The 72,089-nt window shown below is 36.8% G+C and overlaps 1 protein-coding gene and 1 pseudogene across 4 annotated transcripts; both read left to right on the forward strand.

Annotated features, from left to right (window-relative positions):
* The first annotated feature begins 5,533 nt into the window (after nt 1-5,533).
* LOC121975247 lies at nt 5,534-8,152 on the forward strand (annotated as a pseudogene).
* A 3,694-nt stretch (nt 8,153-11,846) lies between these two features.
* Nucleotides 11,847-14,205, forward strand: LOC121975246 (protein indeterminate-domain 11-like). Of its 4 annotated transcripts, XM_042526792.1 has the most exons (5): nt 11,945-12,058; nt 12,145-12,232; nt 12,316-12,533; nt 12,647-13,040; nt 13,186-14,205. In XM_042526792.1, exons 3-5 carry the CDS (start codon nt 12,350-12,352, stop codon nt 13,985-13,987), a joined length of 1,380 nt encoding a protein of 459 aa, XP_042382726.1. In that variant the 5' UTR covers nt 11,945-12,058; nt 12,145-12,232; nt 12,316-12,349; the 3' UTR covers nt 13,988-14,205. The 4 variants fall into 4 exon arrangements, with proteins under 4 accessions (XP_042382724.1, XP_042382725.1, XP_042382726.1 ...); XM_042526790.1 differs by lacking the exon at nt 12,145-12,232 and having other exon boundaries at nt 11,847-11,983; nt 12,267-12,533; XM_042526791.1 differs by lacking the exon at nt 12,145-12,232 and having other exon boundaries at nt 11,934-12,058; nt 12,267-12,533.
* Nucleotides 14,206-72,089: the final 57,884 nt, after the last annotated feature.

Genomic DNA, 72,089 nt, shown 5'->3' on the forward strand with positions numbered 1-72,089 from the left:
AAGTGTCAAAGACTCTCGATCCAATCGGGCGAGTTATAAGTGATCGGAGCCCTCACACCAAGTGTCAAAGGCTCTCGATCTGAGTGGGCGAGTTATAAGCGAGCGAAGCCCTCGCACCAAGTGTCAAAAGCTCTTGACCCGAGCGGGCGAGTTATAATTGAGCGGAGCCCTCACGCCAAGTGTCAAAGGCTCTCGACTCGAGCGGGCGAGTTATAAGCAAGCGAAGCCCTCACACCAAGTGTCAAAAACTATCGACCCAATCGAGCGAGTTATAAATGAGCGTAACCCTCACACTAGGTGTCAAAGACTCTCGACCCAATCGGGCGAGTTATAAGTGAGCGTAGCTCTCGTGCCAAGTGTCAAAGCCCCTTGACCCGATTGGGTGAGTTATAAGCGAGCATAGTCCTCGCGCCAAGTGTCAAAGACTCTCGACTCAAGCGGGTGAGTCATAAGCGTGCGAAGCCCTCGCACTAAGTGTTAAAGACTCACAAATCATTTGGCTGTGTTATAAGTGAGAGAAACCCTCACGTCAAGTATTGGAGAATCATAGGCCATTCTATCGTGCTAGAAGCAAGCCTAGCTTACGTTCTACCTGTCACACGGACGAATATAAAAGGCCAAGTTTCCTACACTAAGAATAAAAGACTACAAGATGGTAGAACGGAGAATATAGAGCGTTAATGGGCGCGCATTGATTCATACTTATAAAATGTTTACAAGCTTCTTATGGAGAGTACAAAAGGCTGACAAGAAGTTTTGAAAAGGAAACTAGGCAAGGTAATCAAGCATGTTGTCCAGAAGCTACTTGGTGATCTGCTCCCTCTTTATAATTTTACTGGGTAAGTTGGGGGAGAGATAATCGTCATCCTTCAACTGTTGAAGGGTGTTGTTGATGCCATAGTTGAAGAGACAGAGAGTCCAGTTGGTGAATATTTCATTGAAAGCGTCAGAGCAAAGGTAATTTACTCTGAACGATTCCAACCGACCAAGTTGCTTCTCCTTGAACTTGTTGAATTCCTCTCTGGATCCCTCCAGCTCAGCCTTGGACAACTCCAAAGCGACCTTTAGCAAAACCAGCTTAGCATCTTTTTCATCAATTAAGCATTTTTGCTCCCCGAGCTAGAGCTCACTCGTCACTTGCTCCGCCGTTCGGCTAACCTGCTCGACCGCTAGCAATTTTTTTGCCTCTTTAAGCTTTTGGGCCAAGACCGGAGCCCCCTTGTTTTTATGTTGAGGTCTTCGATGGCTCAGAGTTTCCTAGTGTTGGCAGAATTTATCTTCAACTCAAAGTTATGAGCCTACTTGGTTAATCGATCGAGTTGGAGGGTCTGCTCGTGATTCCTGTTCTTCTCCACGTTGAGCGCTCATTCGGAGCCCAGCAACTGCTCAGCACTGATGTCCAAGTCAATCTTCAGTTGGGTAACCTCCACAGTAAGCTGCTCAACCTGAGCTCGTGAAGTGGATGCTTGGCCAGATGGGGCCCGTAGCTGTTAGTTTTCATGCTCCAAAAACGCCAGCCACTGGCACATAGTCAGACTCTCCACCTAGAATTACGAGACGAAAAAGCTAATCAGTACCGAGTGGGAAATGCAAAGAAAAGACTTGGTTAAAAATCTACCATAGTGGATTTCTGAGTGAAGCCATCAGCGAACTCCTCGAGCAGAATGGTCGCTGCTCTGGCCCTAGCATTTGCCTAGGTGTGCGCTAGTGGGCCTTGAATTTTAATCTAGTGTTTGGGGGAGCACGACTCAGCATCGTTTAGGTGACGCTATTTGTCGGTCGGCAAGTAGATAACCGTCGTGATGTGTCTGCGGCTGCTCGGATCTAATGACTCTGAGGTGACCCTTATACTTGGACATTGGGGAGGAGTAGATTACGAATACCTAGCTAACAAGATTGATCTACGAAAGCGATGACTAGTGACCTACATATAGTCTCGGCCAGTAGTGTGGACAGGGAAGACGTCCGGTGGAAAGAAGGGGGAGTAGGTAAAGTAGTCTCTCTCTCAGGGATTGCTGAAGAAGAAGTTTCACCCCACTCGGATGGAAGGTGGGAAGTTGAAGGAGTAGAAGGCTGCAAAGCAGAAGTGGCCGAGCGAGAAGAAGTCTCCGCCCGGTGCCTCTTGCGGTGTTGTATTAGCGGCTCACCAGATATAGTCGACTCTGAAGACACCACGATGGGCACCATGGAATGTCTTTCGGGGGGCAACTCGCTAGTTGTGGTCGTTGCGTTGTTAGCCGCCACCCAGCTTCCCCCTGCTTTGTCGGCCGGCTCTTCGGAATGCTCGATCGGTAACATGCCCGACTCTCTAGCTCAAGGACTTCTTTGGCATTGATCTTCGCGTCGACAAGCTTGCTCTTGCCACTCAGCCGTGCCCTCGACATGATTTGAGCTGCAAAAAAGAAAGAGAAATCAGTTAGATTCAAAGACGCCAAGAAGAAAAAAGACATACCTAGGGGGATGGACAACCACATTCAGATAGGGCTTAGCCCGATCACATATAAGACTCCCTCCAACAACAGCCAATGTATGTGATACTTCTAATCGGCCAGACTCTCGGCTACTTGGAGATAGTCTGACTTGCTTTGGTTTCTGTCGAGTGAGGGAGGCTTCTCTAATTCTATCTGCCAGTCGGTTGGATAGCTGGGTCAGCCGGGGAGACGGATGAAGAAATAATGCTCCCTCTAGTGCTTATTTGAAGTGGACATTTTATAAAAATAGACGATGCCCACTCATGCTTGAAAAAAGAAATGTGTCCAGCTCGGACAGCTTAAGATAGTAAAAGTAATGAAACACACAGGGTATTAAGGGAATTTCGTACAGATGGAATATTATGACCACCCCGCATAGCAATCTAAAGGAATTAGGCACTGTCCCCAGGGCGTAGCGCAAACGGTGGGTGCATGACATCTCTGGCGTAATGGCCAGGGGTCGATTCTCAGGAACTAATGACCTGGGGTTTACCCCACCATGCGCCTATGACTTGTGTACCTACATGAACCTCCCTCCATATCCGTGGGGCCGACACTAGGGGGTCGCTAAGGTAGCGGATCTATCTAAAGGAATTAGACACTAATTGATGCAGGGATATATGGAAATATCTACAGACTTCTGAAAAAAAGAGGTAGATGGGAAAGCATAAGCCGACAAAAAATTGGTCCTTATAGAAGAGCAGAAAATCATCTGGTGGCAGATGAGCACGGTCATAAGCGGACAAAATGGCAATTTGATAATCGTCAGGAAAATGATAGGTTAGTTTCATTTGATCGACCTCGTCGCTATTAAGGTGGAGGTATACTAGAGCCTAGGGATAGTCTGGGGAGGATGAGGAAATTCAGCCATGAGATAGAAAAAAGGGGGAAAGACCAAGGATTCAAAGAAAGAAAGGAGAAAAGGCTTACTGCGGAAAGAATCGTCGACGAAGACTGCAGACGAAAAAGCAAGGAAGATGAATGTGAACGTGAAGAAGATGATAGGGTAAAAGAAAAAAGTGAGGGTTTAAAAACCTAGAGGGCGGCTATCCTGAGCCGTTTGATCAAGGGCTTTGGAAAATAGAGATTCATCACGATCGTTGAATTCAAAAAGGTAGTCGTCACATCAAACTCAAATAGCTATCTATCACATCATGCATACGACGATATGCAAAGGCGGCACGTGGTATTTTGTTACAGGTGACATTAATGATGAGGCAGAAAGCATGATTAGAGGGCATGCTCAAGCGTGCTTTGTATTAATGGGTGAAGATTTGAAGGGTTTTTAAGAAATTATGATGACATCAGCAACAATTAAAATACACTACAATCAGAGCAGAGATCAGCAAGGAGTTAGAAAATTGACTAAATGTTGTGCGCGATAGAGCCAAATTACGACTATAAAACTGTATGAGATCGACATTAGAAGTCGAACGGTGGTTATAAAACAATGCGAGGTCAACATCAGTAGCCCAACAGTGGCTATAAAACCATGTGAGGTCAACATCAGCAGTTGAGCGGTGACTATAAACCCTAGAGCCAAAGACATCAACAGTCAAGTGACGATTATAAACCTTAAGACACCCCTTACAGGAAGAAGAGGTTCCAGACCACAACAACTGTCCAGTCAGTCAGACTTGTAGCCTCCTTCGACTAGATTTGAATGCGAGACTTGTGATCCGAGAATAACGAGGGGTTCCACCAAAGATGGGTTAAAGGAAGAAAGACCGGCTGACGTGGAAGACAAAGTCAAGTGAGCTATCCAAGTTGGCAGAGCAGACCAGGTATGGCCTAGTTGACCAAGTATGGCCGAGCGAACCAAGTATGACTGAGCGGACAACACAAGCTTATGAGACAAGCAAGCCGTGCATTTCTCGGCCGCTGTCCAAGCCGAGCGAGAGACGTGTCCACTCAGGTAAAGATAGCCCTCCGACCACGAAGAAAGTTAAAGTAGGAGCTGGTCTCGCCGACCGAGCTCCACGCCCAGTCAGACGGAGATAACTTATGGCGGTCAGAAAGCAAGGACAGAGACGAGCCGGCAGACCCGATAGACACTGTCGAACGGGGGCAGCTCGGTCGAGTAGACTCCGATCGGCCACATGTAGACCCACTAACTATCTTATCGTATTCTTTTAGGAGCTTGTGTCGTTGACAGCAAAACATGTCTAGTAGGTAAATCGTACTTTAGAAGTTTTCAGTCTGTCGCAGTAGAAAGTTCCATGATTGCTTAAGGAATAGTGTCTGAAATACTTTTTGACTTATCTTTTCCTAGGATGTTTAGGAAAATGTATCTATACTTTGAAATTTGTGCACAAATACTACAATAATATTATAAAAGTGAGGTTCTCATCTATAAAAGGAGGTATGTGTAATTTTATTTTCTACATGCTTAGTTATAATTTTCCGTTCTGTTACTAACCAGAAATTGATTTAATCATCGAAATACCAATATTGATAATCTATTTTTCGATCCGGCACTGATACTTTTATATTACAGGGCCATGTAGAGTTTTTACCCCGTTAACTTTAGATCTAGATATTCAACGTATTATTTTTATAGTTGTTAGACCTGATCAAATATTTGATAATAGAATTTATTTTTTTTAAAAAAACTGCGGTGAGAGAGGCTGCCGATTCTCACCAAATAAAACTGATGACGCGCAAAGTAAGATTAAATTAACGACGCGCCGCTCGCTTCCGGCCGCCTTAGCAATGCCACCCACCCTGCACCGGCTCCACTTTCAATAACAAGCACAGTAGTCTCGGTAACCATACCAATGACAAACCAGGTAGACTTTAGACACATGTCGCGAAAAAACTTCTGAAATTAGCTAATTTTTCTCCAGCTCGTTTGTTACCCGCCTCGTCTCTCGAAGACTCAAACTGTTAGGATTCCTGGGCCCCAATAGAAATCAAGTATCCTTGGGAGTAAATAAGCGGAGACCGTTGCGGTAATACTAACATGATTATATTAATTTAGTTTAATTATAATAAATAAATTAATGACTTCTAAATCAGCCCGATTAGTGTCTCGTATCTTCCCGGCATCATCGGTCGCAGTCGATAAGTATCTCGCATCTTCCCCACATCATCGTTCGCAAGGATTCGAAGGCTGGAAGAGTTCCTTTCTCTCTGTCTACTCCCGCTCTAGGTTTCGTCGCTTACCCTTCTCCAGTAAGAGGAAACCATGACGGACATCCCGAACGCCTCGTCCGACCTCCACGCCGGTATTCTGCATCCGCTAACCCTTGTTTTTTTCTTCTTATATTCTTGTTGCTCTCTTTGCTTTTCTTGTTGTTCTCTTGATGTTCTTGTTTACTCGTTTCTGTTGATCAGCTTTGAATGCGGAGGAGGATAGTGCTGGTGTTGTCGATGCTTTAAAGGTGCGATTCTTTTCCTGATATGTAGGTGATTTAGGGGAGAAAGGTGCTTTTATTATTGGGTTTGACGTGTTTTTGATGTTGTTATTGGACCCCCAGGACAAGCTCCAGATCGACGCAGAGAAGGATGAGGATGAATTGGAAACGCTAAGCCCAATAGTTAGGAAGCGAGTTGAAGTGTTGCGGAAGATCCAGGTTGGTTCCTTCTTTGTTGAGTTAAATTTTGATTTTGATTTTTTCCTCCCGCAGGTAGGCGTTTTCTCTGTGATATGTTGTGTTTATTACCTGCTTATCCCTTTATTAGTGCTTTCCGTTCGAGATAATTTGCTTATATTTTTCTCTCTCTTTTCGCTTGAAGTCTACTTGGAATATTGATTGGCAACAAGAACATAACTACGTACTAGTGATTTTTTGTTTACATGATCTTGGTTTGTTTCATGTAAATGTAGATTCAATCATTACGTTGTTCTCCTTCTATCTCATATTTATCTTTATATGGAAAATTTTGTTCATCAATCTCTTCCTTCCATTTGTTTGTCGATGACTTGTGTGGTTAACAAACTTGCCGTATGATAAGTATGTGAATCTTGGCCTTATGTCAAGAAGTACTTTGCAATTTATGGTATCAAGAGGTGAAGAAAAGATTCTATTTCCAAGCTGCTAGACCTGCTGGCATACGAAGGCAGCAGTATATGACTGACTTATTTGGAAGAGTGATTTTGCATGTGCTTTGCTAGTGTCCTCTGTTTATTGATGTGCAAAGGCTATCGTGATATAGGTAGCTTCTAATAAGATTCTTCAACTCATGTCCAACTTGTGCTAAAACTGGTAGTCTTATAACCATGCTCAATTTACTAATTCTTTCACAAACTTGAAATTTACATCTCCAATTTACTAGAGTTTTCCAAAATTTATGCTATCTGTGCTAGTATATCCTGATGGAGTAGTATCTTCTCTTTTTCCATTTTTTAGAGACAAATTGATGCACTAATGGCAAAGTTTTTCAAGGAAAGAACCGCACTTGAGGATAAATACCTGAAGCTTTCTGAGCCATTGTACACGAAGGTATACAGTATACTACTATTCCTTGGGTGGTGTAGTTTCATATTAGTGTATCTACAATGTACTCTAGAGAATAAGTTGTCGTCCATCGACCTTTGAATTTGATAAGTGTTTTTGGTAATCTTGACTATTTGCTACATCCTTTCACATTGAACTACAGAGGTATGAGATTGTAAATGGTATTGCTGAAGTTGAAGGTATTGAAACTGCAACCAACTCTAGCGAAGGTATTTTTGTATACTGATATTTGAGTGTAGTGCATTAGTTAGTGTGCTTATTATATTTCTCCCTGCCACAGAAAAGGGTGTGCCAGGATTTTGGCTGAATGCTATGAATCATAATGAAATGCTATTTGAGGAGGTAATCTAGTGTACAAAGACACCTCTTTTCTAATTTCTTCTCTGTTTGATTTTTATATTTAACTTCATCCAGATTCAAGAACGTGATGAGAAAGCTCTTAGATATTTAAAAGATATAAAGTTGTCCAGAATTGTTGAACCCAATGGTTTTAAACTTGAATTTTTCTTTGAAACTAACCCTTTTTTCAAGAATACCGTGCTGACAAAAACATATCACATGGTCGGTGAAGTTGATCCAATCTTGAAGAAAGTAGTTGGGTAAGTTATTAGTTTCGGTTTATTGAATCAACACTTATCATTTGATGATTAAATCACAGATTTTAACAAACTTTTGTATTTTGCTTAGGACTGAGATTGAATGGTTTCAAGGGAAGTGCTTAACTCAAAAGACTCTTATAAAGAAGCCAAAGATGGGCTGGAGGTATACCAATCCTATAACCAAAACTGTGGAATGCGACAGCTTCTTTAACTTTTTTAAACCACCGGAAATACCTGATGATGGTACATATTTGGATGACGACACCGTAAGATTGTCTGCCAACCTTAAAAGTAGATAAGTAAAATCACAACTAATTGCATTGTCATTTTTTCGGCAGGCTGATCAGTTGCAGAATCTGATAGAATTTGATTATGGTATTGGGTAAGTCATGTTTGGGTTTCATTTGCTTGTCGGTTTAGGTACTTCATCTCATATGGAGTCATTCTTCAAAGTTCTCTTGTTCATTTGCCTAACTTAAATCATAATGAGTCTGTGCGTTGTCAATTTGCAGCTCATTGATTAAAGACAAGTTGATTCCTCATGCTGTTAAATTGTTCACGGGGGAGGCTGCTGAATGAGTTAGAAATACAGGACGGCTAGGAAGAGGAATAGGAAGAGGATGAGGAGGTATATATCATACCCTTCTATATATAGCTGCTCTAATATTTTGTTTTTGTTTTTTGTTTTTTATAATCTGCTCTAATATTTTGTTGGTTAGTCATTTGATGGTTTTTGAAAAAAAAAAAAATACAGAATGTTGGTGGTGATCAAAGTGACCGGCTGGATGATTGCAAACAGTGGTAGATTCTTTTTACAGTGCATTGAGAACTTAATACTAGTCAAAAACTTCAAATTTGTGTGAAGCTCGCTCCAATTTTTTTGATAATTTTTTTTTCCCATCTGCCAACCAAATTTGGTCTGTCCTCAGTTTTATTGTTGTGATGCTGGTTGTTTCCTCTGTCAGTGTAATCATACTTTCAACTTTTAATCGGTTGAAATGATCTCTTGAAGATCAATCTCTCTCTAGTATTCCAAGCCCTTTTTTATCCTGTGAGACTTGGAAATAATATCTAAATATTCATTCAAGAAGAAAAGGCTAATATATAAACGTAGCACGTTCTTTGTTTTGTAAAACTATAGTATAATATTTTATTGTATTTATTAATCTAACATAACGTTTCTGTTAAAATTTAGTAATTCCTCCTTTTATAACTAGTAAATAATAGTATAATGCAATATTACACATCGCTAGTTAGATGTAAATAAAATGACGCACTGTAAATATTATATTGGGCGTTTATTTTTTATTTTTGCCCACCACTGGTAATTGATGAGCTCGACAAGCTCCAATCATGGCCAACAATATTAAATAATAATCGAATGAGACTAGTTAACTCACAATATTAAAGAATAAATAAATTGGACTAGTTAACTAACAATATTGAATAAATTGGACTAGTTTATGATGAGCTTCAATCATGACTAACAATATTAATGAATAAAAATATAAGACTAATTAATCGTTAAGATTCTCTTTTTACTATTTGTCTTTTTATTAATTCTTTAATGTCTTTTAATATTTTTTTGATGCACGATCACCTTCAAGGTATTAGACATAATTAATTGCTTCAATATAGATGAAAATTTTACGTCTCCTTAGCTTTGCAATAGATAAAATTCAATAAAATATTAAAAAGTTACTTCATATAATGCTCAAAAATATTTTATTATACCAAAAATATATCCTTTAGCACTTTGAGAATGTCAGCATTTTCTTTATATCTCTTCTCTATTAATTCTCATACATTTTACCAAGCAACGTTTTCATTTGGGTGCTTCAATTTCTGACCTTCAATTCATATATTCACAAATAAAGTTAACTTGAGTTTGACACATCTCATCTCTTAACTTAAATAGTAAGAAACTTAATCTTTTGACAACTATTTTGAGATAAAATTTACACGAATGCATCTTAGACCAATCAATTGTAAAGAATCAATTGATTAATGAGATGAGTATTCATTTATGCAAAAGATAAAATTCATCAGTCCAATGCGTCCTCCACGATTGCTCCACATCATTAAGAGAGAGTAAATTAAGTATCAAGTATACCCCATCTGGAAGGGTATTTTCATGACTTTTGCCAAAATTCGATACTTGTTGAATTCTACAAATCTATCATATGATTACTGGCATGGCTATTCCTTAGGGGCATGAGAGGAGCATTCACTTGCGACAAAAGATGATAATGTTTATGCTAGGCTATCCAGTATCTTCGGTCCCCTACTAGATATAGATAGATAAATTATAGAGGATTTTGCTCAACAACAATAGCTTATGCAAGGGTGAAGTAATCTATAAGGCTTTCGTACCAATTAAAAATCAACCCAAACGTATTCATGGTAAAATCACTACATGAACTATCTACGCCGGCATGTGGGGGCCGTGAGATGAGTATTCATGTTTTTATAATAGTTGTCTTAGTTTTATTGTAATATATGTTTCAATTTTGTTAGCTTTCACTTAGTTGTGACATATGTTTTAATCTAGTTGTCGTAGGTGCCTCCTTAATTTCATAAATAAAATAAAATAAAATGTACGTAAATGCCTTTGTTAAATTGTAATAGATAACCATTATATTACGTAGATACACTACTCGTTTAGTTATAATAAATGTCTTTATTTAGTTATAGCATATCTTCATTTTGACAAAAAAGAATTATCTAAAACACCAAATAGTTGAGTCGGGAAAACTAAAGATATGAAATAAATTTAATACAAATAAAATTCAAATAAATCTTTTCTTAGGATAAAACATGAACCTAAAAGAATTGGATCAAGAAAATTTACATCTATGATAGAGATTAGTTAAATTTCAATAACTATTTTTTTTAATGGGCGAAAGGAGCAAGAAAAGCTTCTCACGTTTTCTAAAGATGAAAGAAAAATGTTTTCATTTAAAGAAATAAAGAAGAAATATATAGGACAAGAATCGACACAATGATTTTTCTTCTCTAATATATATATTTTTTTAAGCCAAAGGTGCGTGTCCATTTTGTTCTAATCAACAAACAAAATCTAAAAGATTACATTTTTTGAGATCGAGAAGCAAAACCAAAACTATAAAATGAGTCTTTATTTATTTATTTATTATTAAATGAAGATTTATCTCCACAATTATTTGCCCAACACATAACAACTTATTCTTCTCCCTCTGTTCATCTTTTTTATTTTTATTATTACTATTATTAATAATAATAATGCCGATCGAGAAAGACCTCAAGCTCATGCGTGCATAGCTTCAACTGCATCCCTCTCACTACAAAAATGAGACAAAGCTCAGTCCCTAACATTTAGCTGTACATCTCCCCCTCTCTCTCGCCATGAACATGACCACATTTCTGATCTCCATCGTTCACGACAAAACATTCATCACGTTCCAGTCAAGAGAACTATAAAAAATTTTATCATTTCAAAACCCTAAAAAGACAGTAAGTAATTTGTACCATTATGTTCCTCCAGTGTCCTTAAATACTGCGGCTAGCCTGCTAAACTCATCTATATATATTTACCTCCAGAGATTCCAAAGAAAGTTGGCTGCCTGATTAATTAATTAAATTACCTGGTGCAACATGCATGTAACAATAAGGACTGAGTGAGTGTTAATTGGCACTATCTTATGGAGAAGTGGACAAGGGAGAGAGGGCTCACGGTCATCTATGCCTCGCCTTCCTTGGATTGCAAGGAATCAAAGGCGTAGTCAGGGCTGGGCTTTGCTGGGTTCTAGCCCAGTGAAGCCTAGCAATGCCTAGCAATTTTAGGCCTCACCCAGCAAGTAATGCCCAGTAATTTTAGGCTTCAACCTTGCTATGCTGGGCTAAGTTTTACTGGGCTCAGCAGTTTTAGCCCAGGCCAGTTGTTCAGCCTAGCAATGTCCAGTAATTTTAAGCTTCAACCTTGCTATGCTGGGTTAAGTTTTACTGGGCTTAGCATTTTTAGCCCAGGGCAGTTGTTCAAGCTGGCTACGCCATTGCAAGGAATATTACCCAAATAGAGCTCTGAAACACCTCACGAGATTTCTGTTCCTTTGTTGTTTGTTTGTATGTATGCCTATGCCTATTCCTATGCCTATGCCTGCCTCATCATGCTGATCGATTGGACCTACGCCAGGAACTCTGATTTAATTTTCAACCTGAAAATTAATCTCAAACCATGCATGCATCATGATCCATGCCCTCTCTGTATTATTCTACACGATGAACAGCTAGCTAGCTAGCTAGATTAAGATGATCAAGCTCTGTAAATTAAGTGTGTTTGATTATTGTAGTTTTACGGCCGACAGGGAGGAGTAAAGGAATTTCTAGGTCTGCGTTGGTATAAAACCAGGAACAGAGCAAACGACAGAAAGTGCTAGCGTCAGAGTTGGCCATATTATTTGGTGAATTATTCAAGGTTCATCTCGTCCACATTCTCTCTCTCTCTCCTCTCTCTCTCTCTCTCAGCTCATTTTTAATTTCATAGTTCATGGTAAATATAGATCTGAATTATGTTTTTGTTCCTTGATTTCTACTTCAAAGTTTGCATGTTCATGGAGTTGTGCATGAGTTTTGTAGTTCTTCATCTTTCTTAAAGACAAAAAAAAACAAGGAAGAAGAAGAAGAAGAATTCCCTATCTTGCTAGATCTTCATTTATATAAGAAGGTATATCTTCTTCCTTTTTTTTCTTCTTTTGCAGGGAAAGACACAGATCTCCTGTTTCACTGCTTGAGTTGCTGATAGATCAGGTCTCAAATTTTGAAGAAGAAGAAGAAGAAGAAGATGAAAGGGATAACAATTCATCAATATCCTTTAAAACACCAAGCTTTGGAGGAGAACATGTCGAATCTAACCTCTCCTTCTGGGGAAGCCTGCAGTGTCTCATCCAACCAACACTACTCCTCCTTGGCCTCCTCCACAATTCCAAACTCAACCAAGAAGAAGAGGAGCCTCCCAGGAAATCCAGGTTTTTCATCAATTAACATAATTAATTTCCTTGTTGTTGTTATTGATGTTGTTGTTGTTGTTGTTGATGGATGCAAATTAAAATGATCTGGACGTTAAATATACATCGATTAGATCCAGAGTCTGAGGTCGTGGCACTGTCCCCCAAGACGCTGATGGCCACCAACAGGTTTGTGTGCGAGATCTGCAGCAAAGGGTTTCAGAGGGATCAAAACCTGCAGCTCCACAGGAGGGGCCACAACCTCCCCTGGAAGCTCAAACAGCGGCCCAAGGAGGTGAGGAAGAAGGTGTACGTCTGCCCCGAGCCGACGTGCGTCCACCACGACCCTTCCCGGGCCCTCGGCGACCTCACCGGCATCAAGAAGCACTTCAGCCGGAAGCACGGCGAGAAGCGGTGGAAGTGCGACAAGTGCTCCAAGAAATACGCCGTCCACTCCGATTGGAAGGCTCACTCCAAGATCTGCGGCACCAGGGAATACAGATGCGACTGCGGCACCCTTTTCTCAAGGTCAGACACAGAGAGACTCTTTTCTTTTTGGAGTAATTCGCCTACTGCAGCCTTTTTTTTCTTTTTTTTTCTTTTTTTTTTTTTTGCGAAGATCGATGTTTCATTATTCTCAATTTCATTGGTGCATGGTTATACGTTGTTGCAGGAGGGACAGTTTCATCACTCACAGAGCCTTTTGCGATGCACTGGCAGTCGAAGGTAGCTCCGGGGGCATTTCAGCAAACACCATGGCTGCAGCCCGCCGCCACCCACTTCAGTTAATCTCCCATCCGGCGGCAGCAGCAGCAGCAGCATCACATTCACTCGAGCCCTTCTCTCTCCACTTCCACAGTAACCAACAAGTGCAGCAGATGAAGCAGTTCGGCACTGTTCTTCCACCATGGCTAAACTACCAAGGCAGCACCTCATCCAATTCCCTCAGCCATCTCGATTATCTCGGCGACCAGCATGAGTACCCTAATCATGGCGGTCCTCCTCCTCCTCTTCCTCCTCCTCCTCTTAATTTCACAGTCACTGCTCCACACATGTCAGCCACTGCGCTGCTGCAGAAGGCAGCTCAGATGGGTGCAACTCTGAGCACTGGTAGACCTCAAATGGCACCTCACGCAGGTGCCAATGCTGCTGATGGTTTTGGCCTTGGCTTAATGGAAGCCAGTGGCGGCGGCGGTGGTGGAGGAGGAGGAGGAAGCTATGGACAACTAGTAGCACCTCCTCACCTCCTTGAAGATATGATGATCATGAACAACAACCCTCTCTCTTCATCAACTAATCCAGGGTTTGATGGACCATTTGATCAGGATGCATTTGATGGAATCATGGGATCCAAAAGGGAAGGGAATAACTTCATGGTAAGAACACAAGGCGGCGGCGGCGGCGGCGGCGGCAATGATGGGATGACAAGAGACTTCCTAGGTCTAAGGGCATTTTTCCCACAAGGTTATCCTTAACTTGTTGATAGGTTGGTGCAAAAATTATACATTGAAGGAGATATAATATTACTGCAGAATTTGAGGGGTATATATCTTATTATTCCTTGTTAGTTTCTTGAATTAATATTTGTACTCCAAAAATGGAGAAAACTTGTTGTTATCTCTGAAAAACAGCATAGCTATATCCAAGAATAGTCCATGCAAGGACATTCTTGTTATGAGTTTTTTTTTATTAACATATTATATATATACATAGAAGTGGCTTAAATTATGTTAACTTGGTTTAATTTGACCTCATCAACTAAGTTTTAGTTGAATATTGGGTCATAGTCAATAAAAGCTCAACTTAGTTTTCTTGAGGAGTGTCATTTAAAAATAAAAAAGAGTTTCTAGAAGTAGGGTGATATTTTCCTCTTTCAATCGTAGTTCGTCAAGATCTCCTTGTGAATTAGGTTTGACCAAATTTTTATTGCCCTAATTCATTGAGGCTATACATCCATAATGACTCCAAAGGGTTTATCATCTATTACTCACCTTGAGCTAGATGAAAAATGTGGAAGAGGAGCGAGGAAGTTTTACTATGTTAATGATCGCTTAGAGAGTGGTTTGTGTAGGTTGTCTTTGGTTCAACGAACTCAAGTTAGGATATTGGTCATAGTTAAACGAGTGTCAAGGAAGATAGAAGGATATCATCATCATCATCCTAAAGTGATGAAGAAACTCATATAGCACACCTGATGAAGAAAGAAATGAAGAATGATAATAAAAAAAATTTATGTACGAGTGGTATCAAAAAGTTAGTTAAGGATAAAAAAGAAATAAAGAAGAAGAGACCGATAAAATGCTTCTATTGTACCACATCAAGTTAAATGATATAAGCATATATCATTTCCACATGATATGTAATTAATTAAAGAGTGACATACTTATTATAATGGGATAAAAGATCAATTTCCGATGATGGATGCATGCCCTCAAAGGAAAAAATATCCCTCCCACCCCTAGTCAATTTAGTTGTTGGCTATAGGTTGATTCTGTGATTTACCTCTATTCTCTGTAATTTATTTTCCTTCACATAACTTAAGAATAAATCATGAAAAATATCTGAAATGAGTATAATTATCTTTTATTATAATATAGACATATATCCCTAAAGGCCACATAGATTTATACATCGATCATCTTCCAACAATGAAAAAGAAAAACCAATGAATAACTCATTGGTGCTAATGACACTTAATGATCAAGTGATGACAACGTGCACCCCCCCAATGTGTATAAAAGGAAGAGAAATTTCTCTTTTAAAGTGTGTAAGACTCTCACTTTTCTCCCTTTCTCTCTTGATTGCACAAGTACAAGACTTCTCTCACGAGACATCACCACCGGATCCCGAGGATGTTTGGAGTGAGGAACTACGAAGAAGACTCTTGTAGACTTCTTCCTGATCTTGCGAGATTCTGGAATCCACGAGGTAATCATCTCGATCAAGAAATAACATTAGTATCAGAGTCTTCCCATTCCTCTCTCCACGATGTCATCAGATAGGGATGGCAATTTTCCCCGCGGGTTTGGGGCCCCGCGGGGAAAACCCGAAATGGGGATGGGGATCCCCGATTTTTCGGGGATGGGGCGGGTTTGGGGCGGGTATGGGAATACTATCTCCATCCCCGAACCCGCCCCGAATATTATTATTATTAATATTAATAAATAATAATATGATTTTTTTAAAAAATATTAATAATAGTGTTAATATTAATATTAAAATTTTTGAAAATATTATTAATAATAATATTATTGATATTGATATTAATATTAATATTATCATTAATAATTATTATTAAATAATAATAATAATAATATAAATTAATTTAGAAATGGGGCGGGGATGGGGAATCCCCGAACCCGTGGGTTCGGGTTCGGGGAATCCCCGAACCCGAAAAAATGAAAACGGGGCGGGGATGGGAATGGCAAACCCGGCCCCGCCCCGCCCCGTTGCCATCCCTATCATCAGATGATCTCCATGCGCAAGAGCTTGCTGCAATGGAAGAAGATGATTTTAAACCAATGAAGATCTCCACTGACGACGATGGGGATAGCTTGGTTGGTAGCGGCCCGACATCCACGCAGGAGTCTGTGGCGCCTATTAGATATCGGCGACTGATGACTGCAAGGGATTATGTTGTAGCGATACGCTCTTCTCCCTCGACTCGCTCGATCTACGTTCACGTGCATGGCGGAGGCACTGCTCGGCGCTGCTTGCGAACTTGCGAGGGACGCGGCTCACGTCCATGTGGGCGCGCCATCCATGTGTTGGTTGCTACTCGGAAAACCTATAGGTTCCACTGTACAAAAATTTTGTACAAAGGTCTGAACCTTTTCCTAGCTACCATGTGTTCTTTTAAATTAAATTTTGGATCGCCTGCGGAACTTAACACGTTTGATCCAAAACTTAATCTATTTGTTCTTTTAGGTTTTGACTTGGATCTCCTGCGGAACTTAACACGTTCGACCCAAGTCTCCTTAAGTTATTAATTCCATTAAATATTAATTTCCATAAAAGGTTCCTAGTACTGACATGGCGAGGCACATGGCCTTCTTGGATATGGGAGCAACCACCACCGACTAGACAAAACCTTTAATAGAAAGCTAATATTTAATTTCCTAAAATAACTTTAGGTTAACCAAAGAGAACAATCAAATCACAAGGAAAAGAAAAAACAAAAGAACACAACTTCGAAAAAACATATTCGAAATTCTAGAACGTAAGCCTCTTGTATTTGGTATTATTTCCATAAATAACTAGCATGATGCGGAAATAGAAATTACTAGTTATACCTTGTAGAAAAACCTCTTGATCTTCTACCGTATTCCTCTTCTAACCTCGGACGTTGTGTGGGCAACGATCTACCGAGATGAGAAACCACCAACCACCTTCTTCTCCTCCAAGCAAGGTTCGGCCACAAAAGAAAAGCTTCACCAAGGAGAAAAACCAAAATACTAACCAAGCTCCAAGAGATACTAGCTTTCTCTCCTTCTTCTTCTTCTTCTCCAAGTAGTATCCGGCCACCACAAGAGCTCCAAGGAAGGGAGAGAGGTTCGGCCACCACAAGAGGAAGAGAGGGAGAGGATGGCCGGCCACACCAAGGAACAAGAGAGGGAGAGGAATAATAGATGTTGTGTCTCTTGAAGGCACCCTCACCCTTTTTTTTATATTCCTTGGCCTAGGCAAATTAGGAAATTTAATTACAATAAAATTTTCTTAATTTTCCTTGACATGAATTAATTGATAAAAATAAAACAAAATTTCCCAATTAACTTGAGATGGCCGGCCACATCATTGGAAAACAAAAGAGGACAAGTTTTAATCAACAATTAAAACTTCCTAATTTGTTTCCGGAAATTTTAAAAAATAAAATTTCTCTTTAAAATCTCTTTATCGTTGATAAAAGGAAATTTCTATAATTTTAATTTTATCAACATGTGAATAATTTTTAAAGAAAAAATAAAACATCTCTCCAATCTACAAATATGGAAAGAGATCTAATCTCTTTCTTTAATCTTTTGTAGATCTTTTACAAGAGAGATATTTTAATTTTAATTCTCTTTAAAATATATCTTCCACATAATAATAAAAATTAAAATTAAATTTCTTTTTAATTTTATTTGGCCGGCCCTACTAGCTTGGGTTCAAGCTAGGGCCGGCCACCCAATTTTATACCTAGGCCGGCCCTAGCTTGTTCCTAGAAGGTGGGTATAGGTGGGTATAGAACTCTATAAATAAGAGGCTACGATAGGGACCGAGAGGAGGAATTGGTTTTGGTCTCCCGATAAAATTAAGCATCCCGTGTTCACCCCGAACACACAACTTAATTTTATCAATGATAATTCATTCCACTAGAGAACTATCATTGAACTACCGCACCAATCCCAAATTACATTTTTGGGCTCCTTCTTATTATGAGTGTGTTAGTCTCCCTGTGTTTAAGATATCGAATGTCCACTAATTAAGTGAGTTACTGACAACTCATTTAATTAATGTCTAAGTCCAAGAGTAGTACCACTCAACCTTATCGTCATGTCGGACTAAGTCCACCTGCAGGGTTTAACATGACAATTCTTATGAGCTCCTCTTGGGGACATTATCAACCTAGTATCTCTAGGACACAGTTTCCTTCTATAATCAACAACACACACTATAAGTGATATCATTTCCCAATTTATTGGGCTTATTGATTCATCGAACTAAATCTCACCCATTGATAAATTAAAGAAATAAATATCAAATATATGTGCTTGTTATTATATTAGGATTAAGAGCACACACTTCCATAATAACCGAGGTCTTTGTTCCTTTATAAAGTCAGTATAAAAGAAACGACCTCAAATGGTCCTACTCAATACACTCTGAGTGTACTAGTGTAATTATATAGTCAAGATAAACTAATACCTAATTACACTACGACCTTCTAATGGTTTGTTCCTTTCCATTCTGGTCGTGAGCTACTGTTTATAATTTATAAGGTACTGATAACATCATCTTCTGTATGTGACACCACATACTATGTTATCTACAATATAAATTAAATGAACAACTACAAATAAATGTAGATAATTAGACCAAATGTGATTCTTTATCCATAATGAATGTTTACAAAGCTTAGGCTTTCAGTATACACTCCAACACCATGGCCATGCAAGCCGCTCACACAGCCATGTAGGCCTCGCGGCCAGCAACGACGCGCACGAACATGCCAACCGTGGCCTCCCGCGAGGCCGCACAGTCCACGGTCACGTGGGTTGGCAGGCCACGGATGCCCGTCGCCACGTGGGCGCAAACAGTTGCGGCGTCTGTGGCCTCGCGAGAGGCCCCGACAGTGGTCCTGCACGCCTCGCACGTAGGCACGGAGGCAATCGTGGTCCAATGGCGCGCAGAGAGGTTAGGAGCCCAAGCGAGCGTGGAGGCGACCGTGGCCTAGACGCTTTCGCAGGTGTGCTGGCGATGGTCCACCCATGACCAGACGCATTTTTCTAGTGGAACAGGCTCACATGAGGGCTTCAGCTAATCGGCAACGTGAACTTGACCGTCTTGCAAGACGCCACTCTAATGTGGTTTTCCCGAGTGGACCTCGTGGTCGAGCTTGACTTAGCCGCATTATTGGACGTGGACCTGTAGGGAATGCTGACCCGGTCTCTCGTCACCATCATAATGAAAATTTGGCACTACGACGAGTCCGGCGTCATATACGGAATGCTCCCTGGCGCCGTGCTATGACTCCCACCCGCCTCTAGACGATTACTTTAGCTATTATGATGTTATCACAGTTTTAAACATGATTTTATTAGTACTTTGGAACATTATTAGTTTCATGATTATGAGATTATCTTATTTAAGTACATGCAATAAATTGTATTAGTCAGTTTCCTCTTATAATAAAATTTTTCATGCACTTTATATTCCAGCAATCTATGTATGATCCGATGATTTAAAATCATGTGTTGCACCCTTTATTAAACATGCATGATTACTGGTTATTTGAACATGAATGATTCATTATTGTTCAAAATTATTCGAATATCTTTTAAATATAATTAGCTGGTGTTAATTTTTTATCTATATTTAAATAAATTTTATCTTATTTTATTGTTGCTAACCAAGTCTTTTTTGGTCTTCCTCTTCCTCGTTTATCATCTTGTTTAAATATAAATGATGATATAATAGGAGATAAAGCTCAATGACGTAAAAGGATTCATACAGCCGACCCCACCTAGTGGGAAAATGTTTGGTTGTTGTTGTTGTTAATTTTTTATCTGAATATTCATGTTTAGTAGATATATGCTTATTAATTGAGAGATGTTAGTTCTTCTCCCTTTACATTATTTGATCGAAATTACTCTAGTAATATTGAATATTCTTATATAAATGGGAGATGATTGTAGTACTCTAAGTTTATTTTCGATCTTATTATATAGAGAATATTTAATATTATAATGTAGTTTTGGGGTCAAATAGACTGATGTGTAGAATTATCAATTTAACCTTCTCATTATTATTTTAAATGTAGTGATTCACCGATGGTCTCGAGAAATGTTATTGCTGACTTAACGAAAGGGGATAAATTAGATGGCACTAACTATGACATATGACATTGAAAAATCCAATATCTCTTGAACGAGCAAGAGTTACTTGATCACATTACTACATCCATGACCTCGCCTGCAGAAGGCAACACTGCTCTACACCGACGAGATCAAGAGGCTTACAACTCATGGTTCAACAAAGATCGCAGCACACGCTTTACACTGTTAAGCAACATGCAGGATGATTTGATTGGCGAGTTTGAAAAGTGTAAGACTGCCAAGGATATGTGGGATAACTTGAAAATTGCTTTTGGAGGAACCTCTACCACGAGGTTAAGGGCTCTTGTTTTGAAATTTGAGACCCTCCGAAAAGATCCCCTCAAAACATGATTGAGCATCTCAGGATGATGTCAAGCATGATCCGCGACTTGAAGTATGCAGGTCACGATCTCACTGATGAGCAGCAGGTGCAGGCTGTCATAAGATCTTTAGCAGACTCTTGGACTCACATGAAACAAATCCTCACTCACAATGAGAGCATTAAGAATTTTTCTGACATCTCTCGCCATGTGGATTTAGAGGCTGAGCGTGAGGAAGCTATTTGCGCTATTGCCCTTGTCGCCCAGGGAGGCAGACAACATGGCAAGAAGGGTCCAAAGAAGAACTTCAAGAGGAAGAGGCAAAATATTGCATCCACTTCCAAAGAGAGGCAGACACCGAAGCACCAAAGTGGCAAGCGCGATGGAAAGAGAGACAAGTCGAAGGCCAAATGCTATAATTGTGGCCAATTGGGGCAGTTTGCTCATGAATGCACTGAGCCGAAAAAGGTATTCATATTTCTTTGCTCTCCAACTGTGCATGTTTGTTCGCATATCTTAGTTGCTCGAACAAATCCTGAATGGATAGTGGCTTCAGGAGCGACCAGACACATAACAAGGGATAAAGCAGGATTCGTGGATTATCGTCGAATCTCAGCGGGATCACAAAGAGTATACATGGGAAATGGTTCCAGCGAGGAAGTCCTTGGAGTTGGTGTGTATCAACTCAAGTTAAAGACTGGATGAGTCTTAACCCCCCATGACGTACTCTATGTGCCTAAAGTTCAGCATAATCTACTATCAGTCTCATCATTATTAGCATTAGACTTCTCTTTTTCTTTTGCTAGCAACCAAGTTGGCATTTGTTTGCACAATGTTATATATGGTTATGCTTTTTTCATGGATGGCTTGTTTAAATTAGATTTGGATTATCAGGTGTCTTATGTGGTGAATACTGATAATAACCTTGATTTGAAAATTTGACATGCTCGGCTAGGACACATAGGACAAGATAGAATGACAAGGTTAGCTCGAGAAGACTTGCTAGGCTCACTCGCTAAAGTCAATCTTCCTGTGTGTGTATCGTGTTTAGCCGGTAAGGCATGTCGTAAGCCGTTCAAAAAGGCTAAGAGAGCCTTTGAACTCTTACAATTGATCCACTTCGACATTTGAGGACCTATGAGTGTGAAGATCAGTCAAGGGGCTTCATATTTTCTCACATTTATAGATGATTATCAACGATATGGATATGTCTATTTGATCGCTCATCGCTATGAAGCATTAGATTGATTCAAACACTTCTTGGCAGAGGTTGAGAATCAATTAGGCAAAACCACAAAAGTTCTTCGGACAGATCAAGGGCGTGAATATCTTTTGGATGAGTTCTGAACTTTATATGAAGAAAAAGGAATACACAGGCAATTAAGTATTCGAAATACACCGCAACAAAATGTTGTTGAAAGACGGAATAGAACACTGTTAGATATGGTTAGGCCGATGATGGCGCATACCAACCTTCCAATATCTTTTTAGGGGGATGCTATAATGACTGCGGCCTATATCCTTAACCGTGTACCTTCACAGTCAATTCTTTCCACCCCTAATGAGTTATGGCATGGTGAAAAACCAAATTTAGATCATCTACGCCCATGGGGTGCAGTGGGATATGTCCATGATGTTGGGGATCTTATGTGGCCGACTAGAACGGAGGTTAGATAGATGACACCTCCAAATGATCGCTTCACACGTATTCGTTATTTGTGCGGCGGAATAATACAAAAACAAATACGAATAGGAATACAAACGATAAAGACAATAAAGATAAGAACAAGCAAAATGTTGATTTACGTCAGTGGAGATAAAGCTCTTATTCCATGATTGTTCATAAGGTGGACGATTCCTCAATCTGTCAGTGGATTAATCCCCAGAAACTCCAACTAGCACAATCCTCCTTGTTAGTAAAGAAACCTCGCCACAACTCGACCAAGAGCACTTGGATTGCTAGGGCAGTAGTTGACTACTAATTAGGGTTAACCACCACTAATTTCGTCAACCATAACCAAGCTTCCAAGCCTTGGTTATATAGGTCACGGGTTAGAAAATCCCGCCTACCAATCGACTGGTAAAAGTGCCAGTCGACTGCTCTATGTGGAGATTCGACCGTTACAACCCAACGACCTAATACTAGTCAACTGGTGAAAGTACCAGTCGACTGCTCTACACTGTCTGAGCGAACAGAAGCATTCTGTTGGCTCCCAGTCGACTAACTAGTCAACTATACCAGTCGACTACCATTTCCATCAGTCGACTGGTACCTCGAGTATAGTCTCTCAGCACTCGGACCCTCATCCTTACGACTCACTTGACTCTTCGTTGCAGCCTTGACCTCTTTCCTTCAAGTCTACTTCCTTTGGCTCTCGCACCTCAGATGCATTCAAGTCCGCGGCTCATCCCCAATGTCATCCTTCGCGTATACTTTGAAGTCGCTTCCCTTGGCCCTTGTCCTTGCTGTCTTGTCCACGGTCTCTCGGATGCTCCATCTTTCACCGGACTCAAAGTCATCAAGCTGAGTTATATGTGTATCCTGCAAACCTGCACACTCACATACACATATCAAATAACAAGGGTAAACTCACTTGGCTACCAGGATTCATAAACTCTAGTACTTAGCCTGGAGGTCTAGAGTTCGAATCCTGGGGAAGGCAAAAATCCACTAGCCAGGGGTGAGAAGTGTTGGTTAGTCCTAGGAAAACGTATCGGTTCCACTGTACAAAATTTTTTTGTACAAGTGTCGAACATTTCCTTAAATAACCTATTGTGTTCTTTAGAAGTTAAATTAGGAATCGCAGACGGAACTTAACATCATTGATTCCAAATTTAACTTATCTATTTTTAATGGTTTAGATTTGAATCGCAAGCGGAACTTAACACTATTGATTCAAATCCACCTATGTTATTAATTCCATTAAATATTAATTTCTAAAATTGGATTCTAGGACTGCATGGCGAGGCACATGACCTTCTTGGATATGGGAGCAACCACCACTGCCTAGACAAAGCCTTTTAAGGAAAGCTAATATTTAATTTCCTTAAATAACTCTAGGTTAACCCAAAAGAACAATCGAATCACAAATTCGAAAAAGAAGAAAACACAAACTCGAAAAAATAATTTGAAAAACTAGATCTAATTACCTCTTGTGTTTGGAATTCTTACAAAGAAAATAACTAGTATGATGCGAAAGAAAATTACTAGTTATACCTTCTCTTTGCAAGCTAATGACCTCGAGATCTTCTGCCGTATTCCTCGCCTCGCCTTGAACGTCGTGTGGGCGACAATCTTCCAAGATGAACACCACCCAAAAGCTTCCTTCCTCTTCTTCTAAAAACCGGCCACCACCACCACTAAGGAGAAGAGAGCAAAAGGGAAAAGTGAGGGGAGAGGGAGGGTCGGCCACTTGATGATCTCCAAGCAAGAGAATAAGAATTGTTGTATATCATGAAGCCTCCCCACCCCTTATTTTATATTAGTTGCCCAAGGCAAATAAGGGAAGAATTTTTACAAAAATTAAAATCTTCCATTAGCTTTTTCTTTTCCCTTTTAATTTTCCTTTTCTTTCCTCTTGATTGAATCAATCACCAAATCAATTAGATGATGATTTTTTTTTTATAATTGGCCGGCCCCTTGCTTGGGCTCCAAGCAAGGTGGCCGGCCACCACATCAAGAATAAGGAAATATATTTTTTAAAATTTTACAAGAAGAAATTCTCTTATAAAATTTACAAGCTCTCTTTCCTAAAGTAAGAGTTAAAAAAGGAAAGTTCTAAAAATTAAAATCATGTTTTAAAATTTAAAACTTCTCTTATAAAATTTTCTTTTTTAACATGGTGATAGAAAATTTAAATTTTAAAACTTATCCTCCTTTTTTCTTAAACTATGAGGATGGTTAAAAAAGGAAAGTTTTAAAATCTTTTAAATTTTCTTTTAAAACATGTGACCTAATTCAAATAAGGAAAGTTTTAAAAATTAAAATCTCTCTTTTAAAACTTATAGTTTTTTACAAAGAGAATATTTTAAAAATTCAAAACAACCCTCCTTGTATGAATTATTGTGGTCGGCCCCTACTAGCTTGGTCACCAAGCAATAGGGCCGACCCCTATAGAAGAAGATGTGGCCGGCCCTTGCTTGGTCACCAAGCATTGGACCGGCCCCTTTCTTAGACACCAAGAAGAGTCTTACATTTGGATGGACTTGAGGCTATAATGAAGCTACGACAGGGACCTAGAGGAGAAATTGGTTTTGGCCTTCAGATGAACTTGAGTATCCCGTGCTCGCCCCGAACACACAACTCGAGTTCATCGATAATAACTCATTCCACTAGAGAGTTATTATCGCACTACCACACCAATCTCAAATTACATTATGAGCTCCTTATCATGAGTGTGTTAGTTTCCCTGTGTTTAAGATTACGAATGTCCACTAATTAAGTAAGTTACTCACAACTCACTTAATTAATATCTAACTCCAAGAGTAGTACCACTCAACTTCATTGTCATGTCGGACTAAGTCCACCTGCAGGGTTTAACATGACAATCCTTATGAGCTCCTCTTGGGGACATTCTCAACCTATATAAGTAGGACACAGATTCCTTCTATAATCAACAACACACACTATAAGTAATATCATTTCCCAACTTATCGGGCATATTGATTTATCGAGCTAAACATCACCCTTTGATAAGTCAAAGAAATAAATATTAAATATATGTACTTGTTATTATATTAGGATTAAGAGCATACACTTCCATAATAACTAAGGTCTAGTTCTTTTATTAAGTCAGTACAAAAAGAACTTACTTAAAATGGTCCTACTCAATACACTTAGAGTGTACCAGTGTAATTTATTAATCAAGATAAACTAATACTTAATTACACTACGACTATTCCGATGGTTTGTTCCTTTCCATCTTAGTCGCAAGCAACTGTTTATAAAAAGACACTTTTTATTGTAACGACCCAGCCCCTCGGCCCTTTGGGCGGCCCAACTGGCGGCCCATTTGGCGGCCCAACCGGCGACCCAACTGGCGACCCCTTATGTTGTCTACTGACGACCATCGGCCGTGTCGTTACTCACTAGGTCTTCCCACCCATAGCCAGTGAATTTTTACCTTCCCCAGGATTCGAACTCTAGACCTCCAAGTTAAGTACTAGAGTTTATGAATCTTGGTAGCCAAGTGAGTGGCGCTCACTTGGCTACCAGGATTCATAAACTCTAGTACTTAACCTAGAGGTCTAGAGTTCGAATCCTGGGGAAGGAAAAAATCTACTGGCTAGGGATGGGAATACCTAGTGAGTAATGGCACGGCCGATGGTCGTCAGTCGACGACATAAGGGGTCACCAGTTGGGCTGCCAATTGGGCTGCCCAAGGGACCGCCAAGGGGCCGAGGGGTCGGGCGCTCACTTGGCTACCAGGATTCATAAACTCTAGTACTTAGACTTGAGGTCTAGAGTTCAAATCCTGGGGAAGGCAAAAATCCACTGGCCAGGGGTGGGAAGTCCTAGTGAGTAACGATACGGCCGAGGGTCGTCGATCGACGACATAAAGGGTCACTGGTGTAGCCCTTTTTGCATGTCACGAGGCGCTCCAAATTAATTAAGATTGGAACTCATTGTAATTAAAGTAATCACGTGTAGTAAGGAGTCCCAAGTCATATTTTTCCAAGGATAACTAGTAAATTGTGTGTAAATTCTAGAAGTGACTCAAATTGAGTTATTACATCCACAAAGTCAAATTAACTCTTCCATTCAACTTGCAATTCAAATTCAGCTCTTCTAATAAGATCAAGAATAGATTCAAGAAAGGTTCCTCTCATTTAAACATGATTCTATTCCATCTCATCAATTAAACAACAATTAAATTCGAAGCCTAATTCATTATTGAATCGAATGACTCAATTACTTGCTCTCTACTTCACAATCACAGTAGCAAGTAAACCATAAGCTCAAACACTCTTGTACAAACCTAATCAATATCAAATTCACAATCACCACTAAATTTAACTATTAAACTCAAAAGCTCAATCAGTGACAACAAATCCATTGAATAGAATTAAGGTTTGCTAACTAAATGAACATCACTCAACAATTTGTGACAAGCGAATCATCTATGTCAAAAACAGAAACTAGATTAATACCTAAGTCAGTAGCTAAGCATGGGGTTTGAATTGCAGAAATCTAAAGAAATCAAAGTTACGAACAAGGAATCAGGAATAGAATTGCAAATGAAATTCAAACAAAACAAGATAGCAAGGAAATGAATTAGATCTGAGGATCTAAGAAAGTTCAATAGCAATTCAAAAACAAAACAAAGAAATATAAAAACCCTAAAACATTCCACAAACCAAATCCGTAGCAAAACTTCTTCAATTTGCCAAGAAACAGAGCACCTCTGAGAAACACCCTTCGGGTGACCACCAATGAAGAACAAGTTTCCAACTAATCCAACCGACTCCTCACAGCCTCTGGGAAATACCCTTCGAGCTCACAATCGGCTGGAGTTTACAACGCACCAAGATCAGTGGCTCACTCTAAAATTTTGCATCACTCGAGCAACTGATCAGATTAGCTTGAGTTCAGCAGATGGAATGAATCTGGAATGAAATCCGGATGCTTCTGGAAACCTCCCTTCGAGCTCCGGTGACTGATGAAGATCGCAGCACATGGAAACCTCCCTCTGCCTGGATCGCGGACGGAAATCAGAGTCGAACTCACGGTCTGGAAAACATCCTTCGCCGCTTCCTGATCAACGGAAGATGAACGCCGGTAGCTTAATCATCGCCGACGATGAAGAAGGTAAGCTCTCGGATCTGATCTGAGGGATGGGAGCGTCGGCGTCGCGTGAAGAGAACGAAGGCACTGTAGTACAAAATCGTGAACCGAGCTCAGCTCTCACTGTAGCTTCTCGCGGGATTTAAACCCCTCTTCAAACTTGATCGGACGGTCCAGAGTATTCCAGGGCTTGATCAACGGCTGGATTGTCTCTGATCTGGCTCAAAACCCTTGGATCTTCATCTATGGCTCAGATCTGCTCATCATGAGGTCGGATGGACCAGATTCTCAACGAGTGGCTCAGATCTCTCTGATCTTCAACAAATGGTCCATAATGCTCCAAGGTTTGATCGCCTCATTTAGCCATTGATTTGAGCCCAAATGTGGCCTGATTTGATCAGGTCCATGACCCTTTTGATGCCTACAAAATAATAATAAAATATTAGCATCAAATATCATGAAAAATAGGCTAATTTGCAATTAGGTCTAAGATCATATGTAATTATGAAATATGAGGTAAAATGTGAAATTAAGCTATGAAAAGATCATGAAAAATATGCATTATGAATTAAAACAATATAGCAAAATCATGGTTATCAAACCCCCACACTTAGTCTTGGACGTCCCGTTCAAGTAAAGAAAACCAAAAATCATCTCCACACAAATTCCCTTAGCAATACCTAGAAGATAGTAAAAAGAATTTAACTAAGACCATCTTAAAGATCACAAACATTCATGAAGACAATTCAAACAATAATCAGTAGGTATGGTAGTTTCAATCCAATTGAAAAATTAAACAAGTTGCAATCTCACAATGTATTCACCTATTATAGCCCTCACACTCAAAAATGCATATTAGTAGAGCTCACTCAATGAAACTCACAACATTTCACTACCATAAGCTTGCTTATTTTCTACTTCACCACTATAAACATAGCATACAAGAATCAAAAGGATTTTATCAACAAGAATTGAAATGAAAGCAAGAAGAACAATGAAAGTGAATGAAATGACAAAAGAAAAAGTATTTAATGAAGAAAATGAGAAGATAAGAGTATTGGAGGAATATACTTGATGAGTTGACCAATTTGATGTGAAAAGAGTTGTATACCATTTGTCATTACCAATTCAAAGTATCAAGCTAACCTCTCCTTCAATTTGATGTCAAACAAAGAATCTTGATACTCTATCTTCTACTTGATACTCTCTTGATGTGCCAAAAAATTTATTTTCATTGTTTTCCACTTTTTTTTCATTGTTTTCCACTTTAATTTCAACATTTCAAAACTTAAAAATAATCTCAAATCATGAAGAATAATTCCCTCCCCCACACTTGAAACATTGTCCGTCTCGGACAATAGAATACATCATGATCAATCCAAGTTTATACATCTGCAGCTATGTTTTTTTTTTCCTTCTCTTCCTTCTTGAGATGCTCAAAGCTTATACAGAAATCCAGCTACCAGAAGAACCATTACTGAAGAGAAACCTCCATTGAACCATTAAGAGCTAAGCATAGGGAAATGGTTCATTCATCACTGAAGAGTTTTGAACTTTCTAGCACCAAATCTAGAAACAACAAATGGTCTTGGCACAAAATTGAAATTCCATTCATCATTCAAGATTCAGATTCAAGGGTTCAAATATGCCATTCACATTCTAAATTTTAGAATTTCAAAATTAATGAATACCCACTTCTAAATTTGATCAATTTCTCTCTTCTTATAAAATTTAGATAGCCAGTACATAGCATAGCTCCAAGAACACATCTTAAGTCTCACTCAAGCAAACTTCCAGTTTTTAGGTAAAGGAAACACATCTGCACTTCCAAATCAGAAAGTATCAAAGGCTCCTACTGTTACAAGTGCAGTATCAAGAATCAAATGCACATCAACTGGGAAAGAAATGGAACTTGGTATCTACTCACATAAAAGAAATACACTGGATTTAAAGTCTCTAGCCAGCAGAATTCATGTCCAGAATTATAACTCTGTCCAACTTTTCTTACTGATTCCTTGCACCTGAATTCCAGAAACCATTAAGTTTCTTAACTGACATTTTAGAAACTTGAAATTTGATCTTGTTTCTCCCCCGCTGGAAAATCAGAACTTCCTTAGTTCACCAAAGCAACAAGAAAATAATTCTGGAATTAAACATTTCAACTTCTCAAATTCTGAATTACTGAAACTGAAATCTGCAGATGCAGAATTCAGAAATTGGTAATTATCAGCGCTAAGACTTGGTACATCCTTTATCTTTCATCAACCTTGCACTATTTCTTTTCAATGGCCACATTTTCTACTTAATTCTACATAATTCTAATCAGAAGCATTACTAGCAATTGATACACTAATAAAATCTGTTCTCTCCGGTCAATGCAATCATCCAATCCAACTTTTCCGGGAATACAAACATCACCATCATTCAAATATTTAATGTCACCCCTTGCAGGAATAGAAGCAAAATTCTGTTTAAATTAAACAGAGCTCCAAAACCCATTTCTGAAAATGCAACGCATAATAGCACTCAAATACAATAAGGTTTCAAGAACCTAATAGCATAAAATGACTCAATTCTGAATCTTCAAAGTCTTCATCTTCGACCAACTTTGAAATCCTACAGCAGTCTTTGGAATCATTTGGCACTCAAAGGTCCACAGCCTTTCAGAAATCCAGTTTCAGCATTACAGAAATCTGTAGTATTACTTCAGTTGCAGAATTCTCAATTTTGCAGCAGAAAAGTTCAGAACTTCTTCAGCAATAAAGTGAATGAGGTGAAACTAATGGAGTTGCATACAATTCTGGCACAAAACAGTGTCAATAATTCTCTATTATCATTCAATACCAATGCCCACAGATTTATGGTACACCTTTAGTACCATTCTGCATCCACAATTCTTCACTCTATTCAATTCTATCCTTGCAGTAGTCATTTCTTTTTTGTCTTCTTAATATATTCTAAAGTTTATATTAAATTCCTTAAAAGTAATGTCTCTGAACAACTGGAAATCCATCATTGTTAGCCTTCATTTCTGCCCTTACATCTAGCATTCATCTTCAGCAATCCACTTCCAGCAGGGGTTCTCCAGAATTTCAGATTCCAGAATTTAGTCTTAAGTTTAGAACAGCTAAATAAATGATGAAGTAGTTAAAGCTCGAAACATGAAGAGTTTACAAAATTTTATACCACCATCTAGTACTGAACTACCAGGAAGCCTCAACTGGAATAATAAGAGCTTGATTTCAGTACACTTCTGATCAGAAAATAGTTTGTCTATCTCCTGTATATTTTCTCACTGCTGCAGCTTAGAACATTCCTGCATATCAAAATCCAAAATCCAATTCTTGCACTTGTTACCTTCTGGATTTTTCCCTTTTGTTTATTTTCACATTTAGAACTGGCAATTTGACTTTGTAAGAGTCAAGGTTCTGTTGCTCCAGCAAATGCAACTTAATTTCCTCTTCAGAACTGCTTGAAACACAACAAACAGCAAAGAAATAACCAAATTCAATAGCTCAGTTTAATCTTGATACTGTTGGTTGCTACTCGGAAAACCTAGAGGTTCCACTGTACAAAAATTTTGTACAAAGGTCTGAACCTTTTCCTAGCTACCATGTGTTCTTTTAAATTAAATTTTGGATCGCCTGCGGAACTTAACACGTTTGATCCAAAACTTAATCTATTCGTTCTTTTAGGTTTTGACTTGGGTCTCCTGCGGAACTTAACACGTTCGACCCAAATCACCTTAAGTTATTAATTCCATTAAATATTAATTTCCATAATTGGTTCCCAGTACTGACGTGGCGAGGCACACGACCTTCTTGGATATGGGAGTAACCACCACCGACTAGACAAAACCTTTTATGGAAAGATAATATTTAATTTCCTAAAATAACTTTAGGTTAACCGAAAAGAACAATCAAATCACAAGGATAAATAAAACAAAAAAAACACAACATCGAAAAACATATTCGAAATACTAGAATCGTAAGCCTCTTGTATTTGATATTATTTCCATAAATAACTAGCATGATGCGGAAAGGAAAAATTACTAGTTATACCTTCTAGAAAGACCTCTTGATCTTCTACCGTATTCCTCTTCTAACTTCGGACGTTGTGTGGGAAAGCTTTCATTCCTTCTTCTTCTTCTCCAAGTAGTATCCGGCCACCACAAGAGCTCCAAGGGAGATGAAGGATTCGGCCACCACAAGAGGAAGAGAGGGAGAGGATGATAGCCGGCCACAACACCAAGGAAAAGAGGGAGAGAAATAATAGAGGTTGTATCCAATGAAGGCACCCCCACCCCTTCTTTTATATTCCTTAGCCTTGGTAAATTAGGAAATTTAATTACAATAAAATTTCTTTAATTTCCTTGACATGATTTAATTGAGAAAAATAAAATAAAATTTCCCAATTAAACTATAATGGGCGGCCACATCATGGAGGAATAAATTAGACAAGTTTTAATCAACAAATTAAAAACTTCCTAATTTGTTTCTGAAAATTTTAAAAATAAAATTTCTCTTCAAAAATCTCTTCATGGTTGATAAAAAGAAATTTCTATAATTTTAATTTTTCAACATGTGAATAATTTTTAAAGAGAAAATAAAATATCTCACCAATCTACAAATAAGGAAAGAGATTTAATCTCTTTCTTTAATCTTTTGTAGATCCTTTACAAGAGAGATATTTTAATTTTAATTCTCTTTAATAAATTATATCTTCCACATAATAAAAATTAAAATTAAAATTCTTTTAAATTTAATATGGCCGACCCCCTCTAGCTTGGGTTCAAGCTAGGGCCGGCCACCTTAAACCATGCTTAGGCCGGCCCTAGCTTGATTCCAAGCTAGCTTGGCCGACCCCCTTTAGGTGGGTATAGAAGGTGGGTATAGGTGGGTATAGTACTCTATAAATAAGAGGCTACGATATGGACCGAGAGGAGGAATTGGTTTTGGTCTCCCGATAAAATTAAGCATCCCGTGTTCGCCCCGAACACATAACTCAATTTTATCAATAATAATTCATTCCACTAGAGAACTATTATTGAACTACCGCACCAATCCCAAATTACATTTTTGGGCTCCTTCTTATTATGAGTGTGTTAGTCTCCCTGTGTTTAAGATATCGAATGCCCACTAATTAAGTGAGTTACTGACAACTCATTTAATTAATATCTTAGTCCAAGAGTAGTACCACTCAACCTTATCGTCATGTCGGACTAAGTCCACCTGCAGGGTTTAACATTACAATCCTTATGAGCTCTTCTTGAGGACGTTATCAACCTAGTATCTCTAGGACACAGTTTCCTTCTATAATCAACAACACACACTATAAGTGATATCATTTCCCAACTTATCGGGTTTATTGATTCATCGAACTAAATCTCACCCATTGATAAATTAAAGAAATAAATATCAAATATATGTGCTTGTTATTATATTAGGATTAAGAGCACACACTTCCATAATAACTGAGATATATGTTTCTTTATAAAGTCAGTATAAAAGAAACAAGCTCAAATGGTCCTACTCAATACACTCTAAGTGTACTAGTGTAATTATATAGTAAAGATAAACTAATTCCTAATTACACTACGACCTTCCAATGGTTTGTTCCTTTCCATTTTGGTCGTGAGCTACTGTTTATAATTTATAAGGTACTGATAACATCATCTTCTATATGTGACACCACATACTATGTTATCTACAATATAAATTAATTGAACAACTACAAATAAATTGACCAAATGTGATTCTTTATTCAACATAAATGTTTACAAAAGCTTAGGCTTTCAGTATACACTCCAACAATCTCCCACTTATACTAATGACTAAGCTGCCATATCTTCTACCATACATCTGATTCCCATTCCCTCCACATGCCGATCGAAAGCTTTCGCCGGAAGGGCCTTAGTGAAAGGATCTGCCAGGTTATCCGCTGATGCAATCTTGGCGATGACAACTTCTCCTCGCTTCACGATATCTCGTATCGGTGGTACTTGCGCTCTATATGTTTACTTGCCTTATGAGCTCGTGGTTCCTTGGAGTTGCTATTGCACCACTATTATCACAATAAATTGTGATAATTTAAGTCCATTAAGAAGTTCCTGAGCCATACCGCTTCTTTAGCTGCCTCAGAGGCTGTCACATACTCAGCTTCCATGGTTGAGTCCGAAACGTATTTCTACTTAACACTCCTCCATGAAATGGCTCCACCTCTAAAGTAAACACATAGCCGATGTAGACTTACTGTTGTCCCTATCGATTGGAAATCAGAATCCGTGTAACCCACAGGGAGCAAATCGTCTGTAAACTAGCATATAATCTCTAGTCCTTCTCGGTACTTTAATATATGCTTTACAGTCCAATGCCTTGGTCGGATTACTCGATATCTGCTAACCATGCCCACGAAAACAAATATCGGTCTCGTACATAACATTGCATACATAAGGCTTCCTACAGTAGAGGCATAAGGAACTGCTTTCATGTCTCTATCTCCTTTGATGTCTTAGGAGATATCTCTTTAGATAGAGCTATTCCATGCCTAAAAGGTAAGAAACCTTTCTTGGAATCCTGCGTGCTAAAAGCGAGCAAGGATTGTATCTATATATGAAGCTTGGGAGAGTGACATTCTTTTCTTGCGATCCCTTATTACTTTGATCCCAAGAATGTGTGCACACTCTCCTAAGTCCTTCATATCAAATTGTTTGGACAACCATACCCTTGCGTCTGATAATACCTTGACATTGTTGCCAATTAACAAAATATCATCTATGTATAGTACAAGAAATACCACCACGTTTCCGTTACACTTCTTATATACACAAGACTCATCTGGACTTTGAATAAATCCATATGACTGGATTACTTCATTAAACTGGATGTTCCAAGATCTTGAAGCTTGCTTCAGTCCATAAATGGACCGATTGAGCTTGCACACTAGATGCTCTTTGCCTTTTTCAATGAACCCTTCTGGTTGCTTCATATGGATGTTCTCTTCAAGACTTTCATTAAGGAAAGCTGTCTTGGCATCCATTTGCCAAATCTCATAATCCATATGAGCAGCAATGGATAAAGTATCCGGATAGACTTAGGCATGGCTACCGGTGAAAAGGTTTCCTCATAATTGATTCCCTCTTTCTGAGTGTACCCTTTCGCAACAAGCCTAGCTTTGAAGGTTTCTACCTTCCCGTCTGTCCCTCTTTTCCTTTTGTAGATCCACTTGCATCCAACGGCTTTTACACCATCGGGTGATTCTACAAGCTCCCAGACCTTATTAGAGTACATAGACTCTATTTCAGAATTCATCGCCTTTTGTCAAGATGCTGCATCTATATCTTGGAGTGCTTCTTCATATGTCTAGGGATCAGGTTCATGTTTACCCGGGATCAAGTCCGAAGACTCTCCCAAAAACATGAATCTCTCAGGCTGCCTGACAACCCTCCCACTACGACGAGGCACTGTTTGTGGTTGTGTATCACGTGTTGCAGTTTCTTGTGGTACTTCATCTTGTACTGTTGGTACTAAAGTAGACGTGTCCTCTCTTAGTTCTTCTAAAACAACTTTACTACTGGGCTTGTGATCCATTATATAGTCTTCTTCTAAAAACTGGGCATTGGTGCGAACAATAGCCTTCTGGTCTTTAGGACTATAAAATAAACCTTCTTTCGTTCCTTTGGGATATCCCACAAACACTCGAACTTCTGTACGAGATTCTAACTTATCAGCATCTGGTTTCAGCACATGTGTTGGACTACCCCAAATCTGAATATGTCTTAGACTGAGTTTTCGCCCATTCCACAATTCTGTGGGAGTAGAAGAAACTGATTTAGAAGGTACTAAGTTCAGAACGTATACTGCTGTTTCCAGAGCATATCCCCAAAACAAATTTGGTAATTCCGAATAACTCATCATCGATCTAACCATCTCCATAAGAGTCCTATTCCTTCGTTCTGCTACACCATTCTGTTGGGGTGTACCAGGTGTGGACAGTTGGGATTGAATCCCGGCCTCTGATAAGTAATTCCTAAACTCTCCTAAGAGGTATTCGCCACCACAATCAGATCGTAGTGTCTTGATACTCTTACCTATTCATTTTTTCACATCAGCCTTATACTCTTTGAATTTATCAAAGCACTCGGACTTGCGGCGCATTAGGTAAATGTATCCATATCTTGAATAATCGTCTATGAAAGAGATAAAATATTCAAAACCTCCTCTTGCCTGGACATACATAGGACCACACAAATCAGAGTGAACCAACTCTAACACTTCTTTGGCTCTATACCCCTTGGCCTTGAACGACCTCTTGGTCATTTTACCTTCCAAGCAGGATTCACAAGTTGGAAAATTTTCCAACTCTAATGAACCCAAAAGTCCAACGGCTATAAGCCTCTGAATCCTACTTAGGTTAATGTGACCAAGCCTTAGATGCCAAAGATATGCTTGGTTCATTTTCGAAGGTTCTTTTCTCTTATTTGAGTTAGAAGATGAGTTATAAATTTCCATGTTTTGCTTTGTGAGAGAAATTGGATTTAAAGTATACAAATTGCCAACTAATGTACCAGAACAGATAATCACTTTATTTCTCTTAATAACTACATCGTTACTAAAGGAAACTGAATATCCATCTAAAAACAGTTTAGAAACTGAAATTAAATTCTTTCTAAAACTGGGTATATAAAGACAATTTCTTAAAACCAAATTTCTATTTCTACTAAAAGATAAGTAGACGTCTCCCACTGCAACAGCTGCCACCTTAGTAGCATTGCCCATGTAGACGGTAATCTCTCCTTCAGATATGACGAAATAATCCTTCTGTTGCTTGAAGTTCTGTCAGTAGTTCCGCTAATGAATATATCCTCTTATTCATATTATAGTTCTGGCGGAACTGCTCAAAACTTCTAGGTAGCGTTTGGAGGATCATATCGATCTGGGTTTCCCCATTAATTTCTCCTCCAAGGATCTGTATTTCGTTCAGATAAGCCATCATCTTTAGGATATGATCCCTCACAGGAGCATCCTCTTGCATGGTGGCTGTCATTATCTTTCTCATGGCTTCTTGCCTAGAAGCCCTATCCTGATGACCAAAGAGTTCCTTGAGATTGTTCATAATATCATAAGTTGTTGGTAAATCTTGATGCTGATGTTGCAATACATTTGACATTGAAGCCAAAATGTAACACCGCGCCATCTCATCTGCTTTTACCCATTTCCTATGATATTCAATCTCCTCTTGGGTAGATTCACCAGTGAGTGCATCAGGACAAGGCTCAGTCAGTACAAACTTATAACTTTCAACAGTAAGAACAATGTCTAGGTTCCTTTTCCAATCTATGTAGTTAGGACCAGTAAGTCTATTCTGTTGTAGTATGATGGACAGTGGGTTGAAAGTTATCATAAGAATCACAAATAACTTTTGGTCAGAACTCTAAATTTAGAATAATATTGATTCCTCAAACAATACTATTTTAAATTAACCAACACCTCAAAACACCGCGAATATTGTATGCCACGATAGTGTGGACGTATACAAATTCAACATTTGTAAAAGGAGGGTTTTAACCCATTAATTTTATTATCTTGTCAACCTAACTTTTTGACAAATAAAATTAATAGTTGGTATTCTTTGGTCACACAAATAACAGCAGTGACTCCGATGGGGAGGATACTATTAAATGTGCCTAAGTGTATACCATTACTTGACACTAAGTCCATTAATAAGATTGTGCCCCTTCCGATGGGGAAGATCACACGCTCTTAATTAATTTCCTATAGTCATCCTAAATGGAAGTTTGTTCTAGTGATCCACAAACAAGCTCATCTGATATGGAGGAAGGCACTCAGAGCCAACGCGCTAGCTTGTTTGCATCACTTACAAACCAGTAATTGAGATCGTGGAATTTATTTAAAATTCCTCTCCCACTTAGTTATTTATAAATGAGGAATTTTAATTATGCTAGCCTACTGGACATGTATACTAACATGCACACACAGCACAATATAAAAGCAATAAATGAAAAACTATTTTTCAACTATTATGACTTTTATCTATTGTTGTCTTCCATGTGTTGTCATCCCAAGCTGCTGCCATATTTGGCCACCGCCACCGGGTCTAGCTGTCGCATCCATCTTGCTCCTTGTTCTGCTGCGCCTCTGGTCCTCAAAAGGTTCCACGCCTTGCAAGATTCGATCCACGACATAAATAGAATTTTACATTTTTCGATCCTATATTCCTCGAAGGAATGTACATGTAAATTAGATCGAACATAAAATAAAAATTTACATCCATCGATCCTATATTCCATAAAAGGAATATACATGTAACTAGATAAAAAATAAAATCCTAATTAAAAACTAAATACAGCTCCTGCTGTATTTTATAATACAATCATGCACACACATATAATTGCCCTTGACATGTCCAAGGGTCCAATCACACACATAAAGAAAACTATAAGCCATAATAGTTGGATCCTGCATCCACAAAGTTAGCACATCCTACTATTATCCTGCCTAAATTATGTATGACATGTGCATAATTAAACTAATACCAAATACACAGAGGCAAAACCCTAGCTCTGATACCAATTGTTGGTTGCTACTCGGAAAACCTAGAGGTTCCACTATACAAAAATTTTGTACAAAATTCTGAACCTTTTCCTAGCTACCATGTGTTCTTTTAAATTAAATTTTGGATCGCCTGCGGAACTTAACACGTTTGATCCAAAACTTAATCTATTCGTTCTTTTAGGTTTTGACTTGGGTCTCCTGCGGAACTTAACACGTTCGACCAAAATCACCTTAAGTTATTAATTCCATTAAATATTAATTTCCATAATTGGTTCCCAGTACTGACGTGGCGAGGCACACGACCTTCTTGGATATGAGAGCAACCACCACCGACTAGACAAAACCTTTTATGGAAAGATAATATTTAATTTCCTAAAATAACTTTAGGTTAACCGAAAAGAACAATCAAATCACAAGGATAAATAAAATAAAAAAAACACAACATCGAAAAACATATTCGAAATACTAGAATCGTAAGCCTCTTGTATTTGATATTATTTCCATAAATAACTAGCATGATGTGGAAAGGAAAAATTACTAGTTATACCTTCTAGAAAGACCTCTTGATCTTCTACCGTATTCCTCTTCTAACCTCGGACGTTGTGTGGGCAACGATCTTTCGAGATGAGAAAACACCAACCACCTTCTTCTCCTCCTAGCTAGGTTCGGCCACAATAAAGAAGCTTTACCAAGGATGAAGAACAAAACACCAACCAAGCTCCAAGAGATGCAAGCTTTCTCTCCTTCTTCTTCTTCTCCAAGTAGTATTCGGCCACCACAAGAGCTCCAAGGGAGATGAAGGATTCGGCCACCACAAGAGGAAGAGAGGGAGAGGATGATAGCCGGCCACAACACCAAGGAAAAGAGGGAGAGAAATAATAGAGGTTGTATCCAATGAAGGCACCCCCACCCCTTCTTTTATATTCCTTAGCCTTGGTAAATTAGGAAATTTAATTACAATAAAATTTCCTTGACATGATTTAATTGAGAAAAATAAAATAAAATTTTCCAATTAAACTATAATGGGCGGCCACATCATGGAGGAATAAATTAGACAAGTTTTAATCAACAAATTAAAAACTTCCTAATTTGTTTCCGGAAATTTTAAAAATAAAATTTCTCTTCAAAAATCTCTTCATGGTTGATAAAAAGAAATTTCTATAATTTTAATTTTTCAACATGTGAATAATTTTTAAAGAGAAAATAAAATATCTCACCAATCTACAAATAAGGAAAGAGATTTAATCTCTTTCTTTAATCTTTTGTAGATCATTTACAAGAGAGATATTTTAATTTTAATTCTCTTTAATAAATTATATCTTCCACATAATAAAAATAAAAATTAAAATTCTTTTAAATTTAATATGGCCGGCCCCCTCTAGCTTGGGTTCAAGCTAGGGCCGACCACCTTAAACCATGCTTAGGCCGACCCTAGCTTGATTCCAAGCTAGCTTAGCCTGCCCCCTTTAGGTGGGTATAGAAGGTGGGTATAGGTGAGTATAATACTCTATAAATAAGAGGCTATGATATGGACCGAGAGGAGGAATTGGTTTTGGTCTCCCGATAAAATTAAGCATCCCGTGTTCGCCCCGAACACACAACTTAATTTTATCAATAATAATTCATTCCACTAGAGAACTATTATTGAACTACCACACCAATCCCAAATTACATTTTTGGGCTCATTCTTATTATGAGTGTGTTAGTCTCCCTGTGTTTAAGATATCGAATGTCCACTAATTAAGTGAGTTACTGACAACTCATTCAATTAATATCTTAGTCCAAGAGTAGTACCACTCAACCTTATCGTCATGTCGGACTAAGTCCACCTGCAGGGTTTAACATGACAATCCTTATGAGCTCTTCTTGAGGACATTATCAACTTAGTATCTCTAGGACACAGTTTCCTTCTATAATCAACAACACACACTATAAGTGATATCATTTCCCAACTTATCGGGTTTATTGATTCATCGAACTAAATTTCACCCATTGATAAATTAAAGAAATAAATATCAAATATATGTGCTTGTTATTATATTAGGATTAAGAGCACACACTTCCATAATAACTGAGATATATGTTCCTTTATAAAGTCAGTATAAAAGAAACAACCTCAAATAATCCTACTCAATACACTCTAAGTGTACTAGTGTAATTATATAGTCAAGATAAACTAATTCCTAATTACACTACGACCTTCCAATGGTTTGTTCCTTTTCATTTTGGTCGTGAACTACTGTTTATAATTTATAAGGTACTGATAACATCATCTTCTATATGTGACACCACATACTATGTTATCTACAATATAAATTAATTGAACAACTACAAATAAATTGACCAAATGTGATTCTTTATTCAACATAAATGTTTACAAAAGCTTAGGCTTTCAGTATACACTCCAACAGATACATACTCCTTGTGCCATTGTTTCCTTTTCAAACATCAGCTGGCTCCAATGTTGGTCAAGTAAATCTTCATTAGATGCTATCATCACATATACTAAGCACTTAACTAAATCACCAAAGCTTTATCAGCAATAACATACAAATATCAATAGTCCTGTCGTGCCATTTCTGATTCAAAAACTCAAGTGCAGCATTTGCATTAACAACACAAAATTCGGAACTGAAAGCAGATTTAAAACTGAATCTGAATTCTGAGAAACTAATGCCAATGAGAAGATAAAAAGTTAACTAAAGTTTTTTTATGCTCAAAGTTCTACACAAAGAAATGATACTCCACAGATTAGAATTGGCACACAATGCTCCTGAAATCACAGCTTCACTGAAATCTGTAACTCATTCTCAGATTCAGAATTAATTTTCTGTCCAACAACTACCATTTCCAGCCTTCTTCAAATTCTTCCTCAATCTTTTGTAGCTAACAACTGAAACTTGTCATTCTAAAGTCCCATTTGATACTCAACATTTATGCTACTGAACTCAGCTCCACCAATCAGTTTTCAGAATTCGGATTCATCAAAATAAACTTCACAACTTGAGTTATAAGAAAGTTGGGCTTGTATCACTTATGAACCTAAGCAAAGTTCTGGAACATAAACAACTCCTTTTTTTTTCCTTGATAGTTTTACAACTCAGCACAATTCTGAATTCAAAATCAGAATTTTCTGACTTTTATAATTACATGGATCCACAACAGATTCTGCAAACCCTTTAAAATTCTGAATTCCTGAATTTCTCATGATATCTAATCCGTAACTCTTAGACAACTAGTATAGTTGCTGTGAAGAATTAGTCTCTCCAGCAGATTCCAATTGCAGCATTTTCAGGTTTCAGCAACACTAGCTCTTCTCTAGAAATGCATACTCATGATATTTCACCAAGTTACTGATTAATTCAGATATGCAGTATCAAATGCAGTTCAGCAGAGTATTGAATTATGTTTCCAGATTACAGATTTTTTTTTTCAATTGCGGCAGACAAGTTCTTGATTTCAGAAGTTAAGTAGCATAGAGAAATGAACTATTTGATGCATATGTGTTCTGTATTTAGAGCATTCCCTGCCACATAAAAATGTATCTCAGCAACTCAATTTCAGAAATTAGTAGATCAGATTCTGAACTCGGAAAGTAAACAATCAGCAATCCAAATTTGAAACTCAGTGATTTGAATATGATTCAGAAATCCTAGGTTGATGCATAGTATCAAGTATGGATGTATAGGTTCAGATGTCTTTTCTCGGATTCACATTCAACGAATTCACAGAAACTACACAGCACCAATCTCCATTTTTGCAGAATTCATCACAACAGTCTACAGCTAGTTGGAGAGACAAACAAAATTGACTCTTTTACCAACAAATCATGGCATTTTGCAGATTCCTTGTTAATTCCGAATTTCCCTATCTCTTTACAACATTCTAATACCTCACCTACCTCTCAACAGATCCAGAAGGTCAACTTAATGGCTAACTCTGGTTTCTGAATTAATGGTTTTAGAATTCCAGTTTCAAAATTTCAGAAATATGCTTTTTATGCTGTTACATTTCAAAATCCATCATCCTAATCGAATTTCAGTAGCTACAAGAAATCACTGTCTCAGTTTTGTTTCTGCATTTTGTGTCCCTGTAGATTTCTTACAATGATCACTGCAAATTCATTCTGAATTTCTGTCGTGTAACAATTCTGCCATTTACATGCAAATTTCAGCCTCATTCTCATATCTCCAGAATATAGCACATCAACCACTTCTTCCAACAAATGTCTCCTAGAGCTTAAAATGTATCAACATAGTATCAAGTCTCTAAATCCAAAGCAAGTGTAACTTGTTCTTGACATGATAAAAATCAAGAATTGAATTCATTTGGCATACACTCTTAAGAATTCTTCATTCACAACAGCATTCTTCCAAAACTCCTTCATTGGCTTAAATGAATCCAAAAATTCAAAAACACTGTACGCTTCCCCCACACTTAATCCTTTGTCCATCTAGTCAATTCAACTCACCAAGTATTCAACCAAAACACTCAATTAAAGAATGACAAGCAAAGATTATCAAGAATTAAAATGCTAGATGAGAATGTATAAAGAAAATTGTGAGGAAAGGAATTGGAAAGTATGAAGGGGAACAAAATTGACAAAATCCTCAATTTTCATGCATACCAATGTTATTGTGACTTTGAAAAGAAACTAAGCAAGTTCTAGAGTTTCAATTGCTATGAGTACATGTCACACAAAGAAAATAATAGAGTGTAGGCTTAAAGTGGTCCTCTCTAGGTAATATTCATGCAAACAAGTTCAATCAATCAAATTGGAATCCACCACCATTTTAATCAATATCATGTAAGTATAGTATTCAATCATGTAAAATGACCTAAAGTTGATGATCAAATTTAAGAAACTTTTACCATCTTAGAAATATTACTTAGAAAATTCCCATGGAGACTTTTATTCAAAATGAAATGCTATGTATACTGAACAAAATGCAAAGTATGAAAGCAAAGTGAAAACAAAATGCAAATTTAAAGTATGAACTAAAGAAAGTCGTTCAAAAAGAATTTATTAACAAAGCAAGAATTAAAATGCAAACGAAAGCTAAATTAGAACCAACTCCTCTTTAATTCCGGCGGTTGAAGAAGATTTAGCAATAAAATCTACACCGGTAGAGGTGTAATCGTTGTTCCACTAAAATTCTTCTTATTAATCATTTTTCCATTGCAAATTCTTTCTGGAGGTCTGAGGCGATTCAGTTCAAGCATCCACTCCGGAAGCTTGTATTCTCCTATAACATCATTAAAATACAATCCCTTCCACTCACATAAGGGATAAAAAGAAAATAGGAAAACATTAGTGTGGGTAGAAAATATATTAATCAATGAATCACAACTAATAAAGTCAACAATTGGTACCTTAATTAAATTTTCTGATGAATCACAAATAAGACTCACCTTGTCATTTTGAAAGGTACCTGGAGTGGTGATTGTTACCTCCTCTTCATCAAGATATGGCTCAAGCTCTTGTTCTGGTGAATGTACATCCTCATGTAGTGATTCTTGGGTGCTTGGCTCCATAGCACAAGTCCCTACACTTACATCTTCAATTCTTTGTGATTCTTGAGGTAATGCTTCCAGTAAGCATTCCCCTACACTTAAATCATCTTCAAAAACATATTCAGAACCTGATTCACTAACAACATCTTCAACAACAAAATCATTAGGATAAGAAATTTGCATAATTACATCATTATCACAAACAATACTAGAAAAATCATGTGAAGTAATGGGAGTAGGGTCAGGCTTGACAGAACCGCTACTTTCCATCTCTCCACTGGAATTTCGTGCTTGCAGTTGATTGATGGATGATGCAATTTGATCTAACTGAATCTGTATGTTCTGTATCCTTGAAAATTGTTACTCTTGATGCTCACTCATTTGTTGCATGATCTCCCTGAGTTTCCATGTTGTCTCATCCATTCAAGGTTTGTTTTGTTGAAAAGGTTGTGGGGTAAAAGATGTTGAAACTTCTTAGAACCCATATGAACTCTGGTAGGCTGGATATGGCTCAACAAATTGTCCTTGTGCATTTTCACACCTAAAACATGAATGATCCACCCAATTAGAATTAAAACCATTTGAAAATGACTCATACCTATTTTGTTGATCCATGTATAGGTAATATTGATACTCAGGCTAAAAATGATAATTCTCCATTCCACCTCCAAAATTCTGAAAATATGGATCCATGCTAAAGAAATCTCCTGTTCTTCACACTACACACTAACAATCAAGATTAGAAGACTCAAGAGCATAAAGTTTCAAACTCATGATATTGTGAACAAGCACTCAAAAATTTAAGAACAAGCCAGCATAAAAATTCAAAAAGAAATAAGCAATCAAACCAATCAAGAAAAATGCTAACCAATTAAAATCACTCAATGATCAATCTAAAATAAACACGCATTACTAGTTATTTCCCCGGCAACGGCGCCAAAATTTGGTGTAGCCCTTTTTGCATGTCACGAGGTGCTTCAAATTAATTAAGATTGGAACTCATTGTAATTAAAGTAATCACGTATAGTAAGGAGTCCCAAGTCGTATTTTTCCAAGGGTAACTAGTAAATTGTGTGTAAATTCTAGAAGTGACTCAAATTGAGTTATTACATCCACAAAGTCAAATTAACTCTTCCATTCAACTTGCAATTCAAATTCAGTTCTTCTAATAAGATCAAGAATAGATTCAAGAAAGGTTCCTCTCATTTAAACATGATTCTATTCCATCTCATCAATTAAACAAAAATTAAATTCGAAGCCTAATTCATTATTGAATTGAATGACTCAATTACTTGCTCTCTACTTCACAATCACAGTAGCAAGTAAACCATAAGCTCAAACACTCTTGTACAAACCTAATCAGTATCAAATTCACAATCACCACTAAATTTAACTATTAAACTCAAAAGCTCAATCAGTGACAACAAATCCATTGAATAGAATTAAGGTTTGCTAACTAAATGAACATCACTCAACAATTTGTGACAAGCGAATCATCTATGTCAAAAACAGAAACTAGATTAATACCTAAGTTAGTAGCTAAGCATGGGGTTTGAATTGCAGAAATCTAAAGAAATCAAAGTTACGAACAAGAAATCAGGAATAGAATTGCAAATGAAATTCAAACAAAACAAGATAGCAAGGAAATGAATCAAATCTGAGGATCTAAGCAAGTTCAATAGCAATTCAAAAACAAAACAAAGAAATATAAAAACCCTAAAACATTCCACAAACCGAATCCATAGCAAAACTTCTTCAATCTGCCAAGAAACAGAGCACCTCTGAGAAACACCCTTCGGGTGACCGCCAACGAAGAACAAGCTTCCAACTAATCCAACCGACTCCTCACAACCTCTGGGAAACACCCTTCGAGCTCACAATCGGCTGGAGTTTACAACGCACCAAGATCAGTGGCTCACTCTGAAATTTTGCATCACTCGAGCAACTGATCAGATTAGCTTGAGTTCAGCAGATGGAATGAATCTGGAATGAAATCCGGATGCTTCTGGAAACCTCCCTTCGAGCTCCGGTGATTGATGAAGATCGCATCACATGGAAACCTCCCTCTGCCTGGATCGCGGACGGAAATCAGAGTCGAACTCACGATCTGGAAAACATCCTTCGCCGCTTCCTGATCAACGGAAGATGAACGCCGGTAGCTCAATCATCGCCGGCGATGAAGAAGGTAAGCTCTCGGATCTGATCTGAGGGATGGGAGCGTCGGCGTCGTTCAGAGAGAACGAAGGCACTGTAGCACAAAATTGCGAACCGAGCTCAGCTCTCACTGTAGCTTCTCGCGGGATTTAAACCTCTCCTCAAACTTGATCAGACGGTCCAGAGTATTCCGGGGCTTGATCAATGGCTAGATTGTCTCTGATCTGGCTCAAAACCCTTGGATCTTCATCTATGGCTCAGATCTAATCATCATGAGGTCGGATGGACCAGATTCTCAATGGGTAGCTCAGATCTCTCTAATCTTCAACGAACGGTCCATAATGCTCCAAGGTTTGATCGCCTCATTTAGCCCTTGATTTGAGTCCAAATGTGATCTGATTTGATCAGGTTCGTGACCCTTTTGATGCCTACAAAATAATAATAAAATATTAGCATCAAATACCATGAAAATAGGCTAATTTGTAATTAGGTCTAAGATCATATGCAATTATGAAATATGAGGTAAAATGTGAAATTAAGGTATGAAAAGATCATGAAAAATATGCATTATGAATTAAAACAATATAACAAAATCATGGTTATCAGTCACCAAATGGGTCACCAGTTAGGCCGCCCAAGGGACCACCAAGGGGTCGCTAGTTGGGCCGCCCAAGGGGCCGGGTCGTTACAATAAAAAGACGCCTTTTTATTGTAAGGACCTGACCCCCCGACCCCTTGGGCGGCCCAACTGACGGCCCATTTGGCGGCCCCTTGGCGGTCCCTTGGGCGGCCCATTTGGCGACCCCTTATGTCGTCGATCGACGACCCTCAACCGTGTCGTTACTCACTAGGACTTCCCACCCCTGGCCAATGGATTTTTGCCTTCCCCATGATTCGAACTCTAGCCCTCCAGGCTAAGTACTAGAGTTTATGAATCCTTGTGACGCTCACTTGGCTACCAAGATTCATAAACTCTAGTACTTATCTTGGAGGTCTAGAGTTCGAATCCTGGGGAAAGCAAAAATTCACTGGTCAGGGGTGGAAAGACCTTATGAGTAATGACACGGCTGAGGGTCGTCGGTTGACGACATAAGGGGTCGCCAGTTGGGCCGCCATTGTGGCCGCCCAAGGGACCGCCAGTTGGGCCGCTAGTGCGGCCGCCCAAGGGGCCGAGTCGTTACAAAACCTAACTTAAACCCTTTGCCCAAACACCAAAACACAGGGTAGCATGAACCATTGGGATTGCTCCAACACATGACACTTCTCACAAGTTTGGAAAACTTGGCCCTAAAGCTAGAAAGTTTATCTTTATAAGATATCCTGAAGGCTCTAAGGGTTATGTCATGTACGAACAACATACGAATGGAAGAATGACAGAAAAAGATGTCTGAGATGTTGTTTTCTTAGAAACAGAATTTCCTAGTATCGGCGACACTAGAAAGAATCTTGATCTCCATGAGTTGGATGACCCTAATAATATTCTACCATCTTCCAATGAAGGGAGGGAATTAGTTCCTAACCAAGAAGCCACTGGAGATAGTAGATATGATCATGATAGTGGGAGCTTTATGCCCAGTGGGAGCACACCTATAGAAGAACAAGACGATCAGATAGGTCGTAGCAAACATGGACACATACCTCGTCGTCGATTTGAGATTGAAGACGAAGACCTTGTGTGCCAGCTTGCTGATGATGATGAGCCTACTTCTATTAAAGAAATATTAACTTCATATGCTAGTAAAGAGTGGAAGGAAGCAATGCAAGATGAGATGTACTCTATGAGTAAGAATTAAGTTTGGGAACTTGTCGACCTCCCTCCAGGGCATAAGGCTATTGGAAATAAATGAATTCTCAAAGTCAAATGCAAGGCGAATGGATCAATTGACAAATATAAAGCATGACTTGTAGCGAAAGGATATACTCAAAAGGAGGATATAGATTTCAATGAGACATTCTCCCCAGTGGTGAGATTCACATCGGTTTGCCTTATTCTAGCCATGGTTGCACATTTAGACTTAGAACTTTTTTAGATGGACGTTAAAACAACATTTCTCAATGGAGAACTAGACGTAAAAAATTTATATGGTTCAATCGGAAGGTTTTGAGGCAAAGGGACAAGAGTGCAAAGTTTGCCATCTCAAACGTTCCATTTATGACCTCAAACAATCGTCTAGACATGACATTTCAGATTTCATAAATATATTATCTCATTTGGTTTTGAGATAATTGAAGAAGACCACTGTATGTATGTTAAACGTACGGCGAAAAATATTCTTATTTTGTCATTATATGTTGATGACATTTTATTGGCTGGAAATGACATGAAATCTATCGAAGCCACTCGAAAATGGTTGTCTTCTGTCTTTGAGATAAGTGAAGCAAATTATGTGCTAGGAATAAAGATCACCAGATATCACTCGAATAAACTTCTGTGTTTGTCACAGGAGACTTATATAAATAAGATTCTTGAGCGATTTCGGATGCATTATTCCAAACCCATCGATACTCCAGTTGATAAGAGTTGTGTTTTAAGTATCAGTCAATGTTCAAGAACTGATAAGAAAAATAATGAAATGTCTAAAGTGACATATGTTGCTACAATTGGAAGCCTAATGTATGTCATGTTATGTACACAACCAGACATTAACTTTGCAGTGGGCCTTATTAGTCATTATCAAAGTAATCTCGGTCTCATTCATTGGAAAGCAGTTAAAAGGATTTTTTGATATCTCCATGGTACTTCGGACCTTGTCTTATGTTACAAAGGAGGTGACTTAAGATTGAGAGATTACAGTGATGCTGATTGGGCTGGTGACAAAGATGAATGCAAATCCACCTCAAGTTATGTGTTTATGTTGGGTGGAGGGGTCATATCTTGGAGTAGCAAGAAACAAACGTGCATTGCTTTATCCACCATGGAATCAGAATATGTGGCTTGTTCTGCTACATGTCAAGAGGCTATTTGGTTGCAGAGTTTCCTATAGCGATTGGCCATAACATAATTGATAAAGGAGGTCGTGGTGTTATATGTTGATAGCGCATTGAGCTTAGCCTATGCTAAGGACCCTAAATACCATAGACAAACTAAATACATTGACATTATTATCACTACATTCAAAATTTAGTTGTAAAGGAGTTGGTGGTTCTCTGACACATTTCAACAGGTCATATGTTGGCTGATTCACTAACTAAACAAATCCCGAGGGAAGCATTTGTAACCCATATTAGAAATATGGGATTGTGTAAATTATAACACAATATTTATTGGCCATTAAGCAATAATGTTTTCCTTCCTTATGTGTGTCTATGGTTGGAATACTTTACACATCAAGAAGAGTGTCATTAGGCTCTGAGTGGACCCCCCTCACACGGGTAATTCACCTTGGCGTTAAAAAAGTGAGCAAGATGAGACAATTTTTTTATCTATGGCGCTATGAGAGCGAGCGAGATAAATTCATATCTATGGTGCTATGAGAGCGAGCAAGATATTTTCGTTTTATTGTCGCCTTAAACTGAATTAAGATGAGATCCCTCTGGATCGATCATAGGATATGAGAATCAATTCCATGAAGCCTTTATTAAGCCGGTTGCGAGTTTCATGATAAGACGTCGTGAGACTCGAATTAGCCGCAGTGGAAGTGGCTAAACTAAGAACCGTATGGTGTTTTTTTTATGTTGTATGTGATATGCCCATAATGATGGAAGAACACCGTAGCATGTGATCATACCACATGTGCATAAAATGACCATTGAAGAGAATGATGAATGAGATCTCTATTTCATCATTGTGTGAACTCTTGGACCATAATTTGTTGATCCATCTGTACCCTTAGGACTTGAGATCTATGTTATAAAAAGGAAGCTTGATGTCGCTACTTTAGCATATAACTTAAGGCTATGGCTGATACAGTCCAACAGGACATGACTAGGAAAGCGGTCAAGACTAATTGAATTGACATAAGAACTCAAGAAAGACATCTAAATATTGCACCGTATTTTGTAGCTCATACCTCGAGGGACTATGTTGACTTAGTGGCGATAAAGTCGTGAGCATAAACGTTCAAGTCTTGATGTTGCTAGTTTTAAGAGATCCGAGATGTCAAAACTGATGAATATTGAAAATATCTAGGGTACGACAGGATTCCTTTAGAGTATTGTGATATGTTAGTTTTGGTGATAACTTAATAGATCACTACTCATTTGTTGTGCCGACTCTCGTAAGGTCGCTCACTCCATTCGTCATATGTTAGATTGAGAAGCAAGTGTCGAGAGATGAATTGCTCTTAGTGAGCAACTGACTTTTTATTGTGCTCTATGTGGCCAAGTGGGAGATGTTAATATGGGCGGTTATTGCTCACGCCAAAGGTTGCCAAAGCAACCTGTGACCAAAGGTTGCCAAAGCAACCTTTAGAAAGAGACAAATCACACCCCTCCCATGTGTATAAAAGGAAGAGAGTTTTCTCTCTTAAAGTGTGAAAGACTCTCACTTTTCTCCCTTTCTCTTGATCACACGAGTACAAGACTTCTCTCACGGGACATCACCATCGGATCCCGAGGATGTTTGGAGCGAGGAACTACGAAGAAGACTCATGTAGACTTCTTCTTGATCCTGCAAGATTCTGAAACCCACAAGGTAATCATCTCGATCAAGAAATAACAATTAGTTTAACAAATTCATTAAATAACACTAAGGTTAAAAAAATAATAAGAACTTCAAGAAATAAGTGAAAACCTTATAGAGACAAGAAAAATTAAACAATCCTAACCAATCTCGGTTTCAAAAGCTTGTGATTGAAATCAAAAATTAAAATTACAAGTGGATAAGTTGAAGAAAGCTTTAGTAAAATTCTCTCATGGTTCTAAATACGCTGATATGATTATAAAGAGTTAAAGGATGAATTATAATAGGGTGGATTTAAGGTATAAATCCAAATCAAAGAAGAAGATCTATACTTCGCTAATGGTTAAAGGTAGAAAGACTAAGAAGAAATCCAAGAAATGAGTTCCTAGTAACTACCTAGTTAATTCAATTGAGCCTAACTTATTTTATTGTGGGTACCAAAATTTATTGTTTTAAATTTGGTTAAGATGTGCCAATTAATGAGAAAATAATGGTTAGTTCATCCCTTTTGGATTGAGACGATCAACTATAAGATCCCCTAATCTTAAATACTATGATTAATATATGTTGTAGTAAAAAAAGTGATTATACTTATCTCAGATGTCCCTCACAACTTATCTCCAGATTATGTGAAAGAAAGTAGATCACGGGGTCAGCTTATAGTCGACCGCCAAATGACTATGGGGTGAGAATTTTTTTTTTCCGAAAGCATGCGTCTATTGAAAGTTGATTTCTGTCACATTATAGTAAATCTGACACCCTTTAACTAACTAGGTATCCATGTGGGGATAAAAAATAATGCATTCACGATTGATTAATGTTTTTTTTTAATGATTATGTTTGTAATTGTTTTAGGTGAACAATTAGAGTTTTATATGACATACAATTATCTGTGATGAAATAAATCGAAAAATTACAATTGACCATTGTGAAGAAGGTATTTTTCTTAGCTTTGTCAAGATTTAACCCCTTGCCCTTGATATATCTCATGATTAATTCTTTAATTAAGTGATGAATTAAGATGATGAATTCATCACTACTTGCATAGCTCAATTAGTTCAATAGCCCTCCCAATTCTCAACTGACTCATTTAGCTTGATTCAACCGCTTAGCTCACATAGCCCACCTGGCTCGATCAGTCTGCTTAAGTCACTTGACCCACCTAACTTGATTGGTTCACTTGACTAAATCGGTCTACTCAAATAAATTAATATATTCGATCCACATGATGACACATTGACCGCTCTTGACTCAACTGCCCCTCTAGATCTACCCTAATCGACCCAACCTCCCAACTTGCCTTACTCAACTAACCTAACGGACATAGCGGATTTGTCCAATCCTAAATCAATATGCCTGATTAGAGCTACCGACTCGATCAGTCTGATTAGCCTACCCAATTTGCTTAGGCCTAGACTTGCACACTTGACCCCACTTGCCCACCATCCTTCTGCTTTATTTATTTTATTTTTTTTCAATGATTATTTATTAATAAGTAATATATTTAATAGTAGTAGAATAAAATTTTTCTTCTTAAACTATGGAGTGGAAAGGAAGTAATCATTCCTTTGACGGATCATTTTATTAAAAATTGTTCATACAAATATTTAAATAAAATTGCAGAAGAAATGAACAATTCCAATTTTATTCCATTTTGTTAAATAATTATATGCCTAATGTTTTTTTAAGTTGGTATAAAAAAATCTCAATGACAGTAATAAATTTATTATTTTATTTAAATACATAAACAACAACTTTAAATATATAAACAACAACTAAATCTTATCCCACTAGATGAGATCGACTATATGAATCCTTTTACACCGTTTCTCTATCTTCTACTATATAATCATTTATACTTAAATAAATTTTATTTTGTTTTATTATTACTAATCAAGTCTTTGTTAGCCTTCCTTTTACTCGTTTTATTGTTGCTAACCAAGTCTTTTTTAACCTTCCTTTTCCTAGTTTAATATGTATATTTGTCAAAGTCTCACATCGCCTAATTGGAGCATTTATTAGTCGTCTAAGTACATGTCCGTACTATCTTAAACGTATCTCTCGGAGTTTTCTCCCAATATATGTAAATTTGACTTTCTCTCTAATTCTCTCATTTTTTATTTTGTCCATCCTCGTATATTCCCACACATACACCTTAATATCCTCATCTCTACAGCTCTCATCTTCTACTCATTTACTCAAGTCATAACCCAACATTCAGCTTCATATAACATAGTAGGTCTAACTACGATTTTATAGAACTTTCCTTTAAATTTTAGAGGTACTTTACAGTCACATAAAACACTCAACGCTTTCCTTCATTTCAATTATCCTTCTTGTATTCTATATAAGACATCTCTCTCAATCCCTCCATCATTTTATAAAAATGATCCTAAATATTTAAATCTCTCGGTTCCGAATAACTCATCATCTTCTATTTTAACAATTGTCTCATTATGTCTAATATTGTTAAACTTAAATTCCATATATTTTGTCTTTATTCTGCTAAGCCAAAAACCTTTCCTTTCTAGTGTTTCCTACAAAAATTCTAATTTAGCATTTACTCCTTCATGTGTTTCATTTACCAAAATAATATTATCTGTAAACAAAATACACTACGGTACTGTGTCTTGAATGTGTGTAGTAAGTTCGTCCGTAATTGGTGTAAAAAGATAAGGACTTAGAGTTGATCTTTGATGTAACTCTATCTTTATTAGAAATACTTCAGTTATTCTGCTTGAAGTATTTACTTTGATCATTACATCCTCATACATATCCTTAATTAGTTCAATATATGTTACACTAACATTTCTATTTTCTAGAATTCTCCATATAATTTCTTTTGGACTCTATCATAAGCTCTTTTTAAGTCAATCAATACCATGTATAGATCTTGTTTTTACTCTCGATATTTTTCAATTAGTTGTCTAAGAAGATGTATAACTTCTATTGTCGATCCTCCAAGCATGAACTCAAATTGATTTTTGATCACCATAGTCTCCTTTCTTAATCTTTTTTCTATTACTTTTTCCCAAAGTTTCATGGTATGACTCATTAGTTTAATATCCCTATAGTTGGTATAATTTTGAACGTCTCCCTTATTCTTATATAAGGGAACTAAAGTACTTACCCTCTATTGATCAAACATTTTTTTTATTTTCAATATCATGTTAAATAATTTTATAAGCAATTCAATACCTTGTTCGCCTAGATACTTCCATACCTCTGTCAGAATATCATATGGTCCAATGACATTTCTATTGTGCATCCCATTTAAAGCTTGTTGTACTTCTTAAGTTTAAATTTTATGATAAAAATTTAAAATTCTATACTCAGTTGAAATACTTAAATTATCTAAGTTAAATGGGTCACCTAAAGTTTCATTAAAAAGTTGATGAAAATACCTCTTCCATCATTCTTTTATCTCTTCATCGTTTACTAGTACTCTATTACATTCATCTTTAATATATTTTATTTGGATAAGATCTCTTGTTTTTCTTTCTTTCACTTTAGTTATTCTATAAATATTTTCCCCTTATTTTGTATCCAAATTTTGATATAATCGTTCAAAAGTTATATTCTTTACTTCACTCACTACTTTCTTAGCATTTTTCTTGACTATTGTATTTTTTTTAAAAAAATTCTCGTTCTTACAAATATATAATTCTTTATAAGCTGATCATTTTTTCCATTACTTTCTTTTGTACTTTCTCATTCTACCATTAAGATTTCTAATTTAGTGATACATGCCCCTTTGACTCACTAAATACACTCTTAGCTATTATTTTCAACTTTGATATCATTTTATATCATCTCATATTGAGTCACCATATATTTCACCTAATCCTTGTACTCCTACATTCTCCTTAAATATATTTTTCCCCATCTTTTAACTTCTACCACATAACTTTAGGGGTCGTATAAATTTCCTTTCTATTGGTATTATGCTTGATGCGTATATTCAACACTACTAACTTATGTTGGATAATTAAGTTTTCTTCAGGGATGACTTTGCAATATTTACAAATCTTTCTATCTTTTTTCCTAACCATAAGAAAGTCAATTTGTGATTTATTATTCTTACTTTTAAACGTGACTAAGTGTTCTTCTTTTTTCTTAAAAAATATATTAGCCAATATAAGATCATATGCTATCGTAAAATCTAATATAATTTTTTCCTTCTTCATTTCTTGTTCCAAACCCATAACCCCTATATACCCTCTCATATCTTTCATTTTTCACTCAGACATGCCTATTTAGATCACCTCCTATTAAAATCATTTCATTTGGCGAAATGTTTTGTAATATTTCGTATAAGTCATTTCAAAACCTTGATTTGGTAGCTTAATCTAATTTTACTTACGGTGCATATACGCTAATTATGTTTATAGTTTCTTTCGTCACTATTATCTTAAGGGCTACAATTCGATTCCCTTGTTTAATTACTCCTACAGCTTCATCCTTTAATGAAATATCCACAATATTACCCACTCTATTTCTTATTTTATTATTTTTTGTGTACTATAACTTAAAACCCGAGATCTAACCTGAGTTCTCTGTCATATTTACCTTCTCGCCTACCCATTTTATCTTTTGTACATATAAAATACTAATTCTTCTCCTAATTATCGTATCTACTACCTCTATTAATTTACTAGTGAGGGTTCCTATATTCCTATATTTCAAATCTTAGACTGTTAGTTTTTTTATCATATTTGTTCTTATCTAACCTATGGTGTGAGAATTCTTACCCATTTAACACTACACTCGAGTTCTCATAGAAATGTAGTGGTTCTTGCCGATACATTACATTCAGACCTTGTAATGTGAACTATTGCATATTTAACACTACACCTAAGTTCTAGAGATGTAGTGGTTCTTGTCGAGACATTACAATCGGACCCTGCAATGCGTTCCTTCTTGGGAACAACCTAGCATTAGCACAATAGTTTAATGGATCCATTTATTGAACATTTGTCATAGTTTTAACGTTGGTTAGCAACCCCCAAGGCGTAGCACAGACGGTGGGTGCATGGTATCTGATCTGGCGTAATGGCCAGACGTCGATCTTAGGAACTGACATCCTGGGGTTTACCCCACCATACGCCTATGGCCTGTGTACTTGCATGTACCTCCCTCCATATCCGTGGCGCCGACACTAGGGGGCCGCTAAGGTAGCGGATCTACCTTTTAACGTTGGTTAACAATTTAATGCAACCCTCCTCCTTTATCTGGGCATGGGGCCGGTCATGACTGATTCATCATGGACGAAGTTTATTTAAATATATAAGAATAAAAATAAAATAACATAGTAATTAATTTTAAATGGTAGCTATTTAATAATTCTTTTTTATGTATAATTTTATTAGCTTTTAATTTCTTTAAAATATTCATACTATTAAAACGACACATGCATAAAGTTAATAAAGGTGTAATTATTTGAATTTTACACGCATCGTAAAGATAAAGATAGAGATAGGAAGGAAGTATTGATTGTGGGATAGAATTTCTACAAACATAACATTCAGATTGATATTAATTTTTAGAAAAATAATGACCTAAATAAACAATAGTTTCAAGGTAATGATATTATTGAATCTTTATCTAAGAGGAATTTGTTGTCTAAAATCAAAAGATTTCTCGTCGGAAAATTTTGTAGGATTAGATTGGAGTCTCAATCTAGATCTAAATACTCAACTATAAATTTTTTTAACCAACAGATTCAATAATCTATAAAAACAGGAACGATTGTTTGACCGTTAGATTTAATAACTATAAATCTTCTACGTCACAAAATGAGGAAAACAAAGAAAAAGATTAATTACTATTGAAGAAATCGAAGAACAATTGCAACAAACACTTGACGTAGTACAGGATTATCAAGAAGGTTTTTTTTTCAGATGACGTAGATGAGTAAGTATATATTCCAATAGAAATGACAACTCATATCACGCCAGGAGAAGTTATAGAACTTGAAAAGTTTGATAAACAACAATACAAATTTGAACATGATTGGGAATTATATTTTGATGAACAAAAAGAATATAATTGTTAGAAAACAATCTTATGAGGTAAATCTCATTACTATAAGAGAATCCTCTAGCGCGTCAAGGCCATTAGTTTCACCATTAGCAGTCAGATATCTTGAGAGCTCAATGGGAAAAAGGGATTATGGAAGCTCATCAGCAGAGAATAGAAATAACTCTCTACACAAACCATAATCATTTACTTAGGACTATCGGAAGAAGGCGACCACCTAAAATAACATATTTTGAGAAAATTTTCATATTCCTAAATGTAGTAGAATGTGATGAACCTTAGATATATGACATTTAGGGTTTGTTTGGGAGGAGGTGAGGGAAAGGGAAGAAAGGAGAAATAAGGGAGAAGAGGAATTTTGAGTCTTGTTTGGAAGGAGTGAGGGAAGGAAAAGAAAGATAAAAAAGGGTAAATTTTAATCTTCCTTACCCATGGAAAGGAAGATATTCTTACCCCCGAATTGAGGTGTAAGTAAGGAAAAGGGAAAACAAAAAAAAAATTATTCTAATTTTATCCCTATTCTTAATAGTTTAAGAAAATTTTCAATTTCTAATTGTTGTTGTGCCACCGGAGTCCAATTCCCTCGTCTTTTTTACAGCTTGCTTGTCGCTGGATTATCCAAGGAGGAGATCTGACGTATTTTCTAATTGAATTGAAAGGAAAAATTATTTTTACTATCAAAATAATCTAAATTTTTTTATTTTTACTGTCAAAGTCTAATAAGTTTTTAAACAACAGAAGAATTCTCATTATCAGCTATCTTTCACTTTTTTATAAGAGATTTTCAAAATCATTATTTTAATTATTTCTCATTTAATTATTTTATTATCAATAATTTATTATTTTTATAATTCTATTATTAATAGTATAAAAGGATTATTTTTTATTAAAAATAATTAATTTAAATGATAATATAAAAGAATTAATTTTTTTATTCGAAAATATCTAATTTATATTTATAAAATAAATATTAATTTTATAAAAAATGTCTACTTTTAAAAGTAAGGGTATTTTTTTTAATTTTATATATTTAACTTTCATTATCTTTCCTTTCCTCCCAAACAAAGTAACATATATTACATTAATGAACTTTCCCTCTCTCCCAATCAAGGGGAAAATAAATACTTTATTTTCTCTCCCTTCTCCTTCCTTTCCCTCCCTTTCCTTCCGTTAATGGGACTTCCCTCACCCCATCCAAATAGAAGGTTACTTAGAAAAATGGATTGCGTCAGTCCAAAGAAACTACCAAGCTGGATAGGAACTTGACATAGAAACTGATGAAGCCATAATACGAGTCAAAGAAAATTACTTAGGTGATGTGGTAAGAGCTACATGGGAAGCCTATAAAATAAAATTCCGAGACAAAATAGCTCGTATGTCATCCCAAGGAAATAATATTTTAAATTTCTGTTACACTATCCAAATACTTTTAACAGCACGAGATGTCAATACAGGGCTAGATCTTAGGCAAGGAAAAGTCATGAGAGATCCAGAACAACTCCAACTCTTTGGTTAGAATTGGATTAAAATTTTTTGTAATGATTAGATAGCCCTTACAGCAATTCCTGAAAGTTACTATAATCTTGAACTTGGCGAACGACTATTTAGCAAATTACTAGGAGACTTAGGAAAAGAAAGTAGCACCCCAATATGATCGCATAGGGGGTACAGATACAACACATCATATCGACACTTTAAAAAAATATACTTATATTCAGATACAGAAATAATTGAAAAATTAACAATATGATTTCTATATATAACTATACACACTCTAACAATATGAGGTAAACTAACAAAACCCAAGGTAATTAAGACCAAAGAAAACCTATTATTATATAAGAAAAAGCAAAGATTGAAAACCTTATTTAAACAAGGATAAACATATTAGACGATACAAACCAAATAAAATCTATGCTAATAAAATAACTTGTTTTGCATGCAATGAAGAAGGACATCTATCATCTACATGTTTGACTAAGAAAAATCTGTATATCCGTGAAGCAAAGTTAGTCACTTGTACAAACTTAGACCTAGTCGAAATACAATCAAATGTATCTGATACTGTAAGTACCCTCGGGTAATTTTGATGTGGTTAACCAAATTCAGTTAGGTCCTGTTGTGTTTGATCCTTGTATCTAATTGTACAGGAGTTTAGGAACACAAGAAGTCGAGCAGAAGACGCAGCTAGGGAGAAGGATGGTACGGGAAGGGAGTCGACGGGCTTGGTGCATCCGAAGGACGAGATGCTGTGGAAAAGTACACTGGCAGATGAGAAGGACGTGTGCGGCGGTCCGAGGGACGAGAAGCCAGGGAGGAAGGCTGTTCGAGGAAAAGTCCGGAGTTGGGTTCGGGTGAGCTCAATTCTGGACGGCCGGAGCATCACCCAAGCGAGCGGAGCAAAAATGGTTAACAAGGGAAGCTAACCATTTTCGGATGAACAGTGTCCAAGGCGCATTCAAAAGCTTGGAAGGCACCTTCCATGATCAGTACCGAAGGCGCCTTCAAAGGTTTGGAAGGCGCCTTCCATGAATAGTACAAAGGCACCTTAAAAGATGCTTGAAGGCGCCTTCAGTGAACAGTAATAGCCTAAAGTAACCGTTTATTGTTGTTGAGTTGTAGATAAAATTTTATCCACTTGAAGGTGCCTTAAACCCTTTTGAAGGCACCTTCCACCCATGGATAGGATTTTCCAATAGCTATAAAAAAGGCCCCTGGGGCTAGAAAATATTCAACAACTTAAACAACAAGTATTGTACATTTCCTAGTCTTTCTCTTAGTTGTCAACTTTTGTAAGAGGCTTCTCCGCTTGCAACAAAGGAGAATTCTAGTGGAGCTTTCTTCAACGTCTTGGATTAACAACCACCTAGGTTGTAACCAAATAAATAGTATTATCCTCTTACTTTTCTTTATTTAGTTGTTCAATTAAGTGATTATTATTACTTTGATGGTCTAATCTAATCAAAGGATCGAGAAAGGAGTTTTTTGTTTTTACTTTTTCATAGGCAATTCACCTCGTCTTGCCGGCCCCGCTGCGCCAACAAGTGGTATCAAAGCCCAACCGCCTCAGAAGGACTAACCGCTGACTAAAGCACCGAAACGATGGTTGGACCGACGATCTTTCCACTGAAGTTCGAGGGAGAACTTCTGTCTTGGAAGAAACGTATGGAGATAATTATCAAAACTGTTTTGAAATACTGTTAATCATTAAATATGATTTTGTAGCTCCCAAAGACTTCCAAGGAAATGAAAAGGAAGAACATCAATGGACCAAGAAGGAGCAAGCAAACTTCGTAACGAACGGAAGAGCCGAGTTCCACCTATCAACGTACTTCCACCCCAGGAAGTAAATCAGATCGGAGATTATGACTCAATAAAGGAACTTTGGGAGAAGTTCTTGGAGCTGCACAAAAGAACTTCTGAAGCAAAGCTTGCGAGACGGGACCTACTTCGGAACCAGCTGATAAACCTTTGGATGGAAGAAGGTGAAACAGTCGCATATATACACTCGAGGATCAAAGAACTCATTAACGAACTAACGAATCTCAGAGAAAAGATAACAAACCGAGATTAATTAAAGTACGCTTTAACTGTATTTCATAAAATACCTAAGTGGACCTCTATAATCGACTCGTTTTATATATCTAAAGACTTCGAAGTCAGTTCATTAGAAAATCTTTTTTCCACATTTGAACTTCACGAATTTAGATGTGCAGAGACAAAAAGGGAGCCTAGTCAGAACATTGCCCTAAAGGTAAGAACAAACGATCTAGACTTCGAAATGTCATTTGATGAAGATGAAATGACTCTAATGGTAAGAAAATTTAGTAAATTCATTAAATCTAATAAATTTAATAAGTCACAGGCAAAGAAGCACTTTCGGAGAAAGAGAAAGGTCTAATGTTACAACTGCCAAGGGGAAGGGCACATTAAAGATTACTGCCCAGAACTAAAGAAAAAGGAGAAGGACAAGGGAAATAGACCAACAAGATCCAAGCACAAGAATTTGAAGGCCACATGGGATGAATCGTCGTCCTCTGAGTCTGAGATCGAAGCTTTCTCTGAACTAGCCGTACTGGCCGACCACAAAGAAGAAGATGAAAGTAGGTCAGAGATGAGCATCGATGAAGGAGGAGGACCATCAGAGGAAAACTGCGATGAAGAGGAAGCATCAGATCACGAGATTAGTGAGGTATGTGCACTATCTCTAAAACAGTCTTTTAATTTTATCAAAATACTTTCTAAAAATTTGTACAAATTAGAAAAAGAAAATGTGGATTTAAAATGAAAATTAGCTAATGCATGTCCACTAGAACTGCTTAACAATTTGAAAATAGAAAATGTTAAATTAAAAGAACAAATAGAATCTTTGATAAAGTGACTATGCATGTTCATCTCCAAATTTAAATTTTAGAAATTATAGACAGCTAAATTGGTATATAAGGAACCATAGGGGTTAAATTGGAAAAATTCCTAAAAATTATGTTCCACCAAAATTCTTAATAAATCCAATAGGTAGGAATCTATATTAGATTCCAAAATCTTTTTTTAGATTAAATTCTCAAATCTTTTTGGTTTAACTAGAAAAATCTTTTTTGGTTGGAAATTTTTACCATGCTATCTGATGATTTGATCTACTAACAGAAAATTATTTCAATTTTTTTATTTTTGTTGAATATTTTTTTTTTAAAAAAAATTATATTGTTCAATTTTAAAAAATATTTTGGAGAGTTAATTTTGCAAAAACTTATTTTTTTTTTGTGAAATAATATCATCTTCTTTAACTATGAAAAAAATTTGAATTTTTTGACCATTGGATAATTTTCTATGAATTTATTAATAAATATGATATTTTGAGTATTAAAAATACTTTTCTAACTTATTTTTGAAATCTTTTATTTTTCTAGGATAAAGCATGATGTCTTTTACCATAACAAATTTTTTTTTTGACAATTTTCAAATTTTATTTGATTTATTATGAATTGTTTTTCAAAAAGTTAGTTTTTAATATTAAAAATTTAGGGACATAGAAATTGAGAACTTTGATTTTTTTTTTATGTTAGACAATATGTTTACCATATCTAAGAAAAATTTACAAAATTTTCAGAAGTGAAAAATTATTTTGGAAAGAATTATTTTTGAAAATTAGTTACTTTACTAAAATAAATTATTTCTGTTAGAGTGAATAATATCTTTCTGTGAAAGTTTTTCTACTAGTCTACCTTACTCTGCTTACATTTGATAAAAATTTTCAAGATTTTTTTAAACTGAAAAGTAATTATTAAATTATATTTTGTCAAAACAGATGCTTAGTTATTAAAAATAGAATATATTTTAAAATTAATTATGAAAAATACTTGCATACTAGTAATATTAGTAATGTACCCCTAGAAATTTTTTCAATTTTTTTATCTATTTTTTTTCCTATTTTTTATGTGATCAAGGGGAAGAAATATGTACAAGTTAAGAAGGAGTTAGGATATAGGATTTTTTTTTTTTTTGAATTTAGAATTTTTACTTATTTTGCAAGCAATTTGTGATCTACTTTAGTTATGTTATTATATTTTTAATCCTAACTTGAACTTGGGTTGATACGCATAAAAAAGGGGGAGATTGTAAGTACTCTGGGGTACTTTTGATGTGATCAACCAAGTTTAGTTAGGTTCTATTGTGTTTGATCCTTATATCTAAGTGTGCAGGAGCTTAGGAACATAAGAAGTTGAGCAGAAGACACAGCTAGCGAGAAGGACGACACGAGAAGGGAGTCGATGGGCTCGGTGCATCCGAAGGACAAGATGTTGCGGAAGAGTACACTGATGGACCAGAAGGACGTGTGCGGCGGTCTGAGGGACGAGAAGCCGAGGAGGAAGGCTACTCGATGAAAAGGCCGGAGTTAGATTCGGGTGAGCTTAATTCTGGATGGTCGGAGCATCACCCAAGCGAGCAGAGCAAAAATGGTTAACAAAGGAAGCTAACCATTTTCGAATGAACAGTGTCGAAGGCACCTTCAAAGGCTTTGAAGGTGCCTTCCATGAACAGTACCGAAGGCACCTTCAAAGGCTTGGAAGGCATCTTCCATGAACAGTGTGAAGACACCTTCAGTGAACAATACCAGCCTAAAGTAATCGTTTGTTGTCGTTGAGTTATGGATAAAACTTTATCCACTTGATGACGCCTTGAACCTTTTTGAAGGCGCCTTCCACCCATGGATAGGATTTTCCAGGAGCTATAAAAATTTCCCTGGAGCTAGGAAATATTCAACATCTTGAATAACAAGTATTATACACTTTCCTAGTCTTTCTCTTGAGCTGTCAACTTATGCAAGAGGCTTCTCTACCAACAACAAAGGAGAATTCTAGTGGAGCTTTCTTCAACACCTTGGATTAACAACCACCTAGGTTGTAATCAAGTAAATAGTATTATCCTCTTACTTTTCTTTATTTAGTTGTTCTATTAAGTGATTATTATTACTTTGCTGGTCGAATCTAATCAAAGGATCGAGAAAGGATTTTTTTTTGTTTTTACTTTTTCATAGGTAATTCACCTCCTCTTGCTAGCCTCACTGCGCCAACAGATACGTCCTCTATATGCTCCATATTCTCAGTAAACAATTTGGAGGAGATACCATCTACCTCATACTATAGACTAATAAATTCCTTCTCGACTCCAAATAAGACCACGGAAAAATATAAACATGAATTTGATGACCTAGAAGAATAGTGGGATAGTTTGTTCTCACCAACCAATATGGATATAATGTTCCAACAAAACTTACCTTCTAATCCTAAACAATCTGAGTACCTTCCCGAGTGGAATTTAAAAACAAGGATGAATAATATTCCTTGTTTTCATGTGGATTTTATCTAGCTATAGATAAAGGAGGCACATGCAAACTTTGTAGATGACAAGTCTGCAATATATGCCTAGAATAGACTTTTGTTATTACCCTACCTATAACTCCTAAAGTATGAGGCAACACTAGGAATATACTTTTGGAAACCAGAATATTAATCTTGAGACATTGATGGAAGGGATGATGCCAGTTGTGAGATTGAGCTTCATTACTATCATGCTAAACATTATCCCCAGAAGTAGTCTCACCGTGGAGGCAGAGAGGGAGGTGGAGCATGGAAGGTTTCAGTAGAGAGGAAGGGTTTTAACCCGAGGAAGGATTTTGGCAGAGAGGAAGTAAGGTTTGTGGCCAAAAAATTTCGAGGAAGTGGGAGTCGTGGGGTACGAGCGAAGAAGTTTGGCAGAAAGAATTCGGCTATGCGTCATGAGGTGTGAGCGGAGGTTTTAGGGTTTAAAAATTTAAAAAAATTTAAAGATTATTAACAATGTGCAACATGCAGTTAATATTTTATTTTTCATAGATAATATTTATTAACAACATGTATTTTTTTTACACGCCATCATTTATATAAGTATAATAATATTAACAACGCGCTTAATATTAAGTTTTAACAATACAATCTGTATGCCATAGAAAATTTTATTGATAGTGTTCTTTTTTTTTACATGTCATTGTTTGTATAAATATTATAATATCCACAACATACATAATTGGATAAGCTATAAAAACTATTATTAACGGCACGCTCTAACCGCGCACCATTTTTAATGTACTATAGAAAGTCATATTTGTTGTAATGGAAAATGTTAGATATATCCCAGGTCTAAACCTTCCCATTGACTTTGATTATCTAGTCATTGAAATAGATGGATGTGAACCCCAAATCAACAGAAGCCTTATGTATGCTTCTGGAAAATACAAAGAAAAATGTCATTTGACTTCTTTAGATTATGAAATTCTAGCAATAATATATTGTCTTGATGTCTTCATGTTATTCATTTGTAACAAATATGAAATTTCTATTAGAATAGTCTGTGAAGCCATTATAAAATACAACCAACAAATGAAAGGATTGCAAAAAGAATTGAGTACAAAAACATGACTAAACTTCACAGATACAATTATAAACAAGGGACTAAAAATTCAGTGGGAACACATCAAGGGAATAAATAATTCCCTAGTAGATATTTTATCAAGACTTTTATAGTAGATTTATTTCTAGGAATGGGCAAACAAAAAAAAGTGAGAACTTTTGCCATGAAAATTATGAGGTTTAGCAACCAAGAGTTACAACAATTTACAAACTATGAAGAACAGTTTCACTTCTCCTCAAGAGACAAACTTGACAATATCCAAAATTGTCTACTTAACAACATTTGAAATATTCCTATCATACCAGGAAGTTTCAATTACAAGATAGCCTTCATCAATGCCTTAACAAATTACTTTCTAACAATAATAAAAAAACCAGTAAGCCAAAAATTCTCATGCTACAGTCTTTTCCGGGACACAAGAGGAGTTTCCTATGACTGAGATCAAGGATGTAGCTATGTTGGGATCGAGGGATGCAACCACTCCCTTGGAATTTGAAAAAGAATAATACACTGATTTTTTTTAAAACCTAGTCATAAATTCTTAAACTTTTTGAACTTTTTTTTTTTTGCAAAAAGTCTAATTAAAATCCACCAGCCAAATATTTTTTCTCTTTCCAGAGCCAATTCTTTTTTTTTTCTCTTTCCTGTGATTTCTTCTTCCTCCCCTAATCCCCTTCTTATTCTTTGCCTAACTCTAATTTAGCCCTCAAAATTCTCCTTGTATGTGTAGGATCAAGATGTGCTAGAGGAGGAGAAGGGGGGGGGGGGGGGGGTGAATAGCGCTCATGGTTTTTTTCACAATTTTCAAAAAACACAGAGTATCATAGCGGAAGATAGAAATAGAGTGGAAGCAAAACAATGACTAACACTTTTCTTTTACTTGGTTTGGAGCTTGTGGCGACTCCTACTCCAAGGTTCGCGATCGTCAATCTCTTTTGTTGGGCAATCACTATAGATTCGTAGAATTACAACTTGAAATACAATTGCTATATAAATTAAGTGCAACAATTAAACATATACCAACAACTTTTGAGGATCTTAGAAGGTCATGCTTTTGGTCGTCAGAATTTCGCCGGAGTTGCGTCACGAAGTCGTAGGATCATCTTTTAGAGTAGTGCGCTGTAGAATGATCACAGAAGTCAGTGTTGTAGAGGCTCAGCTCAAGACTGCCTTATATAGGTTATTGAAGGCGCCTTCAAGCTCCATGGAAGGCGCCTCCAGCTAAGCACTTATCCCTGCAGATTCAATCGTCGATAAAATCCGCTTTCTACAAATTCTATTTGTCTGAAGGCGCCTTCAAGCTCCATGGAAGGCGCCTTCCACCCAGCATCTAAGCTTCCTTCAAGCTCCTTGAAGGCGCCTTCGCGCCTTGCTGCGTGAGGCCTTAGACTAATGCACCCGAGGCACCTCCAGCAGCCCCGGAGGCACCTCAGACATTGTTCATCCGAGATTTTGCTTGTGCAACTCCCTTCCTGCAAGGCATGTTAATCTACAGATAAATTATACACTATAAAACAAAGTTAGAATAACAAAATATGAATAATATAACTGATTGATAGTATTCGGACTGTCCGTTTCTGACTTTTGGATTTCTCGAAAACCCTAGGTAAAATCGACGCCTACTGTTCCCTCAATGGGGAATGTGTTCTCACCTACTCCTTTTAAGAGAAATTACCTTTTTCCAGACCGGTCTTCTAGACCGATTGGACTTTTGCTCAACGCCCAAGACTTCAGGACTTTCCCGCTAGACGTCTGATTCCCGATCCATCTAGTCTTTCACCTGGTCCGCGACCACTAAGATTTTCACCTAGAGTCCCCCACTCTAGCATTACGCCAAAGTGCTCAACTCGCCAAGACTTTTCACCTAGGGTTACCACCTCTAAGACCTAGGGTTACCTCCCCGTAGGGTTTTTCCACCTACCTAGAATCTACTAGGACTTTTGCATAAGAACACTTAGGACTTTTTTGCAAACTCATTCATACTTGTTAGATAACAAGACATCTTAACTTTGGACCCTTTGATATTATCAAAATACAGGTTCGATCATATGGAGCTTCCGCACCAACAGTATGTCGCTGTCATTGTGGCCCATGCCGCTATCATCACACGCTGCTGTCGTCACACTCTATTGCTACCAACGCTACCATTGTCTGGTGCCAGTGCCACCATTATCGCTTCACCAACGCTCCGCAGTAAATGCTTTTTGATTGAGATGAAGTTTTCTTGCTTGATCTCTTTGTGTTAAGTTTTTAGATATTTATGTTTTTGTTTGCTAGTCAATATGCAGTGTTTACAAATATTGAGATATTCCGTGTATTTGATGTTTGATTTGTTATATGAAGGTGATCAGTTCATTGATGAATGAAAACCATTCGAAAGTTTGATCAATTGAATAACATCATTTATTGCATCGATATACTCATCATATAATTCACTACAAGAAAATCCATAATTAGCGACAGAATTTAATTTTCGTCGCTAATTAGCAACTAAAATAAATTACGATCGCTAATTTAGTGATGAAAATTAAATTTCCTCGTTAATTCTGTCTCTATACTTATTTAATCTATTTAATTAATGATGAAAACTTATTCCATCGCTAAAATAATGACAGAATTAAGTTTTTATCACTATTTTAGTGATAACATTAAGTTTTCATCACCAATTGACTTTCTAATTAGGGTTTTCATTCTCGATTTTTTCTTTCCGAAGCTATAAAATATTCATCTCCTATTCGATCCTTTCCGATTGACCTCCTCTTCAATCTCAGCACACTCCTCACCTCTTCGATCTTCGACACTAACACACCCCCTCATTATGCTCGATCCTCTCCCCTTCCCTCTCCTCTCTTAATGACAGCTTGGTGGTGGCCTCATAGTGAGGTCTTGCCTTAGCCGCGATCTCACAGTGAGGTCAAGAGATAGGGTGTGACCTCAATAGTGCACCCTCAACCCTAGCCTTCTTGAATTTGCCCCTCTTGATTAAAAATTCAAGCTACACCGCTAACTGGAATGAAGTCAAATATCAATACAAGGTTGTACAACCACATCTTACAAAGGATTTTATTCTCTTGATGAAGCTTTCACTCTTGCCAGGGTATGCCTAAGCCCCAATTTCTTTATTAGTACTTTATTAAAGGCAAAAGGAAAATTATAAATTTCTATGGTCCATGAAGAAAAAACTTATGCTTGAGCGATTACTATAGAGCCTAAAAAAATAAAAACATCTTCTTCTTATGCCTTAGTCCATAGGTTTTTTTGGAATTATTGAAGTTCTAAGCCAGTTGAACTAGTAGTCATTCATAGGTCAAAAGATCTTAAATCTCTGATACTAAAATTTTCTTTTAGTGCACATAAACGTGTGGTGTATATGTGAAAACTAGTCCTTATTTTATTTGTTTTTAGGTATGTGGATAAGTCTAGGTTCTTAAGAAGGTGATTTGGGTCAATTTGGAGTTGATTTGGGTTGATTTTGAGGGGTTTGAGTGTAGGTCTATTGGAAACTAGATCAAGAGAGGGGATACCTTGTGGTACTTGATTATTATTTTCTAGAGAGCCTCACCTGTATAGGGTCTTTCTTTTAGTCCACGTAAATGTGTGGTGTATCTATGAAAACTAGTCCTTGTTTTGTTTATTTTTAGGTATGTGGATAAGTCTGGGTTCTTAAGAAGGTAATTTGGGTCAATTTAGAGTTGATTTGAGTTGGTTTTAAGGGATTTGGTGTATGTCTATTGGAAAACTAGGTTGGTAGAGGGGATATCTTATGGTACTTGATTTTATTCTCTAGGGAGCCTTACTTGTATAGGGTCTCATAGTCAAACCATTGCCCCGACTATATTTAGAATTTTTTGGCTAGATGCCTTCCTTACTTAGCCTGCACAGGACTTACTCAGTCGATGTGTCTATTCTCCTATATAGAGTTACTGTTCACAATAAGGTTGCTTAGAAAAGGACTGAGGAGAAATTTTTCCAAAGAACAAGGCAGAGCCTTCTACGACCAAGTAGAGGATTAGTTCATCATAAGAAAAACTTTTATTGATATATGCAAAAGTCTTTAAGCATTAAAAGCCATACTTAGACAAAGAAAGAAATGAGATTATAGTATTTGCATGAAAGGAAATTGCAGTAGAACTTATATTACATTACATATAGAAAACTTACAAATTACACTAAATGCTTGCTTGCTAGAACACTTGAATACTTACACACCTGCCGCTTCTTACACTTTCTCTTGAGGTTAGAAGGGGGCTTTTATAGAGAAGAGGAGAGGAGAGAGAGGAGATTGCTTCATGTTGAAGACAAGGAGTGTTGAGTTGTAGTGCAGAATAAAGGAACTGAGAGTAGTGGAGGTGAGCTGTCTCCACTAGTGGAGATTGAAGGAGGGAGTTGAGAGTAGTGGAGGTAAGCTGACTTTACTTAGTGGAGAAGGTAGTAGAAAGTACTTAGTTTTTAGTGAAGGTTGATGTCATAGGCGACATCTATTCTTCTATTTGTTTGTTAGGGTTCCTGTCTAGGTTTTGTTCATCGACTAAATCTAATGATGGCGCTCTAAAGCTGGTAGCCTAAAAAAGTTGTTGGTTTTGACTTGGTTTAGGGAAGTTCTATAATCTCGAGTCGATAAAGTTGAGTTTTCCAAGATCTTGTTTGCTAGTTGCTCTGACTTTTTTTTGATAATGTTGAAGGAGAGCGGTATGTTGGGTGATAAAAGTAAAAGGAAAAAATCTAGTGTCTATGTCTTGTGGCCAGTAGATTTTTTCTGTGTAAGTTTCTACAGCAAGTAAGTAGCTGTCTGGATCATTGGTTCTATCCCACAATTAATTTCTTCCTTGGATTGAAACTCGCCAATATTTGATTTGATATTCTGGTGTTGGGAGTGCTTTCCACTAAATATCTGGGTCAGAGGGATAATCTTCAAGTTTTAACTTAAGTTCATTAAGTCCATGGATGTAGTGTTCGAAACTACTTATTTAATTAAGGAGATTTATTAGATTAAATTATAATTTAATTAGAATATGGATTTATTTAATTAAGGAGATTTATTAGATTAATTATAATTTAATTAGATTTCAAATTTATTTAATTAAGGATATTTATTGGAGTAATTGTAATTGTTCACTTGATTTAATTAAGAATTTATTTACATAAATATATTTAATTAACTAAGTTAGCCTACAATTAGGAAATTTAGATTAGTTAATTATATTAAGAAACTAGAAAAATATAAATATATAAAGACTTAGTATTTATATAATTTATGTGTATAAATTATCCATCTAATCAATTTGGAAATGAAATATAAATAATATATTATATAATATAACATGTATAATATAAATTATAAATCATAAATAAAAATATAGTATTATAAATTATATATATCATGAATAAAATTTATATGACTAAGTAAAATATATATGGAATTATATAACCATGGATATACGTTTCTATTTAGATTTAGTATTAAGTTTTATAAAAATAATATATAGGACTTAGCATTTATAAAATTAGTAGGAATTAGAAATTGAGACCAAGTCCTAAGTTCCCTCTTTTATTTAAACCCTCACCTAGAACTCCACCTTGTCTTCTTGTTTTCGCCGGCCCTAAACCCTCACCTCATCCAACTCCACCAGTTCTAGAGCTCCAAGAGAAGACAACTAAAGGAGGGGTTGGTAGCTAAGATTAAAGGCATGTTCTCAACCATGTTATTGTTTTATTTAGCTTCTATGTCTTGTGAAGTTTCAGATTTTATAGTTTGTTAGGTTTGATTCTATTGTGGTATAAATTAGTCTCAATGGGTGAACAAATTTTACTTCGGTCTTCTATTGAAATATATAAAATTTAGTTAGCTTTCATTAGCAATTTATAGAATCCTTTTCGGATCAAAGATGAATTTCATATAATTTTTATACCACTGACTGACGAATCTGGAATTATGTTGTGACCTTGCTACTTTTGGTTCTGTTGTGGTGTAAATTAGACTCAATGGGTGAACGAGTTTCACTTCAATGTCTTCTGTTAAAATGTAGAAAATTTAATTAGATTTCATTACCAATTTACAGAACCCTTTTTGGATTAAATATGAATTTCATATGATTTTTATACTAGTGACTGACGAATCTAGAATTATGTCGTGACCCTGCTGCTTTTGGTTCTGTTGTGGTGTAAATTAGCCTCAATGGATGAACTGATTTTACTTCAGTGTCTTCTGTTGAAATGTATAAAATTTAGTTATCTTTCATTACCAATTTACGGACCCTTTTTAGATCAAAGATGAATTTTATACGATTTTTATACCACTGATCGACGAATCTAGAATTATGCTGTGACCCTGCTACTTTTAGTTATGTTGTGGTGTAAATTAACCTCAATGGGCAAACAAATTTCACTTCGGTGTCTTCTGTTAAAATGTAGGAAATTTAGTTAGCTTTCATTATCAATTTACATAACTCATTTCGGATCAAAGAAGAATTTTATATGATTATGATTTTTATACCACTAAATGAGGAATCTGGAATTATGTCGTGACCCTGCTGCTTTTGGTTATGTTGTGGTGTAAATTAGCCTCAATGGGTGAACTAATTTCACTTCGGTGTCTTCTATTGAAATGTAAAAAATTTAGTTATCTTTCATTACCAATTTACGGAACCCTTTTCGGATCAAATATGAATTTTATATGATTTTTATACCACTGACTAAAGAATCTGGAATTATGTTGTGACCCTACTACTTTTGGTTCTATTGTGGTGTAAATTAACCTCAATGGGTGAACGAATTTTACTTCAGTGTCTTCTGTTGAAATGTATGAAATTTAGTTATCTTTCATTACCAATTTACGAAACTCTTTTTGGATCAAAGATAAATTTCATATGATTTTTATACCCATGACTGATGAATCTAGAATTATGCTATGACCTTGCTGCTTTTGATTCTGTTGTGGTGAGTTTTAAATTCTATTTTAAGAGTTATGAATATGAATGTTGCATTACAATTTTGACCATGCTTCTAGTTGTCTTCCCTTAGAAGATCCATGCTTAATTCTGAGTATTAAACTTGTAAATTTCAGATTTATGGGAGCAGTTCTAAATTCTGTTTAGGGGGTCTTATTGATGTTGTGCTACCGTTGTTCAATGTTTTCCCCACATCTTGTTTTATTTTAGTTCTTCAAGTTCATGTATGTTTAGGTACCCTATATAAGTTTCGGTTTTTGTTGTATATATGTGTTAAGGAGATGATACCATGTTAGCTTTTATAGATTTGTAGGGTTTGGATTGTATAAGACCTCATGCTCTTTTATTACTTAGAAGTTGATACCATGCTAGCTCCTAGAAATTTTGATACCATAAAGTTGAACCCAAGTTTATGATTACTTTGTGTCATGTGTAGGTTCGAATCTTAGGGGTTAAGTTTCCATGAAACTAATCATCTTGTGATTAAGATATATGTAAATTTTTGGAATTTGGTTTTGTTATACCTTTGTTTATTTTTGCTTCTTATCATGCTAACTAATGAGTCACATGTTAATCTTAGGGAATTAGGATGTTGGATCTAGTTATGCCCATGTTTCTTCTTTCTCTTCATCATGTTAACTTAATGAGTTATATGTTAATTCTATGTGTTTCAGACTTTTAGGGTTTAATATATGCACTCAATTATGTTTTGGTAACTTAGTATATTAGATTAGTTCATTATTTTAGGGACATGTATGTTATGGATTGATGATAATATGCATGTGTAATGTGGTTTCAATGTGTAATTGATACCATGCGAAGTTATAAGTAGTTCTCTTTACGAAGATAGTTTAAGAACCATGCATGTATACTTGCGATGTATGATATGAAAGAGTTATATGGATAAGTAGAGGAATACGTGCATGTGTGGTGACAATACGAGATTGGTGCCTCGGGATGAGCTCCGGGGAGGGCCTTTCCAAAAATGAATGATGGTGCAACGCATTAGTTTCGACTAATGTGAGTTGTACCATAAGTCATATATGCTTGTTTTGCAACTAATTACATGATCATGGACCAAATGAACAGGCTCTAATGATGGT

Source organism: Zingiber officinale, chromosome 4B (assembly GCF_018446385.1).
Source record: "Zingiber officinale cultivar Zhangliang chromosome 4B, Zo_v1.1, whole genome shotgun sequence".
NCBI lineage: Eukaryota > Viridiplantae > Streptophyta > Magnoliopsida > Zingiberales > Zingiberaceae > Zingiber > Zingiber officinale.

Coding starts and splice junctions, on each gene's coding strand:
- LOC121975246 (XM_042526790.1), top strand. CDS start 12,350: ATGAAAGGGATAACAATTCATCAATATCCTTTAAAACACCAAGCTTTG. Junction 12,534..12,646: donor GAGCCTCCCAGGAAATCCAG/GTTTTTCATCAA, acceptor TACATCGATTAG/ATCCAGAGTCTGAGGTCGTG. Junction 13,041..13,185: donor TGCGGCACCCTTTTCTCAAG/GTCAGACACAGA, acceptor ACGTTGTTGCAG/GAGGGACAGTTTCATCACTC.